The 72,089-nt window shown below is 39.6% G+C and overlaps 2 protein-coding genes across 2 annotated transcripts; one reads left to right on the top strand and one right to left on the bottom strand.

The window, feature by feature from the left end:
• Positions 1-21,173: 21,173 nt before the first annotated feature.
• ccdc33 (coiled-coil domain containing 33) lies at positions 21,174-48,277 on the top strand (the record flags this gene model as incomplete). The annotated part of the gene is given in 11 exon segments (NM_001126682.1): positions 21,174-21,393; positions 23,395-23,549; positions 23,757-23,805; positions 35,554-35,749; positions 36,041-36,129; positions 38,201-38,332; positions 39,253-39,331; positions 41,762-41,883; positions 42,700-42,783; positions 42,886-43,002; positions 44,801-48,277. Coding segments are annotated over 11 exon segments (1,104 nt in total). The 5' UTR covers positions 21,174-21,366.
• On the bottom strand, positions 44,599-58,275 carry cyp11a1 (cytochrome P450 family 11 subfamily A member 1). Its single transcript, XM_018092395.2, has 9 exons — positions 57,913-58,275; positions 54,735-54,890; positions 51,759-51,958; positions 50,642-50,845; positions 50,197-50,351; positions 47,600-47,766; positions 47,262-47,340; positions 46,957-47,148; positions 44,599-45,596 (listed from the first exon to the last, which is right to left on the bottom strand). Exons 1-9 carry the CDS (start codon positions 58,158-58,160, stop codon positions 45,483-45,485), a joined length of 1,515 nt encoding a protein of 504 aa, XP_017947884.2. The 5' UTR covers positions 58,161-58,275; the 3' UTR covers positions 44,599-45,482.
• Positions 58,276-72,089: the final 13,814 nt, after the last annotated feature.

Here is a 72,089-nt window from a genome sequence, read left to right as displayed (position 1 = left end):
TGCCATAACAGACTTAACATTAATGGGGGGATGTAATAAAAGTTGTAAACGGAAAAGCACACAAATAAGTGTAGCACACCATGAGTGTTGGCTATAAGTATCCTTGAGCGTGTGTGCTATTTGAGCTGTGTTGGTTTGTGTAGACCTCAACTTGGCAAACTCCACCCAACTCCTGAGACCTTGCTGCCCCCTGGGCGAGTGCTTACCAGGTTGCTGGCGATCCGCCTAGGGAGGAATTGACAAGGAGACTTGAGATTGATGATTAACCAAACAAACTTCTTTATTTATTTCAAACAGCATTCAGTGGTATTATATGCAGATTCAGGTATCTCTCCCCAATATCCAAACCAGGAGCTTCTCTTTCTCCAGATAATCTCCCCTCTTTGGGAATATGCTGTGACCCGAGCTAGCCACTGAATGTACCTGAGCTATGGCCATTAATGCCGGGAGGTGATAACCTCACTGATCTCCTCGGAGGGGCTTCAAGATGCCCAACTAAATAACACTACCTATCCTATCACCCCTGGAGTGACTATAAAATATCTAAACTGGCTCTTGTATATACCTCTTAGAGAGGTGAAGACCCCATAGTTTGTGAGTCATCTCCTTTAATATTGCAGAACACCACCAGCTAGTGGTTACTGCTGAATTGCAGAGGAAACTCTCTTTTAACCTGGAAAGAATAATTATAGTACAAACACAATTAGGACCACCCTTAGGTGTCCATATCCCATAAGGCAACCCACTAGTATGCCTTCTAAAGGGGAACCCAGGGGCCCAAATCTTGGGGTCCCTACTAGTGATGAGTGAATCTGTCCCATTTTACTTCGCCATAAAATTCATGAAACGGCAAGAAAATTCGCGAAACGACAGCGCCTTTTTTTATGCGACCGTGCCCAATTTGACATGCAACAAAAAAAATTTCAGTTCGGCGAATTTTTCGAATTTTTTTATGCGACCGTGCCCAATTTGACACGCAACAAAAAAAATTTCAGTTCGGGGAATTTTTCCACTGCGTATTTACACAGAAATTTAGCAAAACAATTCGCCAATGGCGAATTGCGGAAAATCACTGCGAATCCATGGCTGGCGAAAAAATTCGCTCATCACTAGTCCCTACTTAGGAATAAAAATTTGCATGTTACAATATAATAATCCTCATTAGACTGTTATTACATTGCAATTGTAATTGCGCATTGCGAACTTTTTAAGGCATGCTTGAAGGTTGCGTAATCTTTTGGAGCAAACTTAACAACTTTTCCATTAATTACATACACTACAATAAAATTCGCAAACTTTCTTCCTCTGTCGGAAGTTGTCGCTAAGCAGTTTCTGCATTGGCAAAGCCCATATTTAAATTCGCAAATTTGTTCGCACAGAGGCATAACTTTTTGCACCGTGAATAATTTTTCCATTGCCACCATTTCCCCCTCAAGAGCGAAAGTTGCGGGGACTAATCGGCATACTGCAAACAATGTGTGATTGGTCGCGGCGACTAAACGGCATACCGCAAACAGTGTGCGATTGGTGACGATGAGTTGTATATTACCCTGTGGCAGATTAATTGCCTCGATTAGTCGCTGCAACTAAGTTTTAAAAGTCTCAACAACTAATCACCCAGCGTATCTTCACCCTAAACCTATGAACCATGGAAAACAGTGTCCACAAGGCATTGTACCTAGAGCTGGTAGCATCTGGGTGCATTTGTGACCATAGATATATTTTGATGTAGTGGTGGCAATACCATTTGTTAATATATATGATATGCCTTGATTTTTGTCTTGTGTGAATATAGGCGGTCAGATTGCCCTAAAAATCTGGTGATGCTGATCCCATTCTTAACCAACTAAATATGTGCCTGTTAATTTCCTACTACCAGCACAGTCTGCTTATTTATTCCTCCTCACGCCTTCTGTCTGTGTGCACAACTGTGTACAATCATTTCTCATCTAAGGAGATAATAAGAACATCAGTTGTCCGACAGTTCCCTGGAGAGCACACACGTGAGCCTGTATAAAATAAAAAACACAGCAAAGTGCTGTTATCAATTCATTAATATATATTTCAATCAAAATTATTGTTTTTTAGCACAAAATTCAAATGTATTGTTATTGGCTGTTACATTTGAGATATGGTTTTCAGCAGTGATTTTTAGAATTCAGGGGTTTGATTTTCTTTGCTCCTGCTGACCCTTCACATCGCCCCTAGTTAGTTCTTACAGGCTGGGGTCAGACATCTGACTTTCTCATAGTATTTAATCAGAGCAAGTGAGTAACTGAAAATGCTTTCTGTGATGGTCTGTAAATGTGTGGCTGAGTCAGTATAGACACTGATATGGCAGTAGCTTGTCGTATGGGAAGATTAAGCTTCCCATTTGCATTGTGAACTAAAGGCGGCCATTCACAGGCCCTACTCAGATCCTTCTGACCAATTCAGCAGCTTATCTGTCCATGTATTTGCACCCCCCAGTGGGCCTACCTGACCAACATCTGGCCTATAATTGCCCAGAACTTGATTGTCCAGAACTTGATTTTCCTGTTGGATTGGGGCTGCATTGGCTCACTGATGCCCCCATAGGCACAGACCCTTAAGCACCTATATTGTTTGGCCCAAATATCACTGCCTTAGGTCACTAAACAATCTTATAGTGTATGGCCAGCTTAACAGGCAAACCCTTCCATCCCCAGTCTTCACACACTTTTGTAGTCCTGGAACTTGTTGCAGTGGTGAACAGGGAACATGCACACTGCAGTGTCAAATGCAGTACAGATAACGAGGAGGCAATCAGGCCTGGGCGGCAATGAATTTAGGGGCGGCATGCCGCCCAGCCACGCTTCGACCTCTCTTACATGTGGAGCACTGGAGTCTAGGGGTGCTGGAGAATTCTGTGCATCCTGTCTCCAGTGCTCCCTGTGCATGACACAAATGGATGTGCTTCTCCGAGATCCTGGGGAGGGGGGGTTGGAGTTAGGCAATTACAGGAACAGGCCAAGGGCAAGCCAGGTAGCAAGGATCAGAGTCAAAAACAAGATACATGGGCTTGAGAAGGATCTGAATAACCAGAGCCCAGCTTGGTGCAGTGGGAAAGAGCAAGATTTAAAGGATATGGGTACCAATCAGGAAGGGATAGATGTGATGGACAGAAAAAGCAACCAATAATATATAAAAATGTCCCTTTGTTTATAAACAATGCACACAATACATACACTCGTAATACCATTGCATCACGGAGCAATGAAGTACGCATGTGCGCTGAAGGCCTCCAGAGCAGACTGACTGGCCAGCGTGTCTAGAGGTAGGGACACACACCTGATCTATCAATCTGTCTATATCTATCTAGCTACAATCTATCTTGTCTAATCTATCCAAAATAAATGTTCCACTATTTGCTATATTGGAATTAATTGAACTGCATTCTAAAGTATTGGAACATAACTTCAGTCAGCATTGTTTAATTGCAGGGCTCCCTCTCAGTGGCTGTCCCCACACCAGGCAACACGGTGTTAGAATGCTCCTGGAATTTATATGTATAATAACATGGTACTATAGTCTGAACAAAAACACATATGCTGACAAGTTAAATTTCATGTTATTGTGAAAAGGCATTTAGTTACATTGCTGCACTCTAATATTAATGTTCCTGCTACAAAGCGCCTTTCTGAGCTATGTAATGGAGGCAATAGCTATCTAAGCAGATAGCTGGGTAGTGTACTGACTGTTCAGCATCAGGTTATGTGAATCCCTGGGAGCATTAACTGGTGGCAGCCTGGCAGGGCTACCCACACATAGTACAGATCAGAACTGCTCTGGACTATGCTACAACTGTGAATAGAATAATAAAACCTCCAGTTTTGGTTTCTTCTCACTTTTTGAGCTGAACAGAATCAGTCCTACTGTACCTATGAAATATTTGTGCATTACTTTTTCAAGCATAATAAGATAAAATGCCTTCAATTCAAAAATCCTGTCAATTTGCAGGATGGCATTTTTGCTTAAAATAACTCCACCATTTATTTTAACTTAGACTTTTCAGCACTTGCACTAAATAGATTAGTGATTCATAAATCATGGAATTGGCACCCCTGGTGTGTGTGGGGGTGGCTTTGGATAGTGTCAGGGTGGATCAACCTAAAGGCCCGTTAGGGTGAGGTGTATAGAGAATACCTATACCTATACTAGATACATCTGAAAACCCAGTTTGAAGGTTAGTTAGAGTGGAATTTGGAGTGAAGACTTATTTGGTACTCTAGGGGGCACATTTACTAAGGGTGAATTGTTTCTCTGGCAAAAAATTTGCCAAAAAGAGAATTCGCTGAGCATTCACCGATTAATTAACAGGCGCTTTTTGCTAGAGCAGAAGCTCAGTGCTAACAAAACTTCACACCTCTTTGCAAGCAAATTTTGGTCCAGGCGAAGAAGTACATATTTGGTAATTTACTGAAGGGTGAATTTTTCTCCTCCTTCCCCTTTTCGCTCAAATCCATTTTGCCAGCTTCTAGCTGGTGAAGTAAGATATGTAAAGTAACTGTATTAATACAAGTAAATCCAGCTTTCCCCCAAAAAACTTCATATCTGGCATCAAACCGCATGCGTTTTTGCTTATTTACAGTATTATTTTGTATATAAGTTGTTAATGTAAAACGTATTTTCCACCAATTTTTTTTCAGCGTCTGACTTTGTTTTTACTGCAGTTAGTCTTCCTTTTGGTTCCAAAAATAATTGGGCACTTTCACCAAGTTCAGCAACATCATTAATAAATATACACATCTGTCCTGTATATAGCCACTGATTTCAATTAACACTAGCTCACATACGCTACTGATTTTTTGCTGAAAGACAGTGCCACTAGAGAAAAGCACGCACTGGCAAAAATTCGCTAGCGAATATTCACTAATATTCTACAGCCGCAGCAAAAATTCAAATTTTGAAGAATGAAGCATTGTATCTGCAAATTAATGCCTGCGAAGTTGCTCAAAGTATGGCACAGCTTTCTGAGGTAATGCTTCACTTCTTACTTAGGGGCATATTTATTATGCTGTGTAAAAAACAGCGAGAAAATTCGCCACACATCGCCAGGCTTCGCCGTGTAAAAACGGTGTAAAACCGGCGTAATTTTGTACGCGTTTTTTTGGCGAATTAGTTTTACACAGCATAATAAATACGCCCCTAAATGTGCCCCTAAGTGTTCTTGAAACTATGACTGAGTGAGTAATACAGTAATGAGTCCTATTCCTCAACCTTGTTTTAAACTAAGGGCCATGACAAAAAGCTGCAACTGCAAGAGGGGCTTAAAGTATAGAAGTCCTACAAACACTGAAATAGACTGATACTAATACCACTCAAGAAAGCAGGCGCAAATGGATTACTCTCTTATCTACTGGGAGGAACAGGTGGCCAGCATGTAAGAGAACTCGCCACCCTTCTACGGGATGATCTTTAGCTCTTGAATGGAGGAATGCATTACATCAGCTATGGAGCGGTTTCAGTATATTTCACAATGATTAATTCCAGTAAAAAAGCTATAACAGCAGGAGAAATATGCAATATATTACTTTTAAAGCAGAAACACATTTTACTTGCAAATTGTAAGAAATACAACCATACAGCTGCTGCCTGCTTGTATCTGTGACCACTAGCCAACCTAACTTCAGCATTAGCAACTTTTATCATTCCTTAGGATCATGGCAGATGGGTTGCTTTGTCACTTGTGGGAAATCAACTCTCCCACGGGTGGCACAAGGAGTTGGCCATATCTAAAGTAATATGTTAAAATGAAAGCATTTCTGTTTGCTGCTTTGTGACTTGAGCAAGTCATAAAATGTTCTATGAGTTTATGTCAAGGCCAGAAATGCTGTAACATGTCATATATCTGGGAACCTTACAGCATGATGTCTCCTCTGAGAGTTATGTGTGACATATTGCACATTAGGGCTCCTTGTCTCTGTCACTATGTATTGCAGGCAATCTCAGGGGCTCCGTGAGGTGCATCCTGTGCTTGATGCCACAGTTCTTTTCCCAGACCCCGCTCCTGCCTGCTTCCAGATCCCATCAGCAGCTTCCAATGGGCACCCACAGGTGATTGTTAAAATCTACGTGCAAAATGCAGGTTCCTTTGTACACTATAATCTCTTGAGCATACAGAATGTATTTGTGCTTCTATATATTTCTAAATCATTGAATTTTATGCCTATAGTTTTATACAAAAATGGTTTACAAAATGGTAAAATGTAATCAAGGAAATGTATTAAAGCAATTTAAACTTCAAGTACTCAAAAAGATATAAGCACATGAGCACACAAGTCGTTTCCCCCCCAATACTGTAATATACAAAGCCAAGAAAGCAGGCTGCAAATGGCAAATTACAAACTGAGGCACAGGCCACCATTATTGGTGGATAAGCACTAAAGGGTATGTCCTAGTTCCTTGTAGTGGTCTTGTACTTCTGGCCAGGGTCATAGTAAATGACCCTATAGGGGGAAATTTATTATTGCTTAACAACTAACCTCAGTAGTTGAGGTTATTTTTCCCTGAGTGGGAAAGAAGTAAGAAAAAGTTCAGAAAGCTTTTTGGTTGCTTTTTGGTTGCCAAGCTGACAACAAGTTCCCCCCCGATACCCGGTGTAACTTCCTTTATGTTTACTAAAGCCAAAATTGCTTTACACTTACACTAAGGAACAAATATTGCCAGACCACTCTAAAAGCCACTCTAAATACAACCTTAACCTGGCCAAATACTTAAAGATCCACTTGTATGTTATTGAATCAAACAACAGTAAATAAAGACTGTAGAGGCAATGACCGCGTCAACAAGCAGATGTGGTCCTTGTCCTGACAGGATTTTAAGCATGTCCGACTGACATATGCTCGACTGTCAGAGGGCTTCATACACCTGACCATAATCTGCCAACTTGGTCCAGAAGCTTTTATTGGCCTGTGTACATCCACCTTGATGAATCATAGGAAGTGAAAACTAACAGCAATTCACTATTTAAAGAAAGAGACGGGGCAAAATATGCGTACAGTTTTACATTTATTATAAATTCAATTAAAACAGCTTCATTCAGTTAAAATTAAAATTCAAACAGGCATTTTAAGAAAACCCAGACAATTTTCTGGTGTAAAATGCAGGAATTAGGAAAAGCTAAATTGCTATATACAAGATAATAGTGCCAACAATACATACAAGTACTGAGCCAAATCAGAGAGGCCTCTTGTCTTATAGTCACTCCATCTTTTTCTCCATCTACTTTCTCTATCTACTTATTTATTACCTATTTACATTTCCACACCAATAAGTTCACATTGTCACGTGTATTGCAGTATTCCCAAATGTTAGATTTAGGCTGAGGGCACCCAGAGCATTTTTTTTACCTTCCCCAGCTCCGTTGCTCTACACTTAGGGGCTGATTTACTAACCCACGAATCCGACCCGAATTGGAAAAGTTCCGACTTGAAAACGAACATTTTGCGATTTTTTCGTATGTTTTGCGATTTTTTCGGATTCTGTACGAATTTTTCGTTACCAATACGATTTTTGCGTAAAAACGCGAGTTTTTCGTATCCATTACGAAAGTTGCGTAAAAAGTTGCGCATTTTTCGTAGCGTTAAAACTTACGCGAAAAGTTGTGCATTTTTCGCGTAAGTTTTAACGCTACGAAAAATGCGCAACTTTTTACGCAACTTTCGTAATGGATAGGAAAACTCGCGTTTTTACGCAAAAATCGTATTGGTAACGAAAAATTCGTAAAGAATCTGAAAAAATCGCAAAACATACGAAAAAATCGCAAAATACCGATCATTACGAAAAAAACGCAATCGGACTCCATTCGACCCGTTCGTGGGTAAGTAAATCAGCCCCTTAGAAGTACAACTTCCACTTGTGTGCAGGCACACACAGCAGAGCAGAGCAGGGGTTGCCCAAAAATGGGAAAGCAGGCCTTTTTTGGGCGACCTCAGTTGTACTTTTAAGTGCAGATAAACGGAGCTGGGGAAAAGAGCGAATCCAGAGCCAACGCTCTGTGTGCCCTCAGCCTTAACTCCAATATACAGTGTATTTTATTTCCCCTAACCTTTCTACATTTCCAAACATTTCCCTCTCTGCCACAGATCACATCTCCTGGGCTGCCACCCTCCCAGCCTGTGTGGAATTCTCAGTTCCTGTTCCAGGGGAGAGATGGGGTGACCCTCTTTAGTGAAGGTGCTGCTTTGGTTCTGGAATATTACCCTGCAACTGCTGGTAACTTTTAAAATTACTATTACAATTTATACCAGGTACATTTTTAAACGAGGACTAGATGTTCTGAACAAAAACTTAATGAGGAAATTTACTGTGATGTTTTAAAATGTTATAAAATATCCTATTCTATTTTTTTTAATTATTTGCCTTCCTCTTCTGCCTCTTTCCAGATATTAAATGGGGATCACTGAACTGACCCTGGCAATATAAATACTATTGCAGTTTTATTGTTGTTAAACTGGCCATACAGGGGCAGCAATTAACTGGCTATGTATGGTGGCCATGGTGTATGGAGTCATCACCAACTAACCTTACATAATGATAAACTGACCCTTAAGCCGAAAGATAAAATATATTCCACTAAGTGACCAATCATGAAGCTTGTCAATTTGGCATATAGTGTTCACGTCCTTATTCACTTTTGCATTGAGCCACCATTTTGTAATGTGTGTCACTCACTGATCACTTGACAGGAAAAATGCAGGCTCTAACTATAACAGGTAGATGAGTGAGAGCAAAGGCACAGCACTGTCCATCAACTGACTAATACAAGCTAGCAGATATGTGTGCCCTTGGCTAGTATGTGAGCACAGTGCCTCAAAGAAGACAAAAGGACAGACCTAGTGTTTAAAATGGCAGTGTTTAATATGGGATGATGCAAAGGCACATTCCAATAGAAAAATATATTTTATTTATGTTAAGACTTTATTTATATGATACATTGTTTTATATATGAATTTATATATGAACTTTTTCTGTAGGGGCTTAAAAATAAAGTTTTACTCTGGTCACGTAAACCATTAGCAGTTAGCTTTGCCTGACTTAATAAAATACTATGAGGGAAACATCTGATTGGATGTTATGGCTTACCAAACCACCTTTTATTAGTACAAAATGTCAAACAACCAAATCCACCTGTTACATTTTCATGCAAAAAAAAAAATAATAATTTGCAGATTGCTGATTTTTGTTACAGATGGACATGTCCTGTTTTCTAAAACTTCTATTAAGCCAGGCAGGAGGGATATTGTTGATTAATAGGTAATGAATTCCATTTGTTCCTCAAGCCCAGACGTTATGAGAGCTGACAAAAATGAGGTTAAATTGCTTCAATTCAATCAATTTGTCCATATGACTGACACATTGTGGGGCAAGCCAGACTGGAATATTGTATTGCCATAGGAACCTTGAAGGGCACTGAAGCCTGAGAAAAAGAAATGCTCATTGTTAGGTGCTGCACAGCAATACAGTCTAACACATTTTTTGCCAGTGCCATAGAACACTCTTTTATCCCCTCTACAGTAACAAATAAAAGCCAACACCATGTTTGTGCCTCTGTGAGCCAAGAAAACAAAAGAGGACTAATGGATTTTTGATGTGTATGACAAGTTATGTGTTAATGAGCTGACAGTGCCAATTTATAGTGTCAACTGGCTATGCACAAAATGGCTACTCTAATCACTATACAGCACCTATCTTAAATGTACAGCATACACCCCTTTTCAACATGCGCTGAGTGAATAGGGCTTGTGCTGAGCATAAGCCCTACTTTCAAAATAGGGCTTTATAATGGCAAAAAATAAACAAATGAAAAGCAATAGGCAGAATGTAATTTCAGCACAAGGCCTATTTATTGTGTGTATTTTCAACAGTTGTGTTTTTAGGTGTTTACTTTCCCCTTAATATAATTTCCCCAAATAAAATTTGTTTAGTGTTGCTTTGCTTGTTGCTGGTTATTTCACACACAATCTTTCTACAGACACAAGGCATGTCCCCTGGCATCTCTCAGACTGTTGCGGCTTCTCTGTGGTCCCCCTGGACATGCATATGTATCACCAACTGATGATGGCTACTGATAAACCACACACTCTAAGTGTCCCCATACAGGTAATTAATATTAAATTAAGCCTTTCCCCTTGTAATCACAATATGGGAAACTCTCACTGCATTAAAGAAATACTGTCATGGGAAAACATGTTTTTTAAAACATATCAGTTAATTGAGCTTCTCCAGCAGATTCCTGCATTGAAATCCATTTTTCAAAAACAAAACACAAACATCTTTTTAGATTTATTTTTTAAATTTCACATGGGCTAGCCATATTCCTCATTTCCCAGGGTGCCACAGCCATGTGACCTGTGCTTAAACTTCAGTCACACTTTACTGCTGAGAAGCAACTTGAAGTGATATCCCCCCCTCCCAGCAGCCGATCAACAGAACAATGGGAAGGTACCAAGATAGCAGCTCCCAGTAGGTATCAGAATAGCACTAAATAGTAAGAAATCCAAGTCCGGCTTGGGACTTCTCCAGTTACATGGGAGTAGGAGAAACAATAGGTTATCTGAAAGCAGTTCTAATGTGTAGTGCTGGCTCATTCTGAAAGCTTAGACCAGGGCCAGAACTAGGTGTAGGCAGAAGAGGAACCAAAAATTGGGGGGTGCCAGGCAGGAACCTCTCCTGCCTACACCTATCCCACACTCTCTTCTCTTGCCCCCACCGATTGTCATAACGCGGTGGGGGCAATGACTCCCTCCCCCTCCCCGCTCAACAGAACTGTGCACACATGCACACATGGGAGGGGGAAGGTGCAGGGCTAGGTGGCCGACTGGTTTGCCTAGGGCACCCGCTCGGCTTGGCCTGCCCCTGACTCAGACTCGGGCACATTGCACTGAGTTGGCTGCCTACACACCAATATTACGGCTAAAAAACATACATTTGTTGGTTCAAGAATAAAATATTAAATGGTAGAGTGAATTATTTGCTATGTAAACAGTGTCATTTATAAATAAAATAAATATATAATATTTATATGATATATATATAATATATATATTATATAAATATATATATTATTATTATTATTATTAACATTTATTTATAAAGCACCAACATATTCCGCAGCGCTGCGGAATATGTTGGTGCTTTATAAATTAATGTTAATAATAATAATATATAATATATATATAAATATCATAAAAAAGTATTTACCATTAAAATCATGGCAGTATCCCTTTAAGGAAAGTGACAGTGTCAAGCAAATGCTGTGAATAAATGTGATGTTATATGCATGATGGCTGCTGTGGAACCCTGCTGCCTCTGTGTAAGGAGAAGGGTGGCACAGTTTTAAAATATTTTGCGCTGTTTTCCTTTTTCCATACAGGGTACAAAGCTACAGACTCTTTCAGGTGAAACACCCACAGTGTCCCTGCAGCTGCTGCTCTTGAGATCTGAGGTGAGAGGATGCCCTAGAACAAATTACGCACAGAAGGGTCAACGCAGTAGAAAAAGGACTGGTTTTAGTTGGGGGCCGAGAGAAAAATGGAGAAAGAGAGAGATTTCTAAGGTCACACTGTAATTAATTGGGGGTCACAGACACCCGATGGGATAGTTCAGTTATTTATGTATACTCTTTTTAGCAAGGTAAAACACCACAATACAGAAAATGTGATAGATACCTGCAATAGATTTTCAGTAGATACAGGGGGAACTAAGATAGAAAGGGAATTTAAAAGTACATTTTCTGCAATTTAAAGGGCAGCACTTTACAAAAACACATACATTTTATGTGTTCAAATGCACAACAAATGCTGAGAGTTGTTATTGTGTCATGGCATTATTTTGTTTGAGAATACGCAGTCTTTTCTTACTAACTGGAAACTTATTATGATGCAAATTACCCGTTAATGGATATAATTGTAGGGCACTAATTTAAAAGACCGTGATAACATTTAAGGCAGTAAAAATAATAATCTTCTGTTTCAAGCTGTAGATATTTTTAAGAAGACAAACAATGAAATCTTTTACCAAATACACAAATAAGGGGGGCACTTAGGGAATAGTGATCATTGCATGATCATTTAAAAGCCATAAGCAACTACGCATACATATGGGAAGGCTTTACCAGCATCTCTGTTTGTCTGCAGCTGGAACGTTTTCTTAGGAACAAACAGAAGATTAATGTTTGTTTGATGGACTGAAACACTACTGTCACTGTTCTGGAAATGTCATCTCTACATGTTGTATTGGACCCACCAGTTAGGATTTGCAGCCCTGTGTTGTCACTTTTTGCTGTAGGATTTACACATATCAGTGCATTGGACAGAAACAAGTAGTAACACAGTGTAATGCTAATTGCAGATTTCTAGAGAATTCCATTTTTCAAAAGTGTCAGCCCCATAATTATTAAAAAATAACTGATGGGCTTTTCATTAGAATTAAAATGATGCAACAAAGAAAATTATTCATAGAAAGTATCCAGGGATTCCAAGCTGCACAAACTTGTTTTTTTTCCTTTTGCCATTTTTCATTACTTTTCATAATTTACTTTATTTTTTTCAGTGGCGTAACTAGATGTTACTGAACCCTACAGCAAATTTAATTTAGGGCCCCCAAAACATTAGTTAACAGCAGTAAATTGACCAGTTCTACCAAGATATATTGAAATTGCTCATTTATTTAGGGCCCTTCTGGGCCCCCTACTTTTCAGGGCCCCCCTGCAACTGCAGGGTCAGCTTCCTCAATAGTTATGCCCCTGGCTTCTTTTTTTTTGCTCATTTGGCTTATTTACACACACTTCTTTCATTTTTTGTCCTACCTACCTTTTCATATAACACACCAGAAGCATGAAGCACAGCAATATGGACAAAGCTTCTTCCTAATTTCCCTCGTGATGTGGTTCTGAAATATAAAGAAGAGGCAGGGGCTCCTGTTGAATTATTCAGGGGTCTCACGCCCCCAAGCAGCAATAAATAACCGTCTCTCTGTACTAATGTCTCTCGCTAAATTAATTCAGTGTTAGTGTTCCCCTGCTACACGGCCCCAGCCCATAGCCGTCTGTAACAGCATATTATTGTAATATTGATTCCTGCAAAAGGCGCTTTTCCCACAGATTATGGCATGGTGCTCTTTAAAAAAAAATGTACCAATAACATGGGGCATGACTATTTTTTCTCTTAATGTTCTAATCATTATTTGTCCCATACAAGGTAGTGAAATGAAACAAGAAATTGAAAGGGTTTGAGAGAAAATAAATGTGCGAGGGTTTCAATAGAAAACCCAGTTTTCTTAAACGGCTTCCTCATGGGTCCCAGATTACTTTACACTGCTCTGTGTTATCTTGTGACATTCTTGGTGCTAGGCCCTGTGCCTAAAGTAATGTAGGGAACCCATGGTCATTGACAGGCAGTATGTGCAAGTCCATGTGCAGCATGGTGTGCTATGCATTACGACAGGGAAGTAAGTAGACAGCAGACCCAGCAGCTGCCGCCCTGGCCAATAGTTAGTTTAATTGTAAGTGTGCAAAACAGTTCACCTACATGGAGTTTTGATGGCCAATAACATGTATTTATACCACTGTGTATTGCATATGTAGTGAATGCAAGCATAGGCCTTTGACTTTAGGGTCTTTTGTAGTAATAAAAACACAGGACTATTTGGTTTTGTGAAAACCCCTGGAAAATCATAGAAAGGAAAGAGAAGCTGGAGAATATACCAGGAGAGAGATATATATAGGAATTAGTGTATTATAAATGCTTTTCCCATGATAATCAAAGCCTGATCAGGGGAGCATATGCAAAGGCACACTTGCACATCAGTCAGCACAAAGACAAAAAGCCCCCGCAGTCTTCAGTCATTAGACTCTATTACCATCTAATGCTCCAATTTTCAGTAACTGCACAGAACTAGGCAGGGTCATGGATTTGCCATTTTACTGCTCTGTAGACTTTGCATATACACAGGGAAAAGCAAACACAACAGTTCATAGGCCAAGGATTTTGTACTATAATCTTCTGCATACATTATTCTCAGATCATCTTTTCCCCTCATAACATTATCTATTTTTTCCTTGCACCTAGTGCCCAGAGTTCTTTCTTAGACCAGTTGAATTAGAACCTGCATTGACTCTAGAACAAAATCATTCACCACAACCTACCCAGGATATACCTGTTTCAACCACTCACAGGAGAGAGCAGGTGAGTTGTCATTAAGAGAACAATTAATTGTTGCATAACTGATCGATAGCCATGAAGCCAATTGTTGTATCCTAAAATATCATTGGACTGCCCAGTGGTTTATATTGAGACATTACCATTCTGCCCTGTTCTGTAAACTGAAAGATATGCATGCTCCACAGTACTTTATACAAAGTAGTGCTGTCCAGTGCTGTATACTGAGAGATATCTGTGCCTGGTGGTGACTCTACTGCCCAGCATATTGGTTATATCAGATTTTCAATGACAGAGACAAAGTATTTAGGATATTGGTGTTGCTGAAGAAAGTGGAGAGAATGTGATTAGAAAATATTCAAAAATATACACAGAAGGGAATAAGATGAGCCATGGTAAAGTATTAGGGAATTAGAGATGCTGCTTGTAATCAGCGGGAGCAGTTATATTCCTTGGGGTTTGTTTGTCCCTATGTTTGGATTATTTCTCAAAAGGGAAGGATAAAAACAGGGGATGAAAGAACAAACAGAGCACTATTCAGCTTATCTTCAATGCACAGAGTGTAAAACTGCATGTGTATGTAGAGACTGCTGAGACTGCTCATTTACAGCTGCGAGACTGAACTGCAATGTTTGTTTGTATATAAAGACCACTGGGAGATCTCTGCTTGAGCTGCTTTTCCTGGCTGTGCCAATGTGGAGGTGGAAGCTCTAAAGCTATTTCTCTTTCTACCTACCTATCTTTGGCAAAAAGAAAATATATCTGCCTATCCAACTTACCATGTTGTTTAATGTTGTGTGTGTGTTTGTAGCCGAACCCCAAATCCTTCGTAAAAGATTCTGCCGAATACCAAACAGAATATATGCATATGTAGTATAGGTGTGTAGGCAGTGTATTGTGCCTGAGTCTGAGCTTTCAGAAGGAGCCAGCGCTATACATTAGAATTGCTTTCAGGTAAACTATTGTTTCTCCTTCTCCTGTGTAACTGGAGGAGTCCCAAGCCGGACTTGGATTTCTTGCTATTGAGTGCTGATATCTACTGGGAGCTTGCTATCTTGCTGGCTGCTGGGGGGGGTTGGGGGGTGATATAACTCCAACTTGCAGCTCACTAGTAAAGTGTGACTGAAGTTAATCAGAGCACAGGTCACATGGCTGTGTCACCCTGTGAAATGAAGAATATGGCTATACCTATGTGAAATTTCAAAATTACATTTTAAAAAATCTGTTTGCTCTTTTCAAAAACAGATTTCCTGCCTGCCTTTCACACCTGGCCAGTAAAAATGATAATTGATACTAATATTATTAATACAGAAAAATAGAGAAGAATGAAAAAACTATTGGAAGGTGTTTTTCACCACAAACATATCAGAAAAGGGTAATATTTACAACATGGAGCACATGGGGGCAGTGAGTGTTGTAGGGAACATCCATAGCCACTTTTGAATATGCTATTACAGTGCACAGATATCCCACCTTTAAACTACTGTGTCTAGCTTATATCTCTCTTGAACAGTTTGTTACGAGGGTGGGGCAGTAGGGCACATACTAAGGGGCAGTGATGAGAGTCAGGATGAGTTTTAGGGATAAACCAGACAAACTGAACTTTAACCATATAATAAACAAAGAAGAACACTGTTCTTGGAACATGGCTAAACCATTCTGCTTCAGATTTTAGTTCTTTGTCCAGTAGAAAGAAATGTAGTATAACTGAGCTTGTGTTTTGGTTGCTAGCAATAATCTGCTAAACAAGAGATAGGCGGTGTTGAGTTCAGGGTGGTATTTGCACTGCACAAAGTAGGGATAATTACTGTATGTAAGGCTAAGCCATCTCAATGGATGCAGTGCGTGCTTGGAATGTTTCATTCCCATGGGAGCCTTTATCTAAAATGTAGCCGCTGTAGATCTCTTTCATATGGTTTGAAAAAAAAATCAAATGATTTGCAGAGAATCAAGAGAAGCGCAGAATGGGAAGGAAGGAGCAAGAACCACGTGATTCCTTTGCATAAAAATTATGTTGCTAGGCAAACACAATGCAAAAATCTGTTACTTTCTTTGAGAGATTCTATTATTTATACCCTGGATTTTATCCTTGTATTTTTTTTATCCCTGGATTTTTGACCAAAATTCAAAGTAACACTTTCATTTGATCCTGTGCCTGATATCTATATGAAGCTTATGTGCCCCTACTTATATTTTTCTCTGGGTATAATGCAAGCCAGTGGCAGTTAGTATTGTGCAGTATATTGTGACACCATGAAAAGAGATCACCCCACTGGGACCCCTCATTTATATATATGTGTTACGCGTATGAGTAAATATGCACAGAGTTATCTCTCCCCGGGGAGTGATCTGGGATAAAGCTCATTGTGGCAATAATGAGGGAGAGATTTATTATGAAACTGGAATGAGGGGGAGCACTTGGTAAGTACAAAGTGAATGGTGAAGATGCAGTGGGAACAATCAAAGTGAATTTTCAATGAGACCATAAAAAGTACCGCTTAAAAAGCCATGGGTTAAATATATTTGATTATTTCTCACTTGTGTAATACTTTGATTGTAAAGATGAGCCCAGAAAGTATTGTCTCTGTATATATTATCCTTTTGCTGACAAAGTATCCCATGTCTTTCAATGCCTAAATCATGCTTGTCTCTGGCCACTCGGAACATGTATGTTGCTGTCCTTTCACTTCTTCAACTGCCAGCAGCATTATTCCATATATTTCTAGTATTATTCCTTATATGCCTTCTCATTTTTTATATATACCCTCCTATTATTGTTATTTATTGTCTGTAATTCCCCTAACCTTTATTCAATCCTGCTGCTATCAATAACCATAGCCTCTTTGTAAAGAATTTAGAGCTCTCTAGTTGATTGCATTTGCTTTATCAGCAAAATCAATGGCTTCTCCGTAAATGAAAGATTTTACAGTTGGCTTTATTATTTGATATGCAAGCTTTACTAATTAAAATAAATTACAGTACTTCATTGAATTTGCAACTTTACTCAGTATTTTTTCAATTCTAATATAATAGTCTTTCTCAGGCACAGTATCTTGAGATAACATTCTGCTATAACCTATAACCCACTTGTTTCTAAATGCAATTGAAATGAGTGTTGGGATAGAGTAGAGAATCAGGCATAAGTATAATCTATGCATATTGTATGGGTGCGTTTCAGTCCTTGTGCTGACTGTCAGAGATCACAGGGGTCAAATCCCCTAGTCCCATGAAAAAAGGAGGTGGGAGGCATATATTTGTTTGTTGTTATATTTTAGGTCTTGGCTTACTGCCATTATTTTTGCCTAAATCTAAATTGTTTGCTCACTTTGCATATATATTTATTGCACTAGTATTTGAAGCTAAATGTTCCTTAGTGTTATCTAACCATGCTATCCCAAATGTATTAAATATGTTCTGGTAGGTCCAATGTATAAATTTAAGATGTTTACTTAGTATTATTACTGAATTGTATTTATAAAGTTGCAACATTTTCTGCTGAGCTGTACATAAGCGTGCATAGCAACTGGCATATAGATTTGCTGGCACAGAATATACTGCTGCCATGTATAGCTATCTATCTATCTATCATCTAACTACTGTTAGTCTGGCTATCTATCTAATAGTGCGAAGGTACAGACTTACATTCTGCTTTGGCTCCAGTACACTTTATGGCTGCAGCTGATGGTGTACTGAGTTTTTTTCTTGGAAGTACCTCTTTTCCTTCTGTGATAGGCTGGTTGTTTGTTTACTCCTGGTGTGGACAGGTTTGCATTTTTCAGACAAGTTACATGGATTTTATATAGGGTTGCCACCAAGCCAGTATATTACAGACCTGGATGGTAAAAAAAAAATATATATATATATATATACATAAAATCTGTGTTACACCAAAAAAAGAGAGACAGAGATTTCGGTAGTAGAAATATACCCAAGGGTGGGTAAAGAGAATCTTGATGTTCTGTTCCTTTTTTCATTTAGATTTATTGTCTTATCCCATGGGTACAGACCCCCAGGACAGAATGAAATCACTTAACACTTGTGTTGCCATTAGGAGGAATGCATTAAAAAAACACTTGGTATACTTGATGCTTGATGCAAGGGATATTACACTACACTACTGGGCTGATTTATGAAGATTTTTTTTTTTTTTTAGCAACTGGCAATGCTGGTTGCTGCTTGGTGAAAATATAAAAACAACATTTGTTACAATATGGAAAAGAGATTGTTTAGGGCTCTGGCACACGGGGAGATTAGTCGCCCGCGACAAAACTCCCTGTTCGCGGGTGACTAATCTCCCCGAGCTGCCATGACACGCCATCCCGCCGGCGAACACGTAAGTCGCCGGCAGGATGGCACACGCGCCAGCGCGATTTCCCGAAATTGCCGAAAAAGACTCGCGAGATTCGGGAAATCGCGCTGGCGCGTGTGCCATCCTGCCGGCGACTTACGTGTTCGCCGGTGGGATGGCGGGTCATGGCAACTCGGGGAGATTAGTCGCCCGCGAACAGGGAGTTTTGTCGCGGGCGACTAATCTCCCCGTGTGCCAGAGCCCTTAAATCATAAACCCGTCCATTGTGATAATAACGGAACTGCTTAGAAAGCATCAGGAACCGCCAGTATGAATATGAATACATTACCTGTAGATCCATTAACAGCTAATTGTTAATCAGTTGCTGCACTGTGCTTATCAATGTTTCCATGTGCAGTTTCACAGATATAATATCCCTTGCTTTATGTATTATCGAATATTCCTGCCCTCATCACTTTGCTTACCATAGAGGTACATGTTAAAAAAAGCTGTTGTGCAAGAAATGTGTCAGTGTGTGTAGCCCTGTATCAAGTGCTTTTCTTAGGAGTTTATTCACAAGGCTAATGTGAAATCAGAGTAAAGTGAAATCAGAGTAAGATTAATGGAGTAACATTTTAATTAAAGAAACATTAGGGCTGATTCACTAAAGTGTGTTCATTTTTATCGCGAAAATTAACACGCGATTCACTACAGTATTACCGCTACCGCATGCATTAATTTGCGCGCTGAAATAACACTAACACATGATTCACAAACAGTTAGATGCACTAAATATCGCATTTGTCTGTGCGAAAATTAACACCTACTTGAGACAGGCAGTAATTATAGAAAAGTACAGTTAATGAGCAACAATAAAATATGGACTTTGCAGTGTTATCAGGGGTGGGCCAAGCTGACCGGGCGAACTAGGCAACCCGGTCGGCAACCTCGCTGATTCCCCCCCCCCCTGTGCATGTGCTTTAGCACGCATGCGCAGTCTCAGGGGGGTGGGGGCGGTTTGCGATGCGCTAGATCATCAAGCGGTGGGGGCAATGACTAAAGTGAGTGGGCTAGGGGTAGGCAGGAAAGGCTGCCTGGCGCCCCCCAGTCATGCGCCCTAGGCAGCTGCCTCTTCTGCTTACCCCTAGTTCCGGCCCTGAGTGTTATTTATTCAAGTATGTGTTGGCCCTAGAGTGATGCATCCTCCAGTTGGCAGGGAAATGGTCATTTTCAGTACAGTAATTTTCCGAAAATAATGGCATGTATGGCTAACATGGCGTGCATTTTTTCACACGCGGCAAATATTTGTATGCGGTGCGTTGATTAGTGCTTATTCTGTCAAATACCGCACAAATTGTGACTAAAATAATGCAAGCAGCATTGCGCATAAATTAACGCAAGTATCCTTTTAGTGAATCGTGCATTAAGACACAAAAAATTAGACGCGATAAAAATTTTAACGCATGCTATAAATAACGCACGTTTTATCAACCTTTAGTAAATCAACCCTATTATATTCACAAAAGCCTGTCTCTAGTTTGGTGACTGAAACATTTTAGTACATTTTGTGTTGTTTAGATCTGTTTGAATAGGGCTGCACAATCCCCTCTATCACCCCCTGTACATAAAATAACTGCTATTTCTCAGTATTTACACCTTTTTAAGAATTAAGGTGGCCATACACACACAGATAAAATCGTACTAAATAACATTTTGTATTATCATTAAGCTGTGCATGCATATCATGTGTAACTTCATACACTGTCCGTCCTTTGTTCATGCCAGGCCGCACCTAAGATTTTTCTGAGGGGGTGCCTTGTGCAATCAGTCCCTCCTTCCCTACTCCCCTGCGTTGCCTGCTTGCATCATGCCTTGTTCATGCCTAGTTTTCAAAAAAGTTTAAGGTAGGAGACAGGCTGGGGAGGGGGAACTATGATACAGCAGACCCTGAGGTCTGGGCCTGGGCGAGGTCTGCTGTAGAAGTCGTTACCCCACGGACTGAGAGTGGGGCTGCCTTTAGTTGACCTTAAATACACTTTTTTTAAAGGGTCCCTTCTTTTCAAATAGTACGGCAAGAATTGTTCAGAACTGAAATATTATTATTGTTTAGCTCATATAAGCCAGTAACAGCTTAGCGGTGATGGTGCTGATTCTCTGAGCTGTTACATTTTGATCCCTAATAACCATGCTCCATGTTACAATTGATACATAAGTTGCTGACATTGTTTTGATATGGCTGAGAAATGTATCAATTTATGTAGCAAATTGTAACAGCTTAGAGAAAAGGCACCCTGTCTCACTGAGCAGCTTCTAAGAAACGCCAAGGAAATTCAAGATTCTTCATTCATTCAAATAAACAGTTACTGTATATAAGGACAACATGTAATGAAATGTACCCTGATTGTTCCTAAGACTGTGCAAGTTTAAATGGTTAAAAATGAAGAAAAAAATAAAAAAACAACAGAAAGCAACTGAAAAAGTATTTTTTCATAGAATACTATATGAAAAAAAAGTGTTTGAAAGGTAATGCTGCCCCTTTAAATGTCTCTGAGTGCAGCCAGCATAGCAGAAAAGCCTCTTGCAGTTTCTCAGAAGAGACAGAGAGGCAGAGCACAGGTTGGATCCCAGGGTTATTCTCTCTCCGCCTCCTGGTGACAGTTTCCAAGGGGATTTCATGTTGTAGCAACCTGACTGCATAGTGGGAAGTTGAAAAAGGCAGAAAAATGCATAAAGGAGAAATCTAAGTTGTGAAGAGGGGGGAATGGTCTGAATTAACCAGAAGGGAAAATACAGTTCAGCCAAAAAAAAGGCACAGGAGCATTAGGCAGATTGGGCAGGTGGCTAGGAGTTTAGTGAGCTCTATACAGATTCCTGCCTGTAGGACCATACACAGTCACTATGCACACACCAACCGACCGTCAAAAAGTGAGTATAATGGGTGAGGAGGGAATGTACTGTCTAAATCAAATAAAGGAGAGGCAGTAGGGTGTGTGTGTTTGGTGCGGGAGGGTAACTGTGCAACAGCTATCTTTCCCTAGGATACTACATTCTCTGTAAGTAGGGCTGCTCATATAGTTCAGCTGCGTTCAGCTAGGTTAGTATATATATCTGTCAGTAGGACTGTGGCAGCAGCTGACAGATAAAGCATATTAATGTCTTGCAGCAGGGCTAGAGTAGCATATGGCAGGTTTTTATACCCATAGTGCAAGGGTCTGGCACTAGCACCCCCACTCACATTTACAATGTAAAGCTCTATAGCAGGAGGGTTCTCTATATAATGTCAGGTTTCTGCTAACTATATCGGGCTGTGTCTTACATGCATGATGCTAAGCTCTAGAAATTGGAATATATCTTATTATATCTGTAAATGGATATATCTGACTAAATACATATTTTTATATATGCTTAAACTAAAGGAGTAGGGCTTGTTCATATAAAGGACTACTAGTAGTAGTTTACTAATTTGGGTGTACTTTCTGCAGCACAGTATATACTGAACTTGCTTCTCACTATCATAGTGCCCGTACCAGCGCACAGCTTTTCCCACTGTTACTGTATAGGTGCTAAGAGAGTGCTGATGTTCTTACTGGGATAGAGCTTAGGTTTGGGAAAATAGTGATTGCTCACTAGGTGTCTGCCTCTAGATTATTAACATAGAACTAGCATGGAGATTAATATAGTCTTGGGTACTTTGCTACTGTACCTCTGAAAGTTACAGTATATGCTGCAGGTCTCACTATGCTGCTGGTATAACCTGGGAACATTACTGGCTGATACTGGGGTGCTGTTTTTGCCTGGAACACCATCACTTTGCCCTAGGATATTGAGCAGGCCTAGGAGCACAACTGCTTTTCTCTGATGGATAGTTTTTACAGACCATACTCTTCCTCTGTAAGTATTATAATAAATAGGTATTGGCAAGAGCAATGCATTGTGACTCTTACTGTAACAAAGGCTTATATAAGTACAACATGTAGTGAAATGTAATCTGACCATCCTAAGACTGTACGAGTTTAAACAGAAGCTAACGATTAGATGAAATTAAAAGGTTTCAGCGTATATACTTTGCTTGGACTAAACATGGCTTATCTGTTATTTTGAGGGAAATCAATTAAACTATGTTGAAGTATGTTCCAAACATCATCATTATTATTATTTGTGTAGTTTTGTGCTTTTTGCAATAATAAGATAACTGAGTGGCAGCTTTGTAAACTGCCCCATAGGAATCCATTGTAGTCGGAAGCAGTGTGCGTTGGGAAGACAGGGGAGTAAAAAAAAACCATTATTCACTTATAATGAATAACGAACCAGAAGAGAACCTGCTGTTTTCACATATATAGATATAAAAATGTAATTTCCACCTTCAGTGTTTGTTTGAAACAATTATCTTTTCCTGTAATGTTAAAACCTAAAACAAATTCTAAAAACTGATGGATAATTGGCATAAACATTGCACCTCTAATGCTTTGCTTCAGAAACCAAATTCTGCCAGCAGGTGTAAATTAGGTGAAACTGTTGTTAACCTGCACTGATATATTTGTGAGCATAACTCACAAATACATGTATACCAGTCTTAACTTACAATATTCCCTTCCCTAGGTAATATCCTGGTGCGTTTTGAAACAGGAAGTAAAGGTTATAATGGGATCTGCTTAATAATATGTCACATTTTAATTAATATCCATTCTTGGGCCAGTGCAGCTTATGATTTTCAAACCTCAGAGTTCTGTACCAGCATATACTCTAGGCCTGTGACCATTAAGTAGCCATGGAACTCCTCGATAACTTCAAATATCTTTTCACATTCCATTAATGAATACCATATTTTAGATATATCTGCTAGAAAATACATGCTTAGGCACATCCTTTGCTTTAGCTACAGTTTCCCTTTAATGGCAGGATACACTTAGATTATTTTCTTCTCAGTTACAGAAAGATGGACTGTCGCTGCCGCCCCACAATGCTCTTGCTGATATCCTACCCAACCCATGGAGCCATTCAATGCAAGGACAGCAAAAGCATATGGATCACAGTGGGCCTCTGAACAAGCCACATGCAAACCACCAACAACAAAAGCAAAGGTAACAACCCTTCAAAATATTTTATCAGTTCTATATACTGTACCAAAGAGACAGGGACTTTGCAGAGTAAAAGATTCATTCTCCCCCATACTTGCCCATAGATACACATGCTTTCTGTCAATCTATGATACAAGGTGCACATACAGAAAATAATTCTTTGTCCTATTATTTATATTATTATTCTTTATCTTATGTCTTTTACTACAGCAATGAAATGGAACTCCCCCCAGACCCAGTGGCAGCACATCAAGAACAGGTGAGCAGGGGTTGGGAGTTCATTTGCACCAAAACACAATAAGAATACGACCCCAAACATAACATTAGCAAGGAGAAGATTCTGATAAATTTTGGCTCTCAGTGTTAATCCTTAATCAGGGCAGTGAAGATATAAAGCAATGTTGCTACTGTGATGAATGTAGTAGGGCCTGGTGGGAACCATAGACTGAACAAGGATAAGAAGGATAAATCACTAATCTGTTAGAAGATTAATGAAAACTAAATGCAGGGATAATTGTGGTAACATAAAAAGGGGACTGTGTGAGTTATCACTGGATAATATCAATGCAAAACAAATGTTGTATACAAATTACTTCTATAACAAAGTGTCACATATCTGCTTAACAAATGTACTTTCTGATGTAGGCCAATTTTAGATGCTTTTACTATCTATGTAAATATGTCCCCGATTATTAGATTGTTTCTTTAATTTTTATTTCAATGTCTTGTTTATATGGAAAAAAGAGAACAGAAGCCAGAAATCAGCCGTAACACATTAGAGTTAAGCTGGCTATACACGCACCGATAATATCGTACGAAACCTTGTTTGTCGACTCGCCGATCGGGCCAGTTAAAAGATTTTGATCGGCCGCCATAGAAGGCGCCTGAGCAAAATCTGCCTTCAGTGCTGAATCGGCAGAAGGAGGTAGAAATCCTATTGTTTCTACCTCCTTATCTGCCGTTTCAGCCCTGAACAGTTTGTGGCTGACTGTATGATCTTTCGTGCGACCGATGGTCGCACAAAAGATCACAAATCGCCACGTGTTTGGCCACCATTAGATTGATCCAGTCAGTTCAGGCACCCATAAGAACTCTGTTGCATTGTAAGATCAAGCACAGCTACAATTAAAAAAAACAGGAATTGAGTGTTACAATGGGCTGTGGGACAATTAAGGTGGTTCAGATACAGGCCGCCAATGTTCAATTTGCAGTATCGGTGTGTTGTTTGGCCACATCAGTCTTCCCCACATATAATCCAGCTATGGCAGAAATTGTTTGCAACAAATACATTTTAAGTATGCTCTCCCTCTTTTACCCTTCAGTACCCCCAGCTAAATATCTCAAAAAAAAAAATAAAATGCTGTATAACTGGCTATGTGATGCCCATATCCTAGCAGTCCCCTACTATGAGGCAAAGCATGCCCTCTGCAACCAGCACCTATAGCACACTTTGTTTCCAGTCCTACCAACCAAATGCAAATGTACTGGAATTACATACACCCCATGGGTACATTTAATGCACATAAACATATAAGCATGCATTTCCAGTCCCAGTATTTTACTCCAAAATAGACAATTCATTTAATTCCATGCAGCTGATGCTTTAACACTTTAAGGCTAATGCCAGACGAGGCGTAGGGCAGATATTTTCGTCAAGTGGAAAAATACTTGCTGAAAAATTCCGCCCTACGCCTCCTACTTGTGCATGCACCCGAATAAATAGAATACACTCGGGTGCAGGCACATGCAGGAGGTGCAGAGCGGTATTTTCGCCAAGTGCTTTTCCGCTTGCCGAAAATATCCCCCCTACGCCTCGTCTGGCATTAGATTTACACACCAACTAAGGCTCATGCCAGACGAGGCATAGGGTGGATATTTTCAGCAAGCGGAAAAGCGATTGCTGAAAATTCTGCCCTACGCCTCCTACATGTGCCTGCACCTGAATGAATGGAATACGCACGGGTGCAGGCACATGTAGCCAAAATACGCATAAAAACGCGAGAGTTTGAAAGTCTCGCGTTTTTATGCGTATTTCAACTACATATGCTTGCACCCGAGCATATTCCATTCATTCAGATACAGGCACATGTAGGAGGCGTAGGGCGGTATTTTCAGCAAGCGCTTTTCTGCTTGCCGAAAATATCCGCCCTATGCCGTGTCTGGCATTAGCCTATTTATGCATTTAGGCAGCTGCCAACTACCAGCTGGGCAGATCCGGGTTTCTGCTTTTTCTGTTATGATATAGTTGGCTAATACACAGATTGTCCTCTTGACTGTATCTAAAGAACTACAGTGCTGGATAATCAACTTAAATGCATGTTTAAAAGCTATTTTGTGAGAAGTTTATGTATAAATATTGTACCCGTACCAAATACATGGCAATCATAGCCTGTGTGCATAGGTGACACATCTTAGGGGCCTCCTAAAACTGATCGGGTGGAGTCATTGGGTACATTTTAATTAGCTTTATGGAGACAAACCCAAGAATTTCCCAGCAAAAAATAAGATGTTGAGTCCATTCAGCACCCACTGAGAGGGTTGGTGGACAATAATATTTTTTTTGTATTTCCCAGCCTTTTCATAACTGTGCTCCCTGCTGAGACACAAGGCAAATCAATTGTTTTCCTCTAATGAAACTCACACCTATTTCCTTTGGCTGAATGTATTGCCAAGTCCACTAAGTCCATCATTGCAATAGGAATACTCATGGAGCACCATCTCATACAGAAAATATGAACTGGGTAGGGGGCACAAGGAGAGGGCGGGAGAATAAAAGGGTTATTAAAAGAATAGGCAATATCAGAAAAATACATGAGATTCGTCATTGTGGGAGGAAAAGAGGCTATCTGCTGGGTGACTGTGCCCCCCTGTGGTTATATTGAATAAATGCAATGCTTTTAAGAGAAAGGCCAGTAATGAAATCTGTAGGTAACAAGCCCAGAGGGAAGACTGAGCTATAAGCATACCTCCCAACATTTGAAAAATGAAAAGAGGGACAAAGAGATTTGGCGCCAATTACCACGCCCCTTTTTTTTCCAAAAAATACTCCTTTTATATAGTTGAAATGGCGGGATCAGATGCAAAATGTGCTATACTATCATACTGTACTACCTAAGGAAAACAATATAGCAACTCCTACATATAAAATACAAATATAGAGAGTAGGCAGTCAGTTATAAGCGAGTTATAACTATGTACCAGCTTTGCCCCCAATGGCCCAATAGACAGTACTTCCCATACACAGTGCCCCCATACACAGTACCCCCCATACACAGTGCCCCCATAGACAGTACCCCCATAGACAGTACCCTCCATACACAGTGCCCCCAAAGACAGAACCCCCATAGAAAGCACCCCCAACTGACCCCATAGACAGGTGCCCCCATAGAAAGTGCCCCCAATAGCCCCCATAGACAGTACCCCCCCATACACAATGCCCCCATAGTAAGTACCCTCAATTGCCCCCATACACAGTAGCCCCCATAGACGCTCCTTCTGCAGCGGCGACAGGCCCTTTTATAAGGTTGCGCCCCATGCGTAATGACGTCACACAAACGCACGGGGCGCAACCCTATAAAAGGGCCTGTCGCAGCCGATGAAAGAAGATGTAAGTCTAAGCAACTTTTTATCATGTATAAATTAAAAATTGTAGTGATTTTAAAGTTATTTGTATGTGTAGCAATACATGTGAAAACAACATTAAAATCTTTAAAAATGTAATCACTGTATATAGAATGGTGTTTAGAATCCCGTTTTTGTTAGTATACGCCTTTTTTTCATTGTTTGAGTGGATATCCCCTTTAAAGGGGTAGTTGACTTGTAGTATGTTACAGAATGTTCTGTTGTTAGAAGCTTTGTCATTTGTCTTTCTTGTCTTTCTTTACAATTGCTCTACTAGGCTACAATTTTGCTTTAATTGCTAGTTTTTGCTACTTCTCTTTCTATTCAGGCCTCTCATATTCATATTTCAATCTCTCATTTAAACCACCGCCTGGTAGCTAGGGTAAATTAGACCCTAGCAACAATATTGCTGCTAAAACACTATTGCAATTGCAGCTTGCTAAAATATGCAAGATGCAAAATTGATCGACCATTGCAACAATTCATACTGTGCCCATACATGTTTGTTAAACCTATGGGAAGTTCCAATGTGCCTTTTTCCCAGCCTGCTCTGATGCATAGTGCACAAGTGCAGACACTGACACTGGAATGATAGAATTACCATTGGCCAGGGTATAATGGCAGAGTTGCATCATTAGCTGCTACTGACTTGCAGCAAGAGAATCACATGCTAATGTCATTATTGATTCTTTGCACATCTGTGCGCCACAAGTGCTGCTATCCCTTCTCTGAAAATGCACCCACTAATCAGCTTATGTATCTGTACACTGTGTGTGTATAAAATAGTTATTTGTGTCATGAAAATTAATTTTGTACTATGCTCTGTATTGGTAAATTGGCTTTATAAAGCTGCGAGCATTATCTCCTACCTGAATCCTTACTTCCCAATGCAAATCATATACGGGGGGAATGAATTTGGACAATTTATTATATACTGAAATAAATTATTCCAGAGTCAAAAATAAATTCTTACATCTTTTGTAATGTTTAAACATACAATAACTTTTAAAGCTGTGAGTAGAGGCAGTCTGCAGCAGTGCCATTGCTGGGTCTCCCCCTGAGGCCGCAGCATCAACACTGTCCTCTCTTGACCTCTCCACAACTTCCTCTTTGAAATCGGAGCTCCCTTCACTAGAACAAAGTTAACAGAGGTGGATTTTTGCTGCCCCTGGTAACTTGATGCTTACTAAATAGTAACAAAAGCACTGGCACTCAGAGCTGCAAACGGGACTAGCCCTTTAAAAAATCTTTATTGCGGAGGTGCAACGTTTCGGGGCAAAGTGACCCCTTTATCAAGCACAAAATAGTAAACTATATTCACATCAAAAACCACAGCATGCATCATTCTATTATGGGACTGGAATGTTAAGCTGTGGTTTTTGATGTGAATATAGTTTACTATTTTGGCACACTTCATGCACTACACTATAGTATAAAAAATGTATATGCTTGTATGTTTAAAATTACACTTGCATTTATTTATGGACTTAATTGTGTAAATTAATGATGCTGATTATGCAAATGAACTCTGTATAAATTGTCCTCACGTCCACCAATTTGTATGCTTCATAAAGGGGTCACTTTGCCCCAAAAGTTGCACCTCCGCAATAAAGGTTTTTTAAAGGGCTAGTCCCATTTGCAGCTATGAGTGCCAGTGCTTTTGTCGCTATTTGGAATTTTTGGGAGCGTGCTGAGCCCCCCCAGCAGTGTGCACCAAGAACTGAATTGGTTTGGAGAGTGTTGGTTTGGTGTGCGAGGAAGGTCTTTTGTTCATTAACTTGACACTTACTGCCACCTGAGTCAAAGTTCTCACCTTACCTCATGGCAGGAGCTGCCCAGGTCCTTAGTGAGTGAATGTAAAGTTTTTACAAAAAAAAGGCATCATATAGGGTGTACTGATTTGCAGCTTAAGGCTAATGCCAGACAAGGTATAGGGCGGATATTTTCGGCAAGCGGAAAAGTGCTTGCCAAAAATTCAACCCTACACCTCCTACATGTGCCTGCACCCAAATGAATGGAATATGCTCGGGTGCAGGCACATGTAGCCGAAATACGCATAAAAACACGTGACTTTTAAACTTTTTATGCGTATTTCCGCTACATGTGCCTGCACCCATGCGTATTCTATTCATTTGGGTGCAGGCACAAGTAGGAGGCGTAGAGCGGAATTTTCAGCAAGCGTTTTTCCGCTTGCCGAAAATATCCGCCATATGCCTCGTCTGGCATTAGCCTAAAGTGTGAAGTTAGCACGAGAGGTGCTGCATGCGAAGCACAATTCAGGGTTGGAACTAGGGGTAGGCAGGAGAGGCACCTGCCTAGGAAGCGCAACAATGGGGGGTGCCAGGCAGGCACCTCTCCTGCCTAACCCTAGTCTGTGCTTCCTTGTCATTACAAGCAGAGGGGGCAATGACAAGTGGCTGGTACAATGACACAGGGACAAGGGTTGCCTAAGGCGCCCAGTTGGCTTGGCCTGCACCTGGCACTATGCCTCATCTTTTTACCCTTTTGCCCAGCAGTCTGACATAATGAAACTTGTGCTAAATTCATCAGCAGTGCAGTGGTGACATTGTAGCTGTGACCAAGTATTTGGAACCAATAAAAGCACTTGCACATGATTAACTTGGTGTATCAACAAAGGCATTTGCACATGATTAAGTTGGTGAATTAATAGAATAGAATATATCTTTATTGTCATTGTCACATAGTAAACAACGAGATTTTAAAATAACAACGAGATTTGTGCATGTAATTTAGTTGATAGAAGTATTAGTGTGTATTGGTGCAACAAGCAAAGGAAACAGCTTAAGGCAGGTGTAAAGTATAGGGCTTTCTCAAACCATAGTGCACTGTGCCTTGGGTCTTGTAGATTAATAATTGGAGCACTGGGCAAGTATAAAGGAGCACCATAGGGTCAGTCTTATCAACTACAGGGTCACAGGGACTCCAGTACTGTTCGGGCAAATGGTGCCTCTCCCTCTCTTTCCTGTGACTGGTGCCAGCTGCCACTGTAGTCAAGTGAAAGATTGTAATTGTAGCGTGTATGGCCATCTTTAATGTGGGGAGTAGTGTCATGGTCTCATCTTGTGATACTCTAGAAGGAGGCTGCCAGCACTGGAAGGTATGCCATTGTCCAGGGCTGATATGAGAGCAGGGTCGGGTGGCCCTAAGAAAAGTACTTTCATGAATGTTATTTTGACTGGGGCAATTCTTTACCAGTTTTTGCCTCTTGTGTAAATGAGCAAGAAAGTAAAGAAAAAAAACTCGAGCGCTGAAGAGTTCTAGTAGAGTTTGTGTTTTTACAGGGTATTAATAAATATATTTATAATGTATATTTGCAATGGTATAAGCAGAAGTTACTGGGCCCTGGGAGAGAAAGCGAAATAGAAAAAAGCATATACAGTATAATATGGAGTTTGTCTCCCTCCCCTGATAACCAAAAGAACTGCAATGTACTGTACAAGTTTAGCACAGTGTCCTTAACATTATATACCTTATTAGCAGCATTCTAGCTGTGGAACAACAGTCCTATAGAATACTCTAAAGCAGGAGTCCTCAACCTTTCTTACTTGTGAGCCACAGTCAGATGTAAAAAGACTTGTAGAGCAAAACAAGCTTCATAAAAGTTAATGGAGGTGCCAAATAAGGGCTAAGATTGGCTATTAGGCAGCCTCTATGCACACTATCAGCTTACAGGGGGCTTTATTTGGTAGTAAATCTTGTTTTTATTCAACCAAAACTTGCCTCCAAGTCAGGAATTCAAAAATAACTACCTGGTTTGGGGGCAACATCCAAGGGGTTGGTGAGCAACATGTTGCCCCCGAGCCACTGGTTGGGGATCACTGCTCTAAAGTACGGATACTAATATGGAAGTACATGAAAGAAATAATAACTGTTGTTGGGACTATGATTCTTTTTTTCTGGTCTGTTAATCAATGACATGCAAGGAATTGTGGGAACCAGGGTTCGGTTGACTAACAATTACATTTTTTTCATGGTATGAGCTTTAGACAGCTGTGATTGGAAATTACATTTACAAATTGTTTTCAAATAACAGTTTTTAATTAATTTGTAATTAACATTAGCCAGGGCACTGTCTGTGGAGTTTGTATGTTCTCCCCGTGTCTGCGTGGGTTTCTTCCAGGTACTCCGGTTTCCTCCCACACTCCAAAAACATACAGGCAGGTTAACTGGATTCTGAATAAACCAACCATAATGTGTGTTTTAATATAATAGGGACTGATAATAATAATACATTGGTAAGCCACTAAACATTTTTCTTTTATTATATAAAAATGGCATGGACGTGCCCTTTAATGAAAGAAAGAGATAATAAAATTCATTGGATCAGTAAGGTAATTTAGTGTCCATGCCTATGCCAACATGGCTGCTAATACAACAGCTGCTGTTATGATCATCTTAACCATTCAGCTATTCACCCATATATTTCCATTTAGCACTAGGTATCTATGCAGTTTGGTACTTTGAATTTGCAGTTCTGTGCCTGTGTATAGGTATAGTTGACAAAATGTATAGTTACTCTTTGTTCAGGTAGTTACAGGTGGGAGGGGAATGCATTTCCCTATCCTGGGTTTTAAAGTGATACTGACACGAAAAAAACGACTTTTTAAATTATGAATCTACATAAAAAGTTACCTATAAGTCATGTTGATCAGTTTTTGTTGATAGGTTTGCTTTTATTAGCAATTGCCACTTGAAGTTCTTAAACCTGACTGTTTTCCCAACCTGACTGTCCCTTCTCAGCCTGTCAGTTATAGCTTCTAATGCTAACCGACTCCTGCTGCACCAATATGGCAGCCCCCTCATAGAGGATCAAGGGCGGTCAGATAGGGAATGTAAAAGCATCTGGCAAATACTTTTATGGCAAAATTATAAAGCTCATGCAAAGACAGTGTTATGATAAATGTAAAAAAGGTTTCTTTTCTGGTGTCAGTATCTCTTTAAGTATTGTCCTTTCAGTTCAGTAACTGGCCAGGAGGTGTTGTAGTCCTAATATTAAAAAGGGGATGCCAGCTGTTGGAGTAGGTTGGTGGAACTCAGAGGCTGGGAGGAGGTAGGTCCAATTAATAAAGACAGTGTAAGGATAGTTTGTAATAGCTTGCTCTTGGAGTAAGAATATAGCTCAAGGTAGCTAGTGAGCACCCGGATGCTCCAACCATGAGAGAAGACGGATTAGTAAACCTGGGTTTCATCTACCAGAGTAGGGACTGAAATGTACAGAGCTAGGGGTAGAGGTATTCCCACTGAAGTTTCACTTAGAGGGCTTAGGTTCAGGGCTTGACAATTTTGAGTGAGACTAAATCAGCAGTGTGTCATGGGTACCTGATTTGAGCAAGCACTTCTAGAAGCTGCATTTGTGAGTAACTGCTGAATAATTTGAATCTATTTGTGACTATCCTCCTGGAGGTTGTTCTACATTCCTGTAAATAAAGAGTTATTCTTTGTTTTAAGAACCACTGGCACCCAACTGATTTAATAAACCCAAAAGTTATAGTTATGCAACACCCTTCCTTCCCTAACTCAGTAAAAGCCCACCCCAGAAATCAAGAGTTGTGTTTATATGTATGGTGAGGAAGGAGTCTTTTGGAGCATGCAGCCACAGCACCTCTATTTAACTGCAGGCTTACATAGGTAATGGTGTCGCTTTTACAACTCTTCCTATTAAATTAACTACTTGCCTTTATTTGATCATCTTCATACAGTGGTATAAATGGTATAAAACAGTGCTGTCCAATTTATGTGGTACCAAGAGCTGGAATTTTTCTGGCCTACGTGGTGGAGGGATGATAATGGAAGCCAGTTTTGACCCCTCCCCTATTTAAACCACACCTACTTCAAACCACATCCATGTTTATCACAACAGCTTTTATGACCATACCCACATTAATGGTGGTAGCAAAGCCCAGATTGTTGTTTGTGATTAATCATAACGAAATTTGCAAAAATAACATACTGGTGCTCATCTCATTATGCATTCACTGAAACCTAAAAATAGAATTAGAATTAAAATATATTATTATAATTATTATTCTTAATTTATATAGTGCTAATATAATCTGTAGTGCTTTAGTTCTACAGAGATTATTATCCCAGTCTATGCTCCTTATTGCATCCACACACACACTATAGCTGGTTTTATCAGGAACCAATTAACTTGCCTGTTAAAAAGGTTTGATATTTCAAATAATGATGTAGATGTTAGGCTTGTAACAGCTTGCATTCTGCAAGTAAATCTCCACCTCTCAAGTGTGCTTTTATAGTTCTGATTACTGCAACCTTGTTTTTATGTATTTCTTCCCCAATGTTTGGTTCAGTGATAACTTCCAGCACCTGTCAGGGGGATTCTGGGAATTATAAAACAACTGCAGCTGGAGGGCCACAGATCAGCCAGCCGGAGCTTGGCAAACGCTGTGTTTGGTCTGTTTACATTCCCCGGGTGCTGCTCCTTCTCAGTATTAATGTTCTACATAACTATGTCCCCAATGTTATCGAACATTCACAGTGAAATTATTCTTTTTTTACCACTGAAGCTGCAGCTGTATCATTCGTGCATTACATTCTTTTATTTTTCCCTTATGGTCTATTAGAGCACTTCAGGTTATTTTTTTATGATAAAACTATCTGAGGATTACATTTTATCACAGAATTTAACTTGGGGCATTATGCATTACATTCCATTTTCCAGATTCTTATTTGATTAGCAGAGGCATTATAGCATGTAATCCTTTAATCCTATTACTTTCATTATTCTATTCTTGTATTAAATCCATACTGTGCAATCCAGTTCCTTTTTGCTTTGATTTTTGCAGCAGAACCAATAATCAAACAGTTTTTCTCAAAACTGTATTCAAACTGTGAATCTTCTACAAATTCTGTTCTTTTTATTCCTCACATTGCCATTATCTAAAGTAGAAGGGTAATGCTCACATGGGCATCTAAAGCTCATTCCTTATGCCCACTCATCCCCTACAGTTCTGAACCCTAGTAAAGTTATAATCCCTGCAGTCGCTGTAGTTTTATCCCTGCTCATTATCAGGGGAGGATCAACTTCAGTGAATGTCATGGGCGGTTCCCTGCCCCTCCCCAATTCACCCCAGCTCCGCCTCTGCTCCATGCTGCTGGGCCCTATGGAAACCCTGCCCTTATAGTAATTACTGCCTACAATATGCATTAATATCTGCAACCCTGAATTTCCGCTTTGCTTAGACAGACAGCCATTTTCTTGTTGAAAGTACAGTATATAGTGTATCTGGTAGAACTGTATGTCCCCTAATGCAATGATTCCCAAACTGTAGTGCTGGTACCCTAAAGCAGCTTGAAAGGCCATTTAGATGTATAGTAGGTAAAAAGCATATTGTCTGTCCTAGATTTTCATTGAAACCATCAGCAGTTAGAGCAAGGTTTTGGATGACACATTTAAAGGAGAAGGAAAGGCTAATAAAGAGTTAATCTCAAGCTGCAGGCATACCTTCAGTTCTCTCAGTAGTGCCCTTAAGTCTCCGGGAGAGAGCTGTGTGTCTCTGGCAGAGGAAAACAAACAGACAAGAAATCCTGTATCTTTTGAAAGAGAACTCAGTGCAGCGTTTCTGTGAATGCTTATGGCTGTATTTACATAGACCTTTCTGATAAAGCTTACTTAGTTTTTACCTTTCCTTCTCCTTTAATATCTTTAATAATTGTAGAAAACTGTTGTCACTTCCAGCTCACCAATATGGATCTCTCAGGGGAAGAGCCTGTACATTCCTTGGAGTCCCTTGGTCTCGTTCACAGTTGGAAAAAAATGGACAGCAGCATGGTTCCCCAATCAAAAATGAAAACTTCATTAACTTTGCATAAAAATCGAAAACAAGGCCATGGCCTTACATGTCTCAGGCACTTCTGCCTTTAGTCATAGGCCTATAAGCAGAGGTGCCAAAACGTGTAAGGGCCTGGCCTTGTTTTTGATTTTTTTGTAGAACTAATAAAGATCTAATTTTTTATTTGGGAACCATGCTGCTGTCCATCATCTTTTGCCTGTATTTTTTTTTTTTTTGTTTTAAACTGACAATTTTCATTGGGTTTGTTATTAATTTTACATTTGGCAGACTGCTTAGCGCAGTTTTCATCTTAAGTAAATCAATTGGTGAATGGAATTACAGATTGAAAAATGGAAATAGGAAAGAAAGATACATTTTGCCTGTATTTTGATATTCATAGAGCTATGGTCGATTGGCTGATAATGCCAATGAAGGGTATGTATGTTTGGGATATTAAATAATAGTTCCATTTGGCTTAAAAAAAGCATACAATTCCTAATAATTTTGTCAGTGAAATTCAGTATATATGATGCCAAGGATATGACTCAGTGAATATGTTTTCTGTATTGCAGGAACTATCGAATTACCGTTTGGCTATGCAGCGTATGGCAGATGACATCATTGCTCTGCGCCGTCAAATGAGTGGGCTGGAGGCAGAAAATAGTAATCTTCGAAGTGAGCTAAGCCTGCACCAAGATATTGGGCGCAACCTGCTGAGTGACACAGATATCGATGTTATGACCAAAGCAGAAATTGCTGATAGAATGGGTAACATTTTTAGATTTGGTTCCATTCCTTGTAGATTGTAAACTCTTTTGGGCAGGGCTCTCTTCACCTCTTGTATCGGTTATTGGTTGCTTTATATGTTACTCTGTATGTCCAATGTATGTAACCCACTTATTGTACAGCGCTGCGGAATATGTTGGCGCTTTATAAATAAATGTTAATAATAATGTTAATAATACACAGAGATCTGTCTGTGTTTATTTGGGGTGGTGATGCAATGCTGTGTTGGTCAGACTAGGCAGCTGATTATTTTTTTGTTTTTGCTCCTTACAGTAACTCTCAAGCACAAGCTGGCTAGTGAGACATCAGACCTTCGGGTAATGAGGGACAGAGTGCAACAATTGCAGAATGAGCTGGTCAGAGTAAGTATGGCCAAAATAATCTGTGTCCCAGATCTCCCATTTGTCAGAATGGTTTGTTAAACTGGTTGTGTATGTATGTTTATTGTATGTATGTATATTTTTATTTATAAAGCGCTACTTATGTACGCAGCGCTGTACAGTAGAGTACAGACACAAATAGGGCATTCCAAATGTAAGGGGCAGCAAGGCAGAAAGGTTTAAGGCGGGAAACAGCAGTAGTAGTGGGGGGCGCAACCAGGCGGTTGCTCTGCGAGGAACGGAGGAGTCGGCCAGGAACGTACGGAGACACAAGAGTAGAGATGTAGTGAGGAGCAGAGGAATGGAGGGCTTTGAAGGTTAAGAGAAGGAGTTTGTAAGATATTCTTTGTTTAATGGGAAGCCACGATAAGGACTTTAGCAGGGGAAGGGCCTGAACTCTCCTGGAGCAGATGTGCTGTGTAACTATCAAACATATAAAGCAGGGATGCACTGAATCCACTATTCGAATCTTAATATGCATATGCAGATTAGGCCACAGTAAGGCAAAAGAGAACTAAGCCGACAACACACTGTGAAAATTTTCAACTTATGTGTTTTTGCGACAAAAAAGTCACGTGATTTTAAGGATTCTGATTCAGTTTGGCAAGGCACGTGTATTTAGCTGAATCCTGCTGAAAAAGGCCAAATCTTGGCCGAATCCCAAACCAAATCCTGGATATAAATTATATATAAAGATTTGACAAGAAATGCCTGTTAAAGAAAGATTTAATAAAGAAAGACTGCATGCATGTGTGAAGCAGGCAGAAAACAAGTCCAACACAATTGGTGGGTAAGGGTGGGCCAGGGTGGGTGGCAGACAAGCAGAAATCTCAAATTAGGACCAGAGGAACAAGGGCAGGACAGGGCCAGAACGCTTTGACAAAGTAGCCAGTGTATGGGAGAGGCAGGCTTATATAGCCCATGTAGCTGGGCCATGGATGTGGCTACCAGGGAACACTGACAAGGGGATACAATTTTCCAGTCCTGAATTACACTACCTCCTTTGGCTCAACCCAGAGGAACAGCACCTAGTAATCACCAGGTCACTGCTTCTAAAAGGAAATAATTTTAAGCAGAGATGAGCATATTACCTCAATGCTTTGCTTTTATTTCCCAAGCAAGTCCTGTCTTCAAGTGACTGGGAACTTGCTTTCAGCAGCAACAGGGTTGCAAGCATCTACCTGTGTTCCATAGGCCTAAGCCTAAAATAACAACCAGGAGTGGACAGAAACCACATATATAACACTAATGTGTTACAAAGCAAATTTCAGACAGACATGCCGTTATTGTCCCAGTGGGGCTTACAATCTAAAGTGCACACACATACAATATGCTAGAGTTATTTTTATCAAAAGTCAATTAACCTTCCGGTATGTTTTAGGGGTGTGGACAGAAACTTGAATACCAAGCTGAACCACCCCCCCCTCACACACACGCATATGTATATATATATATATATATATATATATATATATTAGAAACAGTCTAATGGTCTAATGTTTGGTGCACTCGAGATGGCAATTCTACGAAAATCTGGGTATGTAAAACTGAAGTTCTAATGTATGTATATAAAGACTTTTATACCTATTTATACTGAATATAAGGATATAAGGATATGACTTCTAACACCCTCATATTTTACAACAGGGGTACATTATTTATTGTAATACACACGTTTTAATGAGTCATGTGACAGAAATGACAATACTAAGCACCATTTATAAGCATATAATTTACAGGATATTCATGGCTATTGTGTATTATAAACATATAAAATATGATCCTTTAATGTTGTGTATGAAAATTGGTACAGGTAATAATAGTATCCCTTATGGATGTGCTGAGAGAATGTCCGCATCAGGCATCATTGTTGTGCTGCGACTGTCAGTGTTTCAGTGTTCATGTGCTTGTATTCAGTGGGTTGAACAATAGCATGTACAAAACACACATATTATGGTCAGGGGTCTCTCAAATATGGTGCAATGGATAATTCAGTTTTCTAGTAACCCTTGATGAAAGGCACTGCTATTCTCATTTTGATTTCTGTGTGCAGAAGAATGATCGTGAGAAAGAACTAGTTCTCCTGCAGAGGGCGCACCAGCAGCAGCAAGCTGTGTTGAACCAGTACCATCAGCGTCTAGCTCGATCCAAGGCACTACAGGACACAATGCGCAAGCAGGAGAAGGTGGGTAACAGTGTGAAACTTTGGATAAAGTTGTATAAATCAAGATGCATTTTATTTTATCAACCCAAATCCATTGTTACTGTATATACAGAAAGTTTGCTTTGGAATGCAGCGAGACCTCCTGTTGTCCACCTATATTCTGTGCATTTCCCAGACAACAGTCAAACAATTGCAATCTGTAGATTAGGATATTACAATTACTATTTCTTTTAACTTTTTTTCAGAGTTACAATGGTGCTAGATTTTGCAATGTTCAAGTATAGTGAGGCTATTGTATCAGAAACAGCAATTGGAAAAAGAAAAAGAGCACTGTTCCTATATCATACAGTTGTTAATAATTGGTACCTAGTCTAACAATTTCTTTGTCTCTTGTATTTTAAACCAGAGTATGGGAAACTGGGAGGTATCTTAGGTTTTGCTCTATTGATTCTTTCACAAAGTAAATAGCATGCCCTGTCTATACAGCCAAATGGCCAGGCTATCTCAGATTTACTCATATTGTTATTTACCAAGTTTTTCCATTTCTTAGACCCACCAATGTCTGTTTTTGATTTTTTGTAAGTATAAGATATGTCGTGGCTAAAGTTGCACACTGAAGTAGTGTTTGCTATTTATAATCTGAGCAGGTTTATGGAGCAGAAGAATAAGCCAAAGTCTTTTTTATAAGTGTGAATACTTCAGTCAATACTTTTTGAATTACTGGACAGGTTGCAATTACTTTTTTAACATCTTATTGGGTAAAAGCCAGCATACTTTTGTTCAAAATCCTCAGTCTGCGACACATCAACAAGGTGCCAATGAAATGTATCATTTGGGGAAGTTATAAGGTTCTCTGGAGAAAACAAGGAGGAGTAGGCAATTGCTTAGAAGAAACTACACAGGATACAACATATTGACATTTTTGGCTAATTACTATGCAGGTGATTGAGAAAATGGAGAAGCTGCTGGATCGTAAACTTAAAGATGGGAAAAGGAACAGAGCGGATGGGGAAGAAAGAGGTAAGTTTCTGATGGTGAAGCAGAGACTGGAAGTGAGTGTGACCAGAAAAAAATGCTGATAGGGTGTGAGTTGTGTGTGAGTAGAATAAGAGCAGAGGAGCTAGTGGTTCCTGGAAAGAGAATGGGAAGAGTGGAGGAGTGAGAGCTGAGAGTGAGTGAGTTAAATAAGAGGCAGTGAGTGGTAACTGGTAATGAAGAGAGAGACAAGAGGATGTGAGTGGTATAATTGGAGAAGGTGAGGGGTTGACTAATGTAAATGACTGAAACATGGGTGACTAATGGACTTGTGACTATGGACTAGTGTTATTATAACATCTGTCTATTCAAAGATACCTATTTAATAAGTATGTGAAAATTCCACCTAGGCTGCAACCACTGAGCAAGATCTTAATGTAGTGAAGTGTCAATTGCCCAGACACTCCTTATCAGGGCCTCCATATAATCCTCACATGTTGCTAGGGGGATCTATACAAGTATTTTATATGATCATTTATTGTATTTGTGGCCCCAGGAGTGGTGGGTCCCCTGGTACTTGTGATTCCTTGCTTTGTATGACATATTAAAACTAAGTTGAAAAATCAACAAGTCTAGATTTGTTGGTAACATAATTTAGTAATTGTCCTACAGCTTAATGGCAGTCCTGTGTACCCCTTTAGGTGTGCAAAAACTCTGTGCATAGTAAGTTATTGGTTTCTGATATTTTATATGATCATTTATTGTATTTGTGGCCCCAGGAGTGGTGGGTCCCCTGGTACTTGTGATTCCTTGCTTTGTATGACATATTAAAACTAAGTTGAAAAATCAACAAGTCTAGATTTGTTGGTAACATAATTTAGTAATTGTCCTACAGCTTAATGGCAGTCCTGTGTACCCCTTTAGGTGTGCAAAAACTCTGTGCATAGTAAGTTATTGGTTTCTGATGTTCTGCTTACAGTACAGGTGAGGGGGTCCAGTGTGCAGTACCCAGTACAGGCTGGTCCTGATTTCTGAAACAGTGTAGCAGAAACCAACTAAGAGCCAATGCACAAAATGAGATAAACAAATACCACTTAATGAACCATTTTTTAAGTAGCCTGAAAAAACAGTGCCTGCCCTCCCACGGACATATATAAATTGCCTGACAAGCACTTATGTCACAGCTTGTAAGGGGATATTAGCCTGGAAATGTGTCACTACACTTTTTCAGATTATTGTTGTCTGACAAGCTATGATTTAAATCCATGTACATGGGGCTGCTTTAGTTACGTTGGTGCATTTTCAAGGTGAAAAGGACTGCGGAAAGGACTACCCAAAGTAGTTGTGTACATTAAAGGGGGTGTTTCACCCATAAGTTAACTTTTAGTATGTAATAGAATGTCCTATTTCTAGCAATTTAGCAATTATACTCTGTTATTTATTTTCTATAGTTTTTAAATTATTTCCCTTCCTCTTCTACATCTTTCCAGCTTTCAAATGGGTGTCATTGACCCAATTTATTATTATTATTGTTACTTTATATTCCTTATCTTTCTATGCAGTCCCTCTTCATTCATATTCCAGTCTCTTATTTAAACCACTGCCTTGTTGCTAAGGTAAACAAGATCCTGGCAACCAGACAGCTGCTGAAATTTTAAACTGCAAAAGTTTTCAGTGGAATAAAAACAACAACATTTATTGGCTCAAATAAATATGAACATAAACAGAACTCATAACAAAAGCATACTATACCAAAACATGACCAGGTGCATCCTAATCTCCTAACGCGTTTCGCACCATGTGGCGCTTCATCAGAGGACCTCCACTGAAGGACCACAGAGGACCTTCCACTGAAAACTTTTGCAATTTATTCTTATATTTGATTCAGGACTTATCAGTGGGATATTACTGATAGATTCCCTTTCTGAAACCTATTTATTATTTATTGAAATTTTAAACTGCAGACCTGCTAAACAAGAAGCTAAAAAACTGAAACTCCACAAAGAATAAAAAATTAAAACCAATTGCAAATTGTCAATATCTATGTCAGGTGAACAACCCCATTAATACTCTTAAAATGACATGTTCTTTAATTATACCAAACATTCTTTGGGTATAATAAATAACATGCGTTATAGGGACTTTAGCTCAAGGTATAATCTTTGTTTTCATGCCTGATCAGTAAGTGTGACCACATTGTACAAACATCTGACCAGCTAGCCAGCTAGATTGTGGTTCAAAATCACACACACAGAGGCCCAAACAGCCCCCCACCAGCCCACTATATAGTGACTGTCTATGGCATTTTACAGCAGCCCCTCTGGCATTTACCAGAATATACATATTGCCAGTCCGGGCCTGATTAACTCTTATTATTTATATGATTTGATAGTTAGTACTTGTATATCAGACAATGATGCAAAAGCACATTTTCCAACTTGATTAAACCATTTGCTTTTTTATTCTGCTCCTCAGGGGGGCGGCAGGATACTTTGCAAGCGGATGTGCATGCAGCATTACTGGCTGAGAACTCACGTCTGAGAGAGGAGCTTGACAGAACGCGGGTTCCAATGATAACACAACAACCACGTATCCTGGTAAGATGAGTTCTTTAGCAATACATTATTAGAACACATGTTGCACAGACAGACATTACAGCAAAAGATGAAGGTGTGAGAAAAGGCATATTTTTTTACATGGTAGAAAATATGTAATGGCATATTTCAGTTCATATTTAAGTCCAGTTAGATTTTATAGGCGTTTGTAGTAAGCAGAGGCTACAGTAAAAAAAAAAAAAAACATAATGGAAGTATAAGGGATACTTATAATCACAAACATGGACAATGACTTATTAACGGGTATATAAAAAGGTGTGTGTGGAAAAACAGACAATAGCGTGGGATTTTCTGGAAGACTTATAGGAGTGAGCTTATTGAATAGTGAAAAATAAATCTGTGACTAGGAGTGTTGGCCAATAGGAGGTTATATGATAAACTGGCAGTTTACTTAGTTGTTAGTACATGTAAATCTCAGGGATAGTGGATGAGCAAAATATAACTGCAGAGGATAGAAAAGGTATAGAAGTTCTTTTGAGGGACTGTTTAAGACTATGCTAGGTGGAATGCCATGTTCAGATTTGTCAGTCCACATGCAAGCCAGGACTCAAGCCCACCAATAGAAATGGATTTCCATGTCACCTTATATTACTGCAATTCCTAGGAACTGTCTGGAGCAAGTCATTAAAGTGAAATAATGAAAATAGTAAAGCTCATATAAGGAACCTGTGTATGTGGAGCAGTAGGATGATTACTAGGGATGTAGTAAAAATGGAACAGAAAACTTGCCCTAGAGATATATAGAATAATGTGCAGTAGGAGCCTGCAGCAGTCATGCTTTATTTCTGTTGGTTTCAGGATACATTCTCTGACAGTGAGAAGTTTTCCCTTCTGAGCAAGCTGGAGAAGTCTCAGGCGAGGGTACAGAGCCTGGAACGTGAGGTAAGAACCTTCCCATTAAACTCTAGAATTATGTTGTACATGCCACAAACCTATTCGGTTCACAACCAGTATCTATAATTTGGTTTCTCTCCATTATATCAGCTAGAGGAATCTGCTCGTCGCTGGGGTCGTGAAAAGCAGCAATTCAAGACACAACTTTCTGAACAGGAGATGGGGTTCAGCCGTACAAACACGACCATATTGCACCACATACCCATAGTAAGTGCAAAATATGTTCTCACTATTTTCACCTAGTTTGTGTGATTTATATTGTAGATTATTGTGTGTTAGAACCATCAGAATTCCAATACCAAAGTTATATTTACAACCCAGGCCCAGCTAATGCATTTCTCAAACTAGAGGAGCATTGGATGTCTAACAACTTGGTAACCTCGTCATTCAACCTTTCCTTGCCCTTTTAGTGTGGACTTATGAAAGAACTAAGGGTAGGCAGTTGGCTGTGGTGCAACCGGATGGAGGGTGCAACTTGTAGGAGGTCAGTAAATTAGTCTCCAACCCCAGGGACAAGCAGTGCTGATGGTAGCTCCTGACCTACAACTATTGCTCAAAAACACACCAGCCATTAGTGACCAGCAGCTATTCTCAAAACGTTACTGCATAAGGATTTACATGTTCTAAGAGAAACTGTGGTTTTGTGTTGCTTTACATGGGTAAGATAAAATTATTCTTATTTTTATGCTATGTTTGTACCCTTTATGAATATGATATGTAAATGCAGTACAGTACAATTAGTAGTAATACAAGCTGCATGAATTGCCATCCTTCCAAGCCCCTTACTGGGCCTCCACCACAGATATTGTAGGTAAAAAGCAATACAGATGCCAACAACTACACTTTCCCTTTTTGTGAATGTTGTCTTAGTAAACTGTTTAATCTGGCATGTGTCTGTCAGGGTGTGTCGACTAAACAGAAATTCCAGCTAAGTAAGCACTTTAGTAATAGGCAAATATGAGCACACTCATGTTTTTTTACTTACACCAATGATTCTAACTATCTAGTGTATATCTTGAAAAGCCTTTGTGTCTGCAAATGTTCTCCAAGTAATAAAAGCCAGTGGTAAGGGCAGAGTTAACCCCCACCCCATACACATTCACTCGAGGAAGAAAATAAATCCAGTTAGCTGAGAGCTTTTGTATGAACACAGTTATGGTTCTCCTTCTTATTCTAGGGTCACCAAATCCCCCCTCCCCCAGAAAATGCTTTTAATAGTGGCCTTCTATCTACAACTCCCCTTATGATAAAATTGAATTTAAATCCTAAGTATACTAATTTAAAGTCCCAGTCCCAGTGTTACAGAATAGAATATGTTTCATTTGCTTAGTGGTTTTTTGTAATAAAGGTAAGGGTTGAGGGAGCACATGGCAGTTAGTGGCATTATGACCACAGTGTTCTGCGTCACTCAGTACTTCAGAACCAACATCATCACTTTGGAAATCATTACCAGTGCTTTTGGATTCAACCTTTTGGATGTTTAAATGTTTTTTCTCACATGAAATTTGCATTGGGGGGTAAAAAAGGGTATTAGTGCTCAATGCTACTGCTGAGCTGTACTCAGCACTTATACCCCATATGACTTAATGTGTTCTACAGCTCAAAGCAAAACTTGAGCAAATACATTGTAGCTTTTTATATTTTCATAACAGTGGCACAACTAGCCATAGCCAGGGCCGGGTGCAGGTGCCCTCTGCCCCTCACACCAAAAACTTTCCCCAGACAATATGGCAGCTCCTACTCCTATGTATAATTTCAAATATGTGGAGAGGGCATATTCTGTGTACACAAAAAACAAAGCCATGTATTTAATTATTTATTTAAGAATAATTACACCCTATTTTTAAATAGGGTTTACAGGAATTAATGCCACTAGTTCAGTATTGTTGCACAAAAGCATGCGCCTGCCCATTAGTCAACCAGCAAGGAGTGCCACAAATTCTTAAGGAAACTTATTAGTATAAATCCATTTACCTCATATTAACATTTTGGTTTACTTTTACAGAAGGAGCCAGATCCACCTATCAGAAGACATGCCAAGTTGGATCCCTTAATATGATTTAACTGACCTTGGAACCAATATAGCATATTTTTTTCTGTGTTTTTTAATGTAGAATACAGAGTTAATGAAGATTCAGCAGGAAGGGTAATTTAGCTATAGAATATCCAGATGCAGAGCACAGCCATGTCCATTAAGTTTTAATATGAAAATCAATCTGTTCACATCTGTTTGCTGTCAACAAGGGATCCTGGCCAAATGATCAACTACATCAAATCTTGGAGGGAACCAAGCAAGGGTGATAAATATTACAGCCTGCATAAAAGACTGGAAAGTGTTCTACATCATGCATAGTCATATCCATAACAAGCCAGTGTTTGCGGAAATCATAAAAAGCCAATATACAGTACAAATATGTAAATTATAGATCTATTTTTAAAAATAAGAATGAAGATGTAATGCAGAATTTGTATATTAATAGATGAAAATAAATTTCATAGTAAATCTTCTGACTGTAAAGTAATTGATGTCAGTAAAAAAAAAATACATTTTCATTAGCAGACACAATTACTAAACCCAAGCGGTTGACTGACCAAAAAATGTAACCTGTATTAGTCATAACCGATACGTTTGGTAGGAGAGAAGGAGTGGGATATAGGTATAACAGTTGGTGGTAGTCTAAACACAATCATTTGAGTGGGCGCAGTGTAAGGTGAATGGGTTTTGATGGAAAAAGGATGAGGTTAAACGTTGTTCCTACATCGACCATTCGGTTTATCTCTATCTTAAAGTTCTCCAGAATCTGCAAAGAAAAAAGTAAAATCATTTATTTACATGGGAATAAAACAAATCGTATCATGCCAGCTGGGCGTTTTCATCTACATTCCTCTCCGAAGGAACTTTCAGCCTGCACCAGACGGCACCAGAATTAATTATAACAAAAGATACAATATCCTCTATTTATAAATATGGCAAAGATTCACAAAGAAATCCTTTACAGAATGATGTCATAGCCAACTTTTCATACTGGAATCAAAAATGTTTTCTTGCAATACAGTGAAATCATAGCAGACTAGTCAGGTTGCCACCAGGTCAGTAAAAATGATACTTGATGCCAATGTTATCAATAGGGAAGAAAGATTATAAATGAGAATTTAATCAGAAAAGGTGACAACCCTACAGACTAATAACATTTTGATACTAAAAAATATCTTGTCTGGGAGGGAGTTTGCCTTGTAAATCAAATTATTATTTGACCCTCTCCCTTCTATTCTCTTATGCAAGGGCACATTCACTTACCAAAGTGCAGTGAGCAAAGTACAATTTGGATCACAGTCACCATGTTTTCCCCCAGAACTTTGGTATCATTGCAAATGCAAATGAGTGATTTTCTTGATAAAGTTGTGCCAAAACGGGTGCAAATATCTGCTCCATCGCAAATCGGGTGCAATTGTGCAAAATATTTTCAAAGTCTGTCTGGTGTCATTTCTGGTGTTTGGCATGGAAGAGACATGTGCAGGGTCAGACTGGGCCGCCAGGACACCGGTAAAAATCCCGGTGGGCCCCGGTGGGCCCCGGCGGCCCAGACCTGACCCTTGCCGGCGCTCCCTCTGCCCGACTGTTCCTCCCCTGATGCGGGTCGTCAGGTGGAGGACCCTGAGGGTGGGTTAGGGGGACCCCTGCAGGGTGGGGGGGTTAGGGGACGCAGATGGCGGGGGTACCTGCAGGGCCCCTGGGGCGGGAGCCCCGATGGGCCCTGCACCCCCCAGTCCGACTCTGGACATGTGAGCCCTATTCTTTTGGCACAAGGGTGATGTGCCCATTGCCACAGGGCACTGAGGAAACCCTGGAGTTTCCACCTGGTCTAGAGGTTGTGGTAGCTCCAGGATTCCCCTATATCAGTAGGTGCAATAGCACCTGGTTTGGAACAGAAGGCAAAAAGGACTGAGTGGCACCAAGCACAACTATATGGTAGTACAAGAAGAGCAGGCCATCATTATGTACGAAGCTACTATTCATAAAAGGCCCTTTTGCAGGTACCATTTTCCTTACAAACAAAGTGGCACATTTGCAGACTATCTAAGCATGTGATAAGGTAACATGTCCGGGTAAAGGGGAAATAGTGAATATGAATCAGAATACTTTGATGAATCAAAACATACGTGTATGAGGAAGAGTTGCATCTCAATCTCTGCAATCCTGCGCCCTATACATTGCCGTGGTCCAAAGCCAAATCCCAAACCTCTAAAATGTGTAGGTCCACCTCCCAACCAACGTTCAGGTGAGAATCTCTGAGGCAAGGCGAATATGTCTGGGTTTCGACCCATTGCATACAGTCCAACTTGGACTAGTGTCTGTATATGGAATAGAAGTGAGACAACATTAGAGAGTACAAGAAGTAGGGAGCACTTTAATTTTGTGCATATTGTTTTATGTGTTTGTGCTTTTTGCTGAAATTGTCTCTCACCCCTTGTGGTATTATGTAATTCCGGATAACTGTGTCTCTTTGGGTATATCTTTGTAGCGTTATAGCGACTGGGTGCAACCTGAAACAGAAAAAAACATTAAACTAAGGTGCTGCCCTGGTCTCAAACAGAAAATACTGGATACAGGAAATAGCAACCAAATGCAAAAGAAACACTTTTCCTCTGCACTCAGCACCCACCTGCCTTCTCTAACCAGGCAGGAGATGGCAACTTCTAGTATATGTGCCCCAGATTCATTGTTTGAAGTCTCTGCTTAGAATTAGGAATACTGTACTGAATACATAAATACATACATACATTTGCTCATACCCTTGGTTACCTGAGTGTTTCCTTTAAGGCTGCTTTCACCAATGGGATTCTTTTCAGGAGGGCAGTAAGATCCTTTCCAGAGGCATCTCGTGCTGCAATGACCTCTGACCGCAGCTTTTCTTGCACACTTGGGGTACGGGCCAATTCATACATGGCCCACTGAAGAGTCATAGATGTCTGTTGTGTAAAGGATAAACACTTTACTATAGCACATAATCATACATAGCCACTCTGAAGGGCTACCTAAAAACTAGAGGGAAATGACAATAATCCAAATGACAATATTTCCTTAATACTCTATATACTATAAATTTTTTATCCAATCTTCCTTGAAAGGTCAGACTGATATTCATGCAGTCAGTATAATTATATAACTATTTCACTTATTGCCCGTTTCTTCTCTTTGTGGTCCTGTCTCATTCTACTTTGTAAAGGATGGTTGTAGAGGGTACTGGAGTGGTAAATAATGTTTTTTTATTTTGCTATAATCTAGCCCCATCAACTTCATTCAATGCATGCTCTCACATAAACATCTGATAAAAAGACAATAATTCTCTCTTAGACACCATACTAACCCACAGTTTCCTTCTTTGCCTAATGGATCTATTTTAGAAATATATGTTTAGATAGCAGCAATATGAAGTAATAAGTCTCTGACAATAGCAATAAAACATTGTGGGGTACTTACTAAACAACCCCTGTTGGCAGGCTGTCATTATTATTATCATGTGGTTATAAAGCACCAACATATTCTGCAGTGCTTAACAATAAATGGGAGTATACACTGAACATACAGATTCACATCCAAAAAGCCCATACAAAGGGTAGAGGGGGCCCTCATTTCCCAGGCTGTGCAGGGGGCCAGTAGTACTCCGCACACTGCACTGTAGGATGGGAACCAATTAGCAGGTGGATCTTATAAGGGAACTAAACCCTGTGTTTGCTTGTTTGAATACTGCATTGTCATCCTTCTACTGTGCTTCTGGCAGGGACTGTTAGACCACAGTCCCACTTATTTGAAACACAGATGGACAATAGTGGATCTAAAGGGAGCTCTAATAAAGGGGCCTTGTTAATGACAGTGATTATCTTTTTAGTCCAGAGTGAATGCTAACACATATATTATTCATTATTGCCTAAAAATTTGGGGGGTCACTCATGCTACGGATCCTTTAATACTGATGCTAAACAACTACTATGGGCCTCAGCTGCAAAATACTGCCAATAAGTAAAGGTCCTGATATGATTTGTTCTCAGCTCAAGTCTTATTCACATGAGTCCCAACATGTGGTATTCATTTGTGGAATAATGTGTTTATACACTAGGGTGAAGTTACACCTAACTGAAACTACGCAATCTTAGCATGTTCTCTAAATTGCTCAGCATGATGAGGAGTTGGAAAAAACAGAAGGTATATACTGTTTAACACTGTGGCTTTCATTCACCATAGGCCCTAAAGGCGATTTTCCAGAATCTAACTAATGTGACATCCTGTTTTGTTCATTTGAATGGAAACTTTTGCCTTTTCTTATTACTTATTTCAGAGGGCATTAAAACTTCGTCATATGTACTCATTATAATTTTGTATAGTATGTATTCATGTTTTTGTGTTATATATTTTTTCTTTCTTTAAAATAGTGCCTCTGTCATGTATACCTGCTGGGGAAGGCCCTCCTTTGTGGAATTTTAAACCCTTGACAATTCTGCAGCCCAACTCCCTGCTGTTTGCTTCTATCCTTGGCATTGATGCAGTTAATCATGTTTTATCACCCGGAATATAAATAATGTCTGTCCTCTGCTGGATGCAGAAAGAGCAGATATGACCTTGTACAGTACTTTCCCTATTTGATTACACAATCTGCATGCCAAATTGTACTTACATGGGGAGAGCACTGTGTCATGACAGCATCTCTACATGCCAATTAGAAAAGGGATAAAAAAAAGTGCTTCTAAATACTGATGTGCTATTTCATTATATGTGTCATTTAGATCATCTTCCTCAGTGCAGGTTTTATGGAGTAGTTAAGCAGAGAATGTGGCATCTAACATTTGAACCAGTGGGCAATGGGGAACTGAAGGGAGGTATCAGGTGAGCAAAAAAACAACCTCGCATGTTCCTATTCTCTGGAATATCTGCTTGCTCATGGGGCATTCATGGCAGCCTTTCCTAATTACGCCTTCCAATGGACTCAACAAAATTGGTCCAACAGTGCTTCACTATCAGTGATCAGTAAAAAGCTTTATAATAGGTCTGACAGCTTTAATATATGACTAACCAATATCACATTGACATGTGGACATGCCAAGGCCCCTGTGCCCCCTTATTTGGCCTACTTTCTGGTGCTGGAATAAGGAATTTCTCTCCTTATGTCAAATGATTGTAATGTACCTTTGTGTCAAGCTTTATTAAGACTTTAGAGTCATGTTCTGCTCCATTATCTCATATTGTTTCTGTCCTTGTTTTATCTCTTGCCTACTTCCTCAGCTCAGGAACCTTTCTCTTCTTATTCACTCAGTTTCATTGGTTGCCGATTATGTGTCTTCCTAAATGTCTCTCCGCTGCCCTCATGTTCATTCTCTGTGTCAATCCTATATACTTTTACCTACCGTGTCTACTCCTCCAGCCATCAGTTCTGTTACACTGGCTTTAATATCCTCCAAAGGCATTTGGTCCTGCAGAAGAAGACTGGATAGAACTCCGGAGTATGTACTGTCAGATTGCTGTCTCAAGGAGCTGTATATTTGCTGTATACATCGGTCAGCTGTGTACAAGCAAAGTACTGATTATCACAAACACACATAGAATTGATAAAGTAATACAGAGATAGAAATTGGACTTGTCATGGTACAAGTTATAATGACAAATGTAATACTGGACCTATACCTATTCATTGTGAATGGAAATCATTTTTAAGAATTTGAATTATTTTATGGGAGATGGCCTTTCTGTAATTCTGCGCTTTCTGAATAATAAGTTTTGCGGTTAATGAATCCCATACCTGTACTGTGCAGTGCACCCCACCGGTGGATGAACATTTACTTATGGACCTACCGTGAGTAAATATGGCATCCCATGCTCTCACATGGTCCTTCCAAATAGATGAGTTAATTTTCCGTAGTAGGCTGGGTGGCAGATAGAGCATTGGGGCAGTAGTGTTAAACATGAGAGAGACAGAATCAATGAACTGTTGAGATTCAGGGTCGATGTAATCCTGCAGGAGCCCAAGGCGCTGCCCATATAGCACGTAACACACAGCTGTTAAAATTAAAATGTACAGTTAAGGTTACACAGTGTCAATGCACCTTCATAGCTGTTTGTTTTCTATCAGGCACTGTTTAATGAGAGGTGTTCATATATTATTATCATTAACAGGCCAGTTATATTAAATATTCAAATATACTGTACATCTTGGCTACAGTCATGTGGTATACACAGTGATCACAGCCCAAGAAATGTTATCCAAAATGTGGAAAAACTCCCTTTATGAAACAAAGTAAGACCAACTACAAAACAAAGTCATATTCACCAACTAATTTATGGGCCTCATATACTTTATCTTGTTTCCTGTAAGATTCGGAGCCTTGGGCTACCTATTGCAATGACTCTACAGGAATCCAACCTGTGATGTCTCCACTGTATACCTGGAAGATTACCCATTCCCTGCCTTAGATTGTGCTTCACATTTATGCTTTATATTACACAAGGTATTCCTTGCACTTTACACAAAAACATGCTGGTCATCACCAATGATCAAGATTTAAAAGTCCTGGTATGCAATAGAAACTCTTAAAATGTAAATTCTTCATAGTGCTGTCTAATTGAAGCATTCTTACTGTGTCCACATGATAGGCAGGTCAAACCAGGTTAATTCCTAATATATTAGGGTAAGTTGACCCCTCTGCTATATTGTTTGCAAGCACACAGATGTAATTTTTTACCCTAGGGAACTACAGGAAAGTAGAGAATAAAGAAGCAGATAAGAGAGGGTATAAAGAATAGTAATAATGAAAGCAGGTTACCTGGTTAGAGCTCAAGACCCTCATTCAGCACAAACTGTGAAATCTAGCTCTTATTTCTCTGCCATAATTAAATACTGCAGTACAATTGTTGTTTTTTAGATATTCTGTGAATTTATAGGTTCTATATATTCTGTGTATTCCATTCTTACATTCCAGTGCAAAACGGAAGAGCTCATTGGTCAGGTCTGCTGTCCATTTTCCCCGGCCACTCCGTTCCACTTGGATATGAGCTCTGTGGACAAAATCCTGCCCAACGCTGTCAAGCAAAGGCAGAAAACGGCTCATTGCCGACATAGACAAGACCTCACGATTTAGGGCAATCCGGTGACTGCGCCAGTCCTCCCCTTTCCTGGAAGCCAGAGAAAAAGATTGTTAGAACTACAGATAAGAAAGTTCTAAACATTTTCAAGGCCTGGTTAATCCACAGCCAGAAACACTTGGCAAAGGCAGCTCCTGCTGTACAGTTCAAGCGGCTCAGTGCTTCTGCAATATTGAATAGCTTACATCCTGCTAGATGGATTTAAATGAATATTTCAGTATTTACAGTACTCCTTCCTCTTGTTAGATTCATCATTACATATATTGGAAAAGTAATGAGAATAGAATGGGGGTATCCACTAAACTCATCCTTCCACTGGGGCATTAATCTCTCCTTTGTTTTATCATGATAGATTCATGTAAGCTTTCCATAAAAGAATGTTTTACAAATCGCTGGCTTCATTTTCCTAGCTCAGCAATGAGGTGCCAGTGCATGCGCCTGCCTGGGCCCGGGGAAAGGAAGAAAGAATTGCACAAATGAAGATTGTTGCAAATTAATTCCTACAGAAATACCCTGGGTCTGTGGGTTTTCTGATAAAAGGACCAGTGGCCCGGGGTATCAGGTAACTGGCTATCATCCCTGGGGCTGCCCAACTCTTTTGCCCTGTCCCAGTGATTATACCTATAGTTCTTCTTTAAATGATATGGCAGTTGTACCTTCTGCTGTAAGGTTTCTTACATGCATGTACCAGTATCTAACTGATAGATGCCAGCCTATTGTGCTCAATAGCAGTGCAGAACCAAGCACAGTGAACTGGCAGCTCTGGGGAAAAAAACTTCTAATGCAGAGACTTCTGATTGGAAAGGCCTCCTGCAAATGGAATTAAAGGTGAAGTAAACATTCCTTAATAGCTTAGTCTTTTCCAGAACCCCTCACCATACTAAGGGCCCCTTAAACTTCTTAGTTTGCTCTACCTAAATAGCAGGCGCCAGCTTTAGGTCTTACCTGTTATTGTCAACACCAAGCATGTGCAGTTGGAGGCAGGCCACATGCTTCTGTCAGGAAATCACAGAGAACGTTACAAATATGGTGCCCACCAAAACCTGCTGTGCTACTCTCCTTTTAAGAACGAGGTGCAGCAAACTAGGTTGTTTAGAGGGCCCTCAGTGGTGCAGTTTGGCAGGGAAGGTTCATTATGGGGCCACACTATAAAGCATTGGTTTGTTCTCCTTTATACTTTAAAGTGTGATCCTTGCACTGATATTTGACCTATGCAGGTCAAATTTCTGCCTTTCTCAAAAATGGTTAATTTGGAATTTGGAAAAAAATGCAGAACAATGCATATTTAATGTTAATAATATTTTGTTCCCCTTTAAATATATCCATTGGTATTTGACTTTTGTATTCTGGGGCTTATTTACAAACATAGGTGCAAAACTGTACAAGTGCATTTACCAATAACAACCAACCAGCAATTCCATTTTAAAAGCTAGAAATTGAATGAAAACACCTTATTGGTTGATACTTGCTACTGCTCATGTGTTATTTAGCACCTATGTCCATAGATCACCCCTTCATTGAGTACCTTGCCCATCAATTGTTCAGTGTATTGGAATATCTTTTTTTCTTAAATGTTTGGGTAGAGCAAAGAATTCCATATTTCCCACATCTAAGGTGTTATCTAAGGGCTGTGGCATGCGGGGAGATTAGTCGCCGCACAACAAATCTCACTTGTAACGGGCGACTTATCTCCCCAAAATGCTATCTCACCGGCTAGAATGTAAATCGCTGGTGGGATGACATACGCGGCATATGAATGCCATCCCACCGGCGATTTACATTTTAGCCGGTGGAATGGCATATCGGGGAGATTTGTCGCGGGTGACTAATCTCCCCGTCTGTCACGGCCCGAAAGCATAAAACATCGAAACTCAATATTTGTTTAAAGGGATGTCTGGGATTTCCCTACATTACATTTCCTCTGTAGAAAGGAGGTAATATTTGATGCATGCTAAATTTGGTGTCCAGGTATCCCTCCCATTATGTAGAGCATCTACATACCTGTATAGGTAAAGGAGATATTAGGTTCACATTTCTGCTTGGGTACAAAGTACACACGAGCTGTGAATCTAACAAGGCAACATTCTGTTTATTAGAATCATGAATATGAATTTAATTGGGGAGTATATATGTTTTTCTTGATGAATTATACCTAGCCGGATGCAAGAAATCATAAGTGGTAGGGGAAAATGAAGACCTGCAATTTCCCTAAGTGCACTATTTATGTCCTTTAAACAGGGAATTAAAAAAAAAATAACCACAGCTACTTCCTGCTGGCTATTCACCTTCATAATGTCTTTGCAAAGTATGTTTTTTTGATCTAGAGTGGGGGTCCCCAACCTTTTTTGACCCGTGAGCCACATATATATGTAAAGAGAATTTGGGGAGCAAGAAAAGTTTGAATAATGTACGTGGGGTTACCAAATATGGGCTTTGATTGGTTTGGGAGCCCCTACATGGACTGGCTGCCTAGAGGAGGTTCTGTTTGTTAGTACACCTGGTTTTTATGCAACCAAAACTTGCCTCTAGGCCAGATATTCAAAAATAAGCACTTTCATGGAGGCAACATGGAGCAACATACAAGTGAGGGGTGAGCAACATATTGCTCCCAAGCCACTGGTTGGGTACCACTGTTCTAGAGGAATCAGAAATATGTTAGAAATAAAGAAAATATTGGCTAGGCTAAGAACAGCTATGGTTGAATGTCATTAGAGGGAACAAACTTACATAAACCCTAGTTATGACAATTGGTTTTCATATGTTAAGCCCTTACATATTTCTCAGTGAAAATGGGCCATTTACTTACTTGAGTAGCACTCCATATCTTCTGTTGCGATAATCACGGTATTCATACCATGGAGGAACCCTAAGTCTCTCGGGGTGAAGGCCCTCTACATGGAAAAGGGTTGCAGCATCCTCTGGTAACTGGATAAATACACTGTCATATATGCCTAAAGCCTCCCTATTAAAAAGAATAGCACAGGCTTGAATTAATGCAATCAGTATCTTATAATTCCAGACCACACGTGTCATGCACAGGTATTCTACAGTCTGCTCCCACCCACTTTCTCCAGGACACCCTGTAATCCTCAAGAACTTTAGCTGCATGAAGTGCCCATTTAATAAGATTAATGTCAACTCTATGATAATTTACATGCAGTCCCTACATGTATCTCTCTTTCCTATCTATGTAGGACCTGCAGTAATCTCTCATACTGTTTCCATTCAGCAATATTTCAGATGATATACAGCAATAGCCTACACTGACTCCTGTCTCTATAGCAAATGTAGAAATAAATTCTACTGACTCCTGTATATAGGCTAAACATTAGTTTCTCACAGTGAATCCTGTCTATGGAATATCCATTAGTTTCTCACACACGGACTCCTGACTGTGTGATATACAATGATATATGGTGACTCTTGTCTGTACAGGAAATATAGCAATATCTTACACTGACTCCTGTCCCTGAAGGCTATACAGCTATATTTACTACTGAAGTCTGTCTCTATCCAGCGAATAGTAATACCACAATAATGAGTAGGAACCCTAGTAGCTGCTGTGCAGTATGTCAGACTCAGTAATCCCCAAGCAACAACCACTTGTTGACGGGTGAATGGTGAAGTGCCTGGGCCTGTGCTGGCATTAACATGCTTAATTCTGGCACTCTATGCCATTAGAACCATGCCCATAAAACATAACTCTATACCATCTATATAAGATATTGCAAATCATACAGATAGGACCAACTATGCATTACTACAGCCTCTCACTTTAAAGATCATGCAAATCTACTTTTTTCACTTTCCATGAAATACATGCACATCTTTTCTCTTGCACCATCTACAAAACCACACATCAACATCCTTTTTTAATCTCACCTTTACCTCAAGCATATTTACACCTTTTCTCTTTTTCTATGTCTCACAATTTTCCATTATATTCTTTTGGTTTCTATAAAGTGCAAACATGTCTCTTTCTCTCACCTTTTCTATTACACCCAAGAAAAGAAAGAGATATCTGTGTATTTGCTTCTAGAACATGCACAGCTATCAGCTGCCCTTGCTGTTAGAAAGTGTGCAGGTCTCTCTGTTCTTGTGTCTGGAACCTGCACATTTTTCCTATCTTCTATGCCACTAGAAAAAATATAAGGGAAGCACAAAGGAAAGAACAGTAGGCAGAATCTTGCCCTTATTTGTGTTTGGTCTTTAATCGCACTGAAAATTATGCCATTATCTATAATGTGAAAGGATCCACAACAGCATTCTCTTTCCTCTGACTTCTTTACAATGAATGTATTTACTGGCCACCCAGCTATATCTCTCTCCATCTACTTATCCAACTATGAATTCATTTTCCCTTTTTAAAGTATTTACTAAAAAGCCAGGTCTGAACATGTCCAAATTCCATTACTAATATACTGCAGCCAGACAGTTATCATAATGTGACTGCCAACATGTCTTTTGAAAAACAAAGAAAGTGAAAACAGGTCTGTGTGATTTCCTTAGTAGATATGCCCTTTAAATTGTTGCTGGGATCTTACTATGTACCACATAGCTAAGGATGTCCTAAAAGCCTCAAATAGCAAACTACACCCAGATAACTGCTAACCACTAAGTCAATTACATTACTTTTTTCTGCTTTTGCCTAAAGGGCTTCCTAGGAATAGTAAGATTGTGGCTACTTTGGCACCTTGAAAACAGATGGTTTTTAAAATAGTGGTCTTAATCTGAGCTGCTCTTCTGTACTGGACTATATGGAGCTGGTTGGGGGAGAATTAGCTGGGTGTTGCCTTTCTGCCTGGCTGCTGCTATACAGTATTACCATCAGTCAGGTTACCCTAATACTAGACAAACCTTGCCTCAAAGTGCTCTCTCCCTCTGCCTTATCTGCCCCTTAGTAGAGGCAAGGAATAAGTTCTGGTGACATCATTTAAGTAGTTCAGACCCTCCAACTGCCCAGCTCAGAATCCACAACCAATGTAGAGAAACATTTAAAATGCTCAATAGTTCTGGAGATGTGGTCATTGTAACTGATAGGCATGTTACTGTAAACTACCAATGCTCCAGTCTGTAAAGAATTACAGCCAGGCCTCTCTAGACCTTTCAGTGATTAATTTGCTTACAATCAACAGTTAACAGTGTTTGTGATTAGAAATACTATTTAACAATAGCCATCATAACTTGTGAGAGGCACGTGATAAAACATGTTGTTATGAGCAAGACATAGTAAAAGGGAGGTAAGCAAAGACGGGGAAAAACAGTAATAAACAATTGCTGATGATGATATATGCAGATTAATATGATTTGATAATGATCAAAAAATCATAATGACAAAAGAATAATAATGTTATATGATAATGGTTAATGTTATAAAAAAACCTATGTAACAGTCAGCTAGGTAGATATATGTCCAAGCTGCTGAATGCTTTTGTATTCTGTGCTTGTCGTTCCTATAAACTTCATTCTCTGATGAAATACATTTTCCAAGGCTCTGGTTGCAGTGTTATGGTAGTTGCTAGGTCTGACCAGATCTCACAATCATGGAGATGGAAGACAACTTTACACTTTGTTAACAAGGCACGGATTGTTACTAAGAAGATATTTTTAAAAACCCAATAGCATAATAAGATAATTAATTTTTGTATGCAGTTAATTTTCTTACATTACAAATGTAGCAGAACATTCACATGTTACCTAACCTGAATGTACAGGGTATTTGAAGTCTCTGCAAGGCACACAGCTGTCTCTCATGTTGCTCCTCTGTATAGCATGCATAGTCCCAATCTACCCTGAGCAAGTCTTATAGAGTAGAGTACTTACTGCACATATCATTATCAGGGCACCACTCCTCTCCAGTCTTGCACATCTCCCACATGCATAGGTCATTATAGTAAAGCAAAACCCTAGTGTGTCAACAGCTGTCAGACCCCAACCCCATTTTATCACATTTCATAGGAGAAAAACTTAATTCAATCCCTTGCCTGTAAATTGGTCCAAAGCGCTGGAAGTTTTCCATCATGTGATAGTGAATGTTATGGAATCCGTCCTTTCTCCAGAAACGATACAGTTCAAGCCAGCCTCTCTTCCAGTTGCCAGGCATCTGGTTATAAGGCAATGGGGTATCTACCTGAGACAAAGTGCCCATTTCAGGCCCCGCTCCCACCACAGAATGATGGCTAATCAGTCTAAGACCAGAGGGAACAGCAGGTAATCTGCGAAGGAGCAGCATTGTGTCTGTTGGTCAGAGGGCATGAGGGAACTTTTATAGAGCTGCAGAAGACATGAAGGACAAAGGGAGGAGAGTAAGAGACATGGCCTTAAACAAGGCAAATTTTCAGGGTTACAGCCGCAGATAGGAGAGGGGGAGAAAACTGCCTGTTAGGGAGGAAAATAAAAAGTATTCACTTCAATGAGCATGCAGTTTGAAAGGTTATCTGCTATTAAAATGGTTAATGGCCCACAGAGTAGTTTAAGAAGTCAGGAAAATAACACTGAGTATTTTTAATCAAAGAAAGCACAACTTGGATGTACAGAAAAGCGTTACTGGCAAAATCTGGTTATGCCTCACTGCAAATATAAATATATTTGTATAAATAGTACAGATATGGGATCCGTTGTCCAGAATGCTCGGGAACTGGGGGTTTTCTGGATAAGGGGTCTTTCCGTAATTCAGATCTCCTACCTTAAGTCTGCTAATAAAATTATTTAAACAGTAATTAAACCCAATAGGATTGTTTTGCCACCAATAAGGATTAATTATATCTTAGTTGGGATCAAGTACAAAGTACTGTATTACAGAGAAAAAGCAAATCATTTTTAAAAATGTGAATTATTTGATTAAAATGGAATCTATGGGAGACGACCTTTCCGTAATTCGTAACTTTCTGGATAATGGGTTTCCGCATAAGGGGTCTGATACCTGTACTACATAATGACTTGAGAAACTTGTATGACAGTGATGGTAAACAGGTTGCTGTTGATGAGCGAATCTGTCCCGCTTCCACAAAATTAATCAAACTACTGGAAAAATTGAGAAATGGCAGAAAATTTGTAAAATGCGTCTACCACGCAACTTTTTTTTACACGACTACAACTTTTTTTACTCAACCGTGACTTCTTGGACACTGCTGCAGCTTTTTCTCGCTAATTTTTTAGCCAAATTTCTGCAGCAGTTTCACAAACAAATTTGCAAAACGCAGAATTTTGCAGCGAATCCTTGTCTGGCAAAAACATTCACACATCCCTACAGGTTGCCATAGAATATATACGGCTCCTGTACACACAGTTGTGAGCCCCATTCAAGGGTAATCCTGATGTAAGATTTGATATAATTTTGATAATAATATTATTCACTCCTCTTACTAGGGTTATAGTTTTTAGAAAGCAGACAAATTATCCACACCATTAAGTGTATATTAAAGGTAATATATTAAGTAATAAATCAAACAATTGTTACAATTAACTGATTATTTAAACTAAAGCAATATTTTTACTATATATAGTTACATATTAATTGTGCAATCTACTTTGTCATTGCCACCAGAGTAATGGAATAATGGAATGGTCAGCTTCGTCCTTCCTGTCATGGCTTCGCTCTGTCTTCCAAAACCTCAGTATTCACATGCTATCTTGTCACCGGCTCCTCCGGCTCCTTACAGGCTTTCCCCTTTTTACTGTCTGGTGTCCACACTTATACAGGTTTTTCAATACCTGTCCCATCACAAACTAACAGGTTCCACCTTGTCAGATGGGGGATGACCTGACCCTTGCCTTTTTTTCAAAAACTGTTGGAGGGAATCTTGCATACTGTAATGATATGCTTGCTGTAGCACACAAACCCCCATATGTAATAAAAGGCATAAAGTTTGTCCATGAGCAGTATTCCATAGCAACCTCTGATGAAGGATTCAGCTGCCTGAACTGTGCCTCCACAGGCTAATAGTACTTCCTAATACTGTCCTAAATTTTTACTTCTAAATAATGGTACATTGACTTCTATGAAAGTAGACATGAGAATAGCACCCAAGCAGGAGAACCATGTTTTGCTATTATGCAACTTAAAAGTACATTGAGTATGAAAAACAATAGGCTATCCAAAAGCAGTTCCATTGAGCATTGCTGGCTCCTTCTGAAAGCTCAGAATAAAGGTGGCCATTCACAGGCCAATTTCAGCTGCCTTTATCGGTCCTTTCCACCGATTCGGCAGCTTATCTGCCTATGTATGGGCCTCCCCAACGGGCCTCCCCAACGGACATCTGACCCTATGGCCAAACAATCTAATTATCCAGATATCACCCAACCGTAGGTGGGCATATTGGGAGAAGATCAACTCGCTTGGCGACCTTGCCAAATGAGCGGATCTTACTGTGTATGGCCACCTTTAGGCACAATGCACTGAGCTGGCAGCCTACAATATTTCAACAACAAAAAAACATTTGTTGGTTCGAAAATAACATTTTAAATGGCAGAGTGAGTTATTTGCTATGTAAACAGTGTAATTTAGAAATAAAAAGTACACCATAAAAATCATGACAGAATATCTTTAAACCACTTGATACAGGGCCAAAAGTACTTAATTTAATTCACTTTGTGAAGATGTAAAATAGAGGAGGCCAACATTATTGTTCTAGTTGTTGGATGCCATTCTTATAAAGCCTCCATTAAACTGATTTTCTCTCCTTGGAAAATCTTGGGCTGCCTGCAATAGTAATTATTGTTGCTAGATCTGTATGTTATGGCATGCCATCAATTGTGGCAAGATATCAATTTGGCATTAAAGAAAGTCAAGTCCTAGGATTTGACTTGAGTACAGATGATAGGTGGAAATTATAAGATTTAAGAATGGAGGTTTGAGAAGAAGAAACACTAGAACTCTCTGCCTATCCATACTGGAGAGCATGCTACCCATACCATCCCTGGCAACACTGTGTACAACAAACAAGAATTTACCAGCTTGTAACAAAGAGAGAAAAATAGTTGCAGCCTGAAGAGTTATCTTCCAATAAAATGATATAAGAAGGCATATAAAGTGTTTTAGAAACCAATACAGGCTCTATTTTTCAAAGTGGAATTTATGTTAACTCTTTTGCAAGAGGAAGTTTAAGCTTGGGCCCCCCTAATTATTATTATTGAGTAAGTCCATTGCTTACTGATTGTGAGGGCTTTTTAGCTGCCATTGCCATTATTTTTGACAATCCCAACTGCACTGCCATAGCTATCCAAACCCTATCCTGTTTCCATAAAAGTGGTTGATGGCAGCCCTTTTGCATGCTGGTCCTGTTTTCTCTAAGGAGAAAGGATGTTTTTTTCTTTTTCAATAAAGAGCATTCAGAAAAAGCAACCTTTGATGTCTTCCCAACTCTTTCTTTTGATTTTATCTTAGGGTTTCCTTGGTTAACTAAAAAAAATCTATATAAATCTATAACAATCTAATATAGATTGGGTAAATATTAATGTTACTCTCTTGCAATGCCCAGGATTGGGGATTAGTGGTTAGTTTAAGTAGCACAATTGATCAAACTCCTTTCTATAAAGCTCATAGGATCACTAATATAAGTACAGCCATACCTATTTGTTACACAGATTTCCTTGATGTATTAAGTAACCTAAGTACCTAATTTGTATTAGATCCGGAGATGAGATGAAAACGTTGAATCTCTTTGGGTAGAAATTTCAGTAGGGCTGAAGGTCACAAAGAAAATGATCATTGGTGTATGCTATAAACCACCCCGTATAGATGAGGGGGATGAGTCCCAGCTACTTTTGCAAATGGAGGAGGCTTCAAAATTGGGTCAAGTTGTTATTATGGGGGACTTTAATTATCCGGACATTGACTGGAGTAATGGGGTGGCTAAGTCAGAAAAAGCTAGTGGGTTTGTAAATATGCTAAATGACAACTTTTTATTTCAGGTGGTTCAAGAACCTACTCGGAATGAGTCTATTTTGGACCTGGTAATATCTAATAATACTGAACTTATCTCTAACATTTGTGTGGGTGAGCATTTGGGGAACAGTGATCACAACATGGTCTCCTTTGAGATAATGCTACAGAGACAGCTCTATAAGGGAGTAACTAAAACGCTCAATTTTAGACGTGCAGACTTTGCCAGTATAAGGGCATCTCTGCAATGTGTCAGCTGGGAAAGGCTTTTCATGGGGTTAGACACAGAAGGAAAATGGAACATCTTTAAAACATTGCTTTGCAAGTATACACAACAGTATATTCCCCTTGTAAGCAAGGAGAGGCATTGCAAAGCAAAACCCTTATGGCTGAATAAAAGAGTTAGGGTCGAGGTTGGTAATAAAAAATGTGCTTTTAAAGCATTCAAGTTAGCTGGGACAGCGGAAACTTTCATCAGGTACAAGGAAGCAAATAAAGCATGCAAAAAAGCTATCAAGCAAGCTAAAATAGAGATGGAAAGGGATATTGCAGCTAGGAGTAAAAAGAATCCAAAATTATTTTTTAATTATGTGAATAGTAAAAAAATGAAGCAAGAAGGGGTGGGAACTTTATTATCACGGGGGGGTACGTTGGTTGATGAGAACGGGGAAAAAGCAGAAATTTTGAACTCTTATTTTTCATCTGTCTATACATCTGAGGAGCCAGATAATGAAGGCTTCCCTTTTAATATACCCAGTGCTAGTAATTTAGCTACTGACGCGTGGGTCACTCAGGAGGAAATTCAAAAGAGACTTGAACATGTAAAGGTAAACAAAGGTCCAGGACCGGATGGGATTCATCCCAGGATATTAAATGAGCTGAGCGCTGTGATTGCCAAGCCTCTTCACTTTTTTCAGGATTCGTTGAGGTTTGGCATGGTGCCGAGAGACTGGCGGATTGCTAATGTGGTGCCATTATTTAAAAAGGGATCTCGTTCTCAGCCTGAAAACTATAGGCCTGTTAGTCTGACATCAGTAGTAGGAAAGCTTCTGGAAGGGGTAATAAGGGATAGGATAGTTGAATACATTGCAGTTCACAATACTATTAGTTTGTGCCAGCATGGTTTTATGCGTAACAGATCTTGCCAGACTAATTTAGTTGCCTTTTATGAGGAGGTGAGCAGGAACCTTGATGCTGGAATGGCAGTTGATGTCATCTATTTAGATTTTGCTAAAGCGTTTGATACAGTACCTCACAGAAGGTTAATGATCAAATTGAGGAATATTGGCCTAGAACATAATATTTGTAATTGGATAGAGAACTGGCTGAAGGATAGAGTACAAAGAGTGGTGGTAAATGGAACATTTTCTAATTGGGCCAGTGTGGTTAGTGGAGTACCGCAGGGGTCAGTCCTTGGTCCTTTGCTTTTTAACTTGTTTATTAATGACCTGGAGGTGGGCATAGAGAGTACTGTTTCTATTTTTGCTGATGACACTAAATTGTGCAAAACTATAAGTTCCATGCAGGATGCTGCCACTTTGCAGAGCGATTTGACAAAATTGGAAAACTGGGCAGCAAACTGGAAAATGAGGTTCAATGTTGACAAGTGCAAAGTTATGCACTTTGGTAGGAATAATATAAACGCGAACTATCTACTGAATTGTAGTGTGTTGGGGGTTTCCTTAATGGAGAAGGATCTAGGGGTTTTTGTAGATCACAAGTTGTCCAATTCCAGGCAGTGTCATTCTGTGGCTACTACAGCAAATAAAGTGCTGTCTTGTATAAAAAAGGGCATTGACTCAAGGGATGAGGACATATTTTTGCCGCTTTATAGGTCCCTGGTAAGGCCTCACCTTGAGTATGCAGTGCAGTTTTGGGCTCCAGTCCTTAAGAAGGATATTAATGAGCTGGAGAGAGTGCAGAGACGTGCAACTAAACTGGTAAAGGGGATGGAAGATTTAAGCTATGAGGTTAGACTGTCGAGGTTGGGGTTGTTTTCTCTGGAAAAGAGGCGCTTGCGAGGGGACATGATTACTCTGTACAAGTACATTAGAGGGGATTATAGGCAGTTGGGGGATGTTCTTTTTTCCCATAAAAACAATCAGCGCACCAGAGGTCATCCCTATAGATTAGAGGAACGGAGCTTCCATTTGAAGCAGCGTAGGTGTTTTTTCACGGTGAGGGCAGTGAGGTTGTGGAATGCCCTTCCTAGTGATGTGGTAATGGCAGATTCTGTTAATGCCTTTAAGAGGGGCCTGGATGAGTTCTTGAACAAGCAGAATATCCAAGGCTATTGTGATACTAATATCTACAGTTAGTATTACTGATTGTATATATATAGTTTATGTATGTGAGTGTATAGATTGGTTAGTATAGGTTGTGTGCTGGGTTTACTCGGATGGGTTGAACTTGATGGACAATGGTCTTTTTTCAACCCTATGTAACTATGTAACTATGTAACTATGAGTGGAAAACGGCTTTTCCAAACCACTATGGCCACTTTGAGTAGCTAGTAATGCTATTTGGTTTATGCAATGCTTGTGCTACTTTTCAGTTTTTTGTAACTTATACCTTTTGTGATCTTTTTCATCATTTTATCATAGTATATCTGGATGATATTCTGATTTTCTCGCATAGTCTGGAGCAACATAGAATACATTTCTTTGACTAAGGAAACATGATTTATTTGCTAAATTAGAAAAATGTGAGTTTGAGGTATCTAAGATTACGTTTTTAGGTTTTCAAATCTCATCACATGGAATTGAGATGGAGTCAGACAAAGTGGAAGCAATCCTACACTGGGCTACTTTAAATGTGAAGGGTGTCCAACAGTTTGTAGGATTCATAAACTTCTACAGAAGGTTAATTTGTGTAAAGGAATTCCATTCCAATGGTTCTCGGCTGCTGAAACTAAAAGCACTTCTCTTCTCCACCTATACTGGCCCATCAAGACCCAAACCTTCCTTTTATAGTGAAAGTTTTGGGTCTTAGCACTGTTCTTTCTTAGCACTGTTCTTTCATAGCAAGGTCTTTTACATCCATGTGCCGTCCTGTCCCACAAACATTCTCATGCAGAAAGGAACTAAAACCTTGGCAATAAGGAGCTATTGGCTATTAAAACAGCTTTTGAGGAGCGGAGGCATTTTTTAGAAGGTGCTAGCCATACAGGTATCGTCTTTATGGATCATAAGAATCTTGGTTTTTTGTCAGCTAAAAAAGAATAAATGCTCATCAGGCTAGATGGGATATTCTTTTAAGATTAAACATTACAATCACTTATCGCCCAGCATAAAAAAAAAAAAAAAAAACTGATGCTTTATCTAGACTTCCATGTATGGGTTTAAAGGAGAAGGAAAGGTCTAATTGCTGGGAAATGCCAAAATATTAAGCAACCCCGACCCCCCCCCAGTAATTCTAATCACTTTCCTGATACCCTGGGCCAGTGCTCCTGTTGGCAGAAAACCACCTGGGCAGTATACCTGCAACCAAGTGATCTTTTTCCGTGTTCTGCCTTCACGCCGCTTTTGCTAGCGCAAGAAAAAAAATGTAAAAAGAAAAGTAGTCTTTTGTACCCTACTGTGCATGTGCTGGCCCGGGATTCTGAAGACGAGTGAAGGAAGATGATCGCCTGGTCGCATGAACCCTGGGCCGGTTTAGTTTTCAGATAACAGGAGCACCAGCCTGGGGTATCAGGCAAGTGATTACAATCATTGAGGGGTGCCTAAGATTTGGCACCCCCCAGTGATTGTAACTTGGCTTCTCTTTTATCTGGACTGAATTCTGAAATCCCTATTCGCAACAAGAAACATTTTTTGTATCTTCAAGCCCATTTGGATTTAAGGGAATAAATGAAATCCCTTACTGAGTCTGATCTAGAAGCAAAATCATTATTTACCTCTAGTGATCTTGTTCAACATAACGGTTACTTCCAAAGGCAAATATTTGTCCCTTCAAAGTTGTGTGAGAATATATTACCATTCACACATAGATCCCCCACAGCCAGGCATGCTTGAATTTATCAAACAAAATGCAACAAAATGTCTTTATCAATTTCTGTATTAATTCCTGAGGTTTGTGCACGGAATAAGTCCTCTAGAATGCCACCATCTAAAGGTTATGACATTATATTAGTTGTAGGTTAACTAAAATGGCTTACTTCATTCCAATTAAGGGACTTCCTTCTGCAGCTTGGACAGCAGAATTGGTCTTATGTGAGGTTTTTAGATTGCATAGAACACCAGTTTCAGTTTTTTCTGACAGGGGTACTCAGTTCATCATGAAATCCTGGCAAATATTCTGCAGATTTTTTAAATATTTAAGTTTCTTTCTCCTCAGAATTATATCCACAAAAAAACATTTAGGCAGAAAGGCTTATACTAGAGCAATATTTGTGTTGCTATGTTATCTTTCTTCAAAATGAATGGTTTACATACTCAATAAATCAGATAATAATTCAGTCCATTCTTCCATTTGAATGTCTTCTTTTTGTGGCAAACTTGGGTTTTCACCCATCATTGTTACCCTCCACACCAAGTCAGTCTCCTCTGCCATCTTTTCAAGAGCAATCTGTTACTTCTTCAAGACATTTTGTGCTTCTTAAAGTCCTCTTTGCATGAGGCTAAGTATAAAGCCGAGAAATACACTGATTCTAAGCGAATAAAAGAATCCACTTATGCTGTGGATGGTAAGTTTGGCTATCAGCAAAAAACATCAGACTGAGAATACCCACTGTTAAGCTGAATCAGAAATTTTTGGGACAGTTTTGTATTGCGACTCAAATCAATCCTGTGACTTATCGCCTAGAACTTCCTCCTTCTTTAAAGATCGATCCTGTATTTCATGTATCTCTACTCAAAACTTATATCCATAGCAGATTTCATTCCCAGCCGCAACTCAGTAATGCCTGGGGGTTTTAGCTCTCTCCTGCACTGCCATAGTTATGTTCCCCTGTGCATCTAGCCACTAGAATCCATTTCAGCTCTTCCACTCGGAACATAACAGCTTTTTACAGAAGTCGTCAACAAAGTTTGCATACTTCTTTGGGTCACTGTTAAGAGATGCAACAGCAAACCACACTGGTATTTCATGCAGTCTCACAGAAAGTCCGACTCTCACTGCAATACCTCGCCATTGCTCCACACAATATGATGTATGAATATTTGGAGGTGGGACTGCACTCTAGTGAATTATAATTATCTGTAGAAATAAATGTAACCAGGTCTGCTGTTAATAGTATGGCTTTTCCGAGACTAGGGTAGGTAAAGCTAATCCACCCCCCAAAAAAAATTCTATTTAGTATTCAATCTATAGAGAGATCATTTTGGAGCTAGTACTTCTCAAAGCCTGAGTATAAATACCTTCTTATGAAAAACCTGAAGCCTCTGCTGTATAGGCAGGCAACCTAAGCAATGTACCCAGGAAGATAGTCTCGCAGCTCTGATCTATATAAATGTGTTAGGAGGATACAAGGTAGTTAATAAACTAGACCACTGTTGTCTAAATTGTTACATGTTATGGGCCAATTATGTCTCATACAGCATATGTCTTGGCGAGATTATATTAAAATGAAGATGTCATGCAATCAAGTCTATGTAGCCTTTAAGCAGGCTGGGGGCCATAAAAATCCTTTGGAGGGATGCATTCACGCCATGAGCCTTTAACCATTTCCAAAAGTCCAACCCTGATCTGGCTGCAAAAATGAGTATAATGCCAAAGTGTAAAAAAACAGCAGTGCAAAATCAGACAAAATAAAATGTAAATAAGCATTGTAATTGTTGCAAGCACATCAGTAACTGTGTAAAAATGTGAAAATACTGCTGCACAATTATACCCTTTTACTTACATGCTTCTGGCATTTCCAATGTTTAACTAGTGAAGGGTGTATTGAGGTGCTTTGTTGCCACCATATTGACTGTGTGTCATTTTCCTAATTCTCAGTTGTGCAGGTTCAATATAGGGTCCTTTCAATCAACTGTGCACACATCTTAGTGGAAAAGGCTGTTGGGCATGGCATATTAAAATGTTGCACGGCATGCTGCACTTGCTGCAGGCCCCTTCCTGGAAATCCCAGATTTCACTTTGAAATCTGATAACTTTACTTTTGGCTGACTCTACAGTTGCTAGCAATAGGGCAAAAATGTATAAATCTAGCACTGTGTATGGGGCGGTACTATCTTGGAATATAAGAACATCATTGGGGAACAGTATTATAAAGTGCACCTGGATCTCTATAATAGTCTCACATTCCTTTGTTGTTATGCAGCCAATCATTTGACCTACTGACTCCCACAAGATGGCTGTCCATTCCAATATTGATACCTCACTTTAAAAGTTGGCAATAAACATTGTGGGTTTATGATATCCTTTTTGGGTTTTTGCAAATCCAAACATAACCAAATGTAGGTAAAAGATTAAAAGATGGCATAGGGGTACATTTACTAAGACACGACTCAGAACCGAATTGGAAAAATTCCGATTTGAAAACGAACATTTTGCGACTTTTTCGTATTTTTGCGATTTTTTCGGCGTCTTTACGACTTTTCGGAAATTGTCGCGACTTTTTCGTTACCAATACGATTTGCGCGAAAAAACGCAAGTTTTTTCGTAGCCATTCCGAAAGTTGCGCAAAATCTGCCGATTTTTTCGTAGCGTTAAAACTTGCGCGAAAAGTTGCGCCTTTTTCGTAGCGTTAAAACTTAAAAGGTGCGACGTTTCGCGCAAGTTTTAACGCTACGAAAAAATCGCAACTTTTTGCGCAAGTTTTAACGCTACGAAAAATCGTCAGATTTTGCGCAACTTTCGGAATGGCTACGAAAAACTCGCGTTTTTTCGCACAAATCGTATTAGTAACGAAAAAGTCGCGACAATTTTCCGAAAAAAATCGCAAAATACCGATCATTACGAAAAAAACGCAATCGGACGCATTCGGCCCGTTCGTGGGTTAGTAAATGTGCCCCTTAGTGTTTTGGCCTTTCAATACAAGCGCTTTCAAACAGAGGCCCTTTCAATATTTACATCTTTTAAAGCCTTTTACTGAGATTTGGGTGCAAGGAAGTGTACAGTTAAATATCTATTTATCCCTGTCACTGACTTCCAGGCCCTGTTCCTTTTTGCTGATGCATTTTGTCTCTCTTTGACATTATTTATCATCATTTTTAAATCTGTTCCCACATTAATTAATATTTCTGGTTTTGTGACTGATGCAGGTTCTTTGGACCTTTCTTAGTAGCCCTTGTTGCTTTGAAAGTTCACATATTAGACATCTTTTAAAGCTAACACTTACTGCCAATTAGGTTCCTTTGTGATATTTCTCTGAGTTTACTGTATGAGTAAGACTCCAGTGGAGTAACAATAGAAGAAGCAGACCCCGCAGCCACACGTGGGCCCAGGGAACATGGGGGGCCTGGACTGGGGTCATCTGCTTTCTCTATTATTGCATTTAAATCCCTGCTCCGGCTGTTCCTCAGGTAGGATAGTGGGCAGGGAGTAGGGATTTATACACAAGCAGACTGGAGCAATGGGGCCAGGTAGGGTTTCTTACTTGGTGCTGGGCCCCTATGAAAATGTTTTTGTGGGTGGGCCTGGTGCAGAGTAGCTACACTGCTGGATTCAGTCTCCTGCATGTAAGAGATGCAGGGAAAGAGATGGTTCCATGTCAGGTCAATAATCACTACTGGATACAGGGTAAAAGGTAAGCGATTACAATCACTGGGGGTGCCTAACATTTGGTACCCCCTAGTGATTTTTACTTTTCCCTCTCCTTTATTAAGATACTCCCCAATTTTATATATAGCCTAAGGAAAACCAAATAATTTAATATAATATGGGGAGTTTGGTTAGAGACACAGCTTCTGAAGGTAACCCTAATCATGCCCAAGATGTAATATACACTGCTGACCAAGAATGAATTACTGCTGTACCTTTCCTCCTTTTTGTAACCCTAAATCCCTAAAAATCTGGTTAAATATACTGGTTAAATATAAGAGGGTGAGTTAATTATTTTGTAGATGTCTATGAATGTATTTATCTTGATTTTATTAAGGAAACTATGCAAAAAAAAGGGGGGTTAGTCATGGGGTAATGCAGTGACACGCTTCATTAACAAAACAAAAATGTTTGTGTTTCCAAGCCATGAAAGAAACCTTTTGCTCAAAGAGGAACTGAATGCAGCAATATTTTTTCAATCATCTGACTGAAGCTCAGTCAAAAAACAAAAATGTAGGTTACATATACAATGTAACAGCACTTTTATAAATGCCCATACATGGAGCTCAGAGCTTGCATGTAATTACCCATCTGGTAACGGTTTAACTGGAACTGTACGTCTTCCATCACTATTTATTCCCCTTGGAACCCCTGCTCTGATGTTGACTCTCAGTGACCTTGTTATGCTCCTCCTCTTGGCTGTGTGACATCAATTAAACACATTAGTGGAATTCCATTCTGCTTATGACCTTCCCCAGCTCCCTCCCAATATCTCCTGGATACTTTTATATAACTGTTTGGTTTTTTTTTTCCAAACACCCACGCACAAACTTGTTCTCCAAGAATCATATTAAACCTATCACAAATGTTAATTAAGATTTTTGTCTAGCATTACGGAGGGACAGAACAAGAGAATCTGCTGTAGAGTAAACTTTGAACAGCAAATCCCACCAACCTACAAGTTGCGGGTCCTGTTCGATAACCACTCCTGATCTCTCAATAAATTCTGGGAGTTGTAGTTTAAAAACAGCTTGATGGCTGTTGTTTGGGCTACACAGCCTTTTTTATAGCATTTTGTTGTTATTATGCAGTCCTACCTAACCACTCTCATGAGGTGTATTAAGAACCTTATTAAACCTAAAGGGTAAAGACACACAGAACTACTAGTAGCAGCTACAGGTATCGACACCTTATCCATTTACCCATTATCCAGAATGTATCGAATTACAGAAAGGCCAATTCCCATAGAGTCCATTTTAATAAAATAATTTACATTTTTATAAATGATTTCCTTTTTCTCTGTAATAATAAAACAGTACCTTGTACTTGATCCCAACTAAGGTATAATTAATCCTTATTGGAGGCAAAACAACCCTATTGGGTTTAAATCATTTTTTTTAGTAGACTTAAGGTAGGAGATTCGAATTATGGAAAGGCCCCTTATCCGGAAAGACCCCTTATCCGGAAAACCCCGAAACAGGTCCCATACCTGTACTTGTCATAGCTACAAAAATAGACAATGCTGTATTTTGCCAGTGTTTGGCAAAATACAGTACAAATGCTAAACATCTAAAAGCGAATTATCAACTAAGCGAATTAAGCACTACAGGTGCTTTTCCACCCACAATTGTTTTGGTTTCTGATAAATATTGCATACCAATAAATGTATAGTTTCCTAAGTAACTTAGGTATGAAAGATATCTGCAGACAGCTACAAGATCAGCTATCAATCCCCCTGTGTGACATAAGCCATAAAGTGCAGGAAATGCATTACTTGGCAACTTTTGCTTTTGTACTTACTGTCAGTTGGCAGATATCTACCAGTGTAAAGGAACAGTAACACCAAAAAATGAAAGTGTTTTAAAGTAATTATAATACATTGCACTGTTACCCTGCACTGGTTAAATTTGCGTATTTGCAACAGAAACACTTCTATAGTTTATATAAATAAGCTGCTGTGTAGCCATGGGGGCAGCCATTCAAGCTGGGAAAAAAAAGGAGAAAAGGTACAGGCTACATAGCAGATAACAGGTTACATAGCAGATGAGTTTCACATTTGAATGGCTATAGTAATGTTTCTAAAGCAATTACATCAGTTGTACCAGTACCAGTACTTTTATACACTTTCATTTTTTGGTATTACTGTTTTGCCTACTTTAAACAGTATAAGGGCTTTTGGGGTACTCACCCTGTGCTGTCGCACATTAAGGCACATATGTGGGGGAGGGGAATCCCCCAAAACCTGATCATTAACCCTGTTGATTCAGATCGCTGTTTGGGCATTAATGTTGACCAAAACCTTCTCTTCTTAATGCAACTGCCAAAACCTGCCACTTTTTCCTCTGTTATATGGTGTTTTAACTATTAAAACACTAATCCATGCCCTTATCCTATCCTGTTTAGACTACTGCAACCTCTTACAAACAGATCTCCCCTGTTATAAACTCTACTGCTAGAATTCACCTCCTCTCTCCTAAGAGGGACTCTTTATCATGGCTGTTAAGCAAAGGATAGCATACAAAATCTTCCTGCTAACATTCAAAGCCCTTATCCACACCCAATATCATCTCTTGT

This window comes from Xenopus tropicalis, chromosome 3 (assembly GCF_000004195.4).
Source record: "Xenopus tropicalis strain Nigerian chromosome 3, UCB_Xtro_10.0, whole genome shotgun sequence".
Classification (NCBI taxonomy): Eukaryota; Metazoa; Chordata; class Amphibia; order Anura; family Pipidae; genus Xenopus; species Xenopus tropicalis.
Note: the sequence above shows the minus strand (reverse complement) of the source record. Positions and strands in the feature narration are given on the sequence as shown.

Coding starts and splice junctions, on each gene's coding strand:
- cyp11a1 (XM_018092395.2), bottom strand. CDS start 58,160: ATGCTGCTCCTTCGCAGATTACCTGCTGTTCCCTCTGGTCTTAGACTG. Junction 50,846..51,758: donor CTTCCGTTTTGCACTGGAAT/GTAAGAATGGAA, acceptor TAATTTTAACAG/CTGTGTGTTACGTGCTATAT. Junction 47,767..50,196: donor TGGCTGGAGGAGTAGACACG/GTAGGTAAAAGT, acceptor TTTACACAACAG/ACATCTATGACTCTTCAGTG.